Source organism: Diadema setosum, chromosome 17 (assembly GCF_964275005.1).
Source record: "Diadema setosum chromosome 17, eeDiaSeto1, whole genome shotgun sequence".
Lineage (NCBI taxonomy): Eukaryota > Metazoa > Echinodermata > Echinoidea > Diadematoida > Diadematidae > Diadema > Diadema setosum.
In genome coordinates, this window is record NC_092701.1 from 21,221,330 (window position 1) to 21,293,418 (window position 72,089).

A 72,089-nucleotide genomic window follows, 5' to 3' on the forward strand; every position below is an offset into this window, starting at 1 on the left:
CCACAAACTGTACATTTCTGAAAATATTGCACATTCAAAAAGCGTATAAAACGAAAATATGGTCCATACTCCATACTCATGCGTCAGCCATCAGCACTATGAAGCTGATTAAGAAAAAAAAAAAAAAAAAGTTTCCCCTTCACGAACAAACACATGATAAAGGCTAAACACTCATCCCCTAAAATACAGCTGTATTTAAACACATGAAAATACATTTGTTTAAAAATAAAAACTAATTCGTTTACGGTCACCTAATAAACCTCGCCTCAGTAAGATACACTGTATGATACACTGTATCACTGTTGCTGGCATTCCACAGTCAAGTAATACAGGACAAACTGAAGTTCTCTTGGTGAAGCACGGCACACGCACACTGGATGACTTATACAGTTAAGGCACAGATGCATTTCACGTTGATATCGTAAGAAATCGTTCGAGTAATATTTTAGCATAGTGTATGCATGTATAGTACACTTGAATATCCCTCCTTGTTACTCTCAATGTTTTTGCTGTCATTTTTTTCAGTAATTTGTGCAATATGATTTTACATGTCCACATATTCATGTATTGAAAATGTATCCTAAGCGTTTGTCATCACGTGATGAAACCTAATGTACATCAGTGGTTCTCATGAACCTAAGTTTATTCAGCCAGTAAATGGAAGCAATCCTGAAATACATTTATACACAATACACATGTACACGCGTTGCACAAGGTTACAGACTTACAAACATATCCTGACGAAGTTAATTCTTATCAACAGTATAATGAAAATAAAAACCAAAAGGCACATTTGAAATACAGTACTGGGTTTCCACATAATTGATGTACATGATCTTCAATGCCACGAATGAATGGATTCCAATTCACCACATTCATAATCAGGCATACACGCTATGGCAACTTATAAAATGTAATTTGTTTAAACCAGCTCACCCGCCAATGCATATATCATACATATCTATTATATATCGATATTTGTATCAAACGCAAGATACACAAGTAATCTAGACACGGAAGGCAAATTCAAAATTCACAACTACCGTGGTGGAACGGCCAAGAAAGCAATATATCATACATATGTTTGTGGTAACATGAGCATGAGAAAATATTCTCGTATAGAGTTGCTTACTTCATAATTTTCTATTAAGATTTTATAGTTGCTGTTGTTTTTTAACAAATGGCATATGAGCAAACACTTATTTTCCTGAGAGCATTTAGGTCATCAGTTTTCCTGGTGACGTAAGAGCGCACATTTTGCTACACACGATTTCTATTAATAATAAGCTACAACAGCCTCGAGACTAAGTATCAGGTACTTCCTATCATTGCAGGATGGTTTCCTATTCTCCCTTCGTACATGGAGATAAGTGTGTTCCATTGATCAGGCTTGCCTTCGCGTTTCACCGGGGGAAGGACGGGGTGAGTGGCACATTTTGGCAGCGGGTAGAAGGCGCGGAGTTGCTTGGCCTTTTCCTTCTGCCTCGAGATGTTTTCCCGCGCTTCCATCAGCCGGTCGTTGGCCTCCTGTATCATGCGCGTGTCGAGGGCGGCTTTTTCCACGGCGACCTGCGCTTGGCGCATCAGTTGCCTGTGCTCGAGGTAACGCTTCACCAGGTTACGCTGGGACGTCTCGTGCTCGCGCTCCGTCTGCACGAGGTCCACCTTGTTGACGCTGAGCTTCTCGTTGCGGGCTTGTCTGTCGTGGCGCAAGAGGGCATTCGATATGGACGTGTGCTGACTACTGAAGTCGTGGCTGAAATCATTCTCCTTGCGGGAGCGATTCGACATCTCCACCATCTTGGTGCGGACGTCTCGGCGCCTCTCCATGTCTTCCACTTCCCTGCTGGCGTGTTTCTCGTACTCGCTGCTTATCTTGCTGATCTCCCGATCGCGTTTGCGCAGCGCCGCAAGGCGCTTCTCGTCCAGAAAGTTCTTGGCCCTCAACTTGCCCTCAGCGCGCTGCTCCCGCATAGCCGCAACCTTGTCCCGCTTCAGCCCTTGCACATCTGAGCTCTCCCTATCACGATAGGCCTGCAGCACTGCCTTCAGACAGGACAGACCCATTGTGCCCTGGGCCCTGGCAAACAGTTTTTGGTCCGCGTTCATCGGCTTTTTATGCACAGGCTTCTGGACGGGCTTGGCAGTTGCCGCCTTCCGGGTGTAGTACTTCTGAAACCCCGTCCTGACGTCATTACCAGCCTCTCGGCGAGATATCAGCAGATCCTGGAGGGGGTCAAGTTTGTGAGAGGCTGGGACCAAGCCCATGAGTCGAAACTTGACGGTGGACAGCTCCTCGTCCTCAGAGTTTTCATCCGATGACCGATCCCGCTGCAGTTCACCATCCGACAGGGTGCCCAGCATCGAGCCGACTGTTCTATGTTTCTTCTTTGCTTTTTTAACCTTTTTCGGCCTCGAAGGCTTCTTGAAGTCCTGACCCATGCTGCGGAAAAGTCCTGGTCTTGCGTTTTCTGGCAAGATATCTTCATAGGGCAATTCGTCGTCCGAGGGAAGCAACTTGACAAAAAAAGTGGTCTGTCTCCGGGTGCCAGTCCCTGCTCTTGTTGGAGAACCAGAAGTTTCCTGTGGTGAGGATCAGATAGAGAACAAAGAGAGAACACACTTAGCCAGGATATGAGCCTGTGAAGGAATCTTAATTACAAGCTAGATTTCCACACAAGTAAATACTCGCTAAACACAAAAGAAAACGGTTATATGCAATCTCAGATCCGCACTACAGTTTAACCTGAAGGAAATTGCAATCTACTTTGCTTTCATGTGTTCGCAACTATATAGTTTATTGCTTGTTTGGAGCAATGTTTATGGAGTCAAAGAGTTCACCTCCAATGCTGCTACAAACAGACTATCAAGCTAACAATAAAACAATAAAATATATATTACGACATATGTCTACATTCCATTAAAACTTGGGTTAAACAGGACATTAGAATTTATATCTTCTTAATAGATATACATGTACAGTGCATGCACACATTAACTCTTTTGTGGGAAGTGGGTGTATGAGTCTTCAATAATCACTCTTCACTGGAAAATAAAACATACATGTTCCTCGACCAGTCTTGCATCCTGAACGTCCTCTGCCAAAGGGTGGGGTCGCCCAATGGCCATCGCTGACACCAGACTTGGTGATTTGGAGCCAGGTCTCCGGTTCTTTAAGTACGTGTCGTAGTCCATCCCCGTGCTGGACCCCTCCGTGACGGAGGCGCTCATTGCCGCTCCCGGGGAACTCGTCTTCAGGGTCTGGGGAGGGGATGCCGAGAGCTTGCGAGCCACAGTTGTCAGGACTGCCGTGGACGGCGGAGCCACGATCCCAGCATCCTTTGGAGCCGGCTTCCACTCAAGGCCCTTGCAATCACGCCAGAAGCGCTGGATCGTTACCACTGCCCTGCATACGATCAAGCAAATATTGTTGTGTGATGGGTGGATGCTAATTACATTTTTCTTCTTGTGTTATATATAGATTACTACATACTTGCTTATTTTTGTAACTAAAGAAGTTGTCAACACTCTATCTCAGTTTAAGAAAAAAAAAATGTATCTACTATAGTCTTCTACATGAAAGGTCTTTTGAATCACAACTGAATCTGCATCTGTGGTCATTCTGGGGACATACTGAAACTTCAGAAGAGCACTTTGGGCAGTGTTCAAGCTTGATTTGTTTTTTTCACTTGAGCTGTCAACGAAGAATTAAGGAAGCCATTTATATGTGAATATACATGTCCATCTGCACATTTTATAGACTCACATAACCTTTTTTTTTTCTATCATTTTCTCCATACTTCTTTATCAAGGACATCCTTTCTATAAAAACAAACAACTTACAATTATATGTGACTATATTTTTATTATCATAGAGCAATGCCCTTCGTATGGTATGTCGGCTCCTGTAATTAGGCTGTGTTGGACGGCTGACCTGCATCTATAATAATATTGTAAAAGGCCTCAATAAACTGTTGCAAGAGCTGTTAAAATCTCTACAGATATGTGGTTTGTATGTCATCCATGTTTGTCAGGTACAACCTTTTCTTGGGGAGTGGAATCTCATCCCATCGGTCATTTTTATTTCAAAGTTACTTCACTCTACCTGTACCAATGGATAGAGATACACAGACGGAGTCTTTAAATAAAACACACACACACACACACACACACCAATTACAAGCAATATAGGATCCCTAAATTCACAAGCCCACAAGTACACAACGCATTCCAAAAATACACTGTAACTGTTATTTATATGCAAAAATGTTCTATACTTTTTGTTTGTAAAGCACTCTGATAAGCTATTTCTCTGTTGAATTGCGCTGTATAGAAATATTGTATTACTATCATTATCATTATTATTATTATGACTTTGGTTCTGGGACTTTTTGTCCCCCCCCCCCCCCCCCCCCACTTCAGATCTCAGTCGTGGTTTTGGGGTCGACGAATTTTTTTCAAAGGGATGTGGCTTCAAAACGGTATGCCCGGGAGCAACAAATTTGGTCTCAAAAGTCACACGAAACATCGGGGGGGGGGGGGGGGATGGGGTTAATGTATTCATTCAGGAAAGCGTCCCCTGGTCAAGAAAATCAGTATATTTCACAAGCAACTGGAGATCCGTGGACTCACCAGATCTTGGTCCGTGCCATGATTCGGAACCTCCTGCGCGTCACCCATCCCCTGATGAAGCGCTGGATGATGAGGACCGGAGAATGCTTGGCCTGGATGCGGGAGACTTTCTGGAGCACCGACCGCACCTGGGCCAGCTCTTCATCAAGGGAGTTGCCCTGTAAAGGAAATCCAAGGAATACACACATATGCACACACAAATAAAATCAAAACCTTAAGTCTGACCCACTGTTCTAAATAAAATGAGAATGTACACAATTACACAGGGGTATATCATTTAACACTTTATGTGCCATGGTGTAAACCCCCTGCGTGCCAGACTGCGATTAAAATCCAACAATGCAACATGCAATGCAACATAGTCAAGCCCTCTGGAAACATTCTCTCTGTCAAATCTACATAACTTTTATAGATATTTGTTACCCTGAACATGATTGAGTGAAGTTATAGAGAAAATGCCAAGCTTTGCTTTGACGTAAACTTGTATGACAAATCAATGGTTTTTTGTTTGTTTGTTTTTTCAATGACAGGTAGCGACATTTATTGTACAGCCATGACTTTTGCACACAAAACAGTGACAGAAACTTGGAATTTAATCGCAAAATCTACTCGCCAATCCAGTATGGGGCATTGCCTAATATTCCATCCCCACGTAAATTCCAAGCAAGCAACATGTGACGGGAATCGTGAGAAATGCTTTCATTGTAATGTGTCATTTGGCAATTTATCAATCAGTTTTGGCAGGTTTGTAAGTTTCAGCAGAATATACGAACTTGGCACACCACTGACTGAGTTGGGCATGCAAATATGGCACGTAATGAGTATGAAAAAAAACCCCAGAAGAAGATGATGGTGTGGAAAGGATTGATACATCAGGAAGATCACTGAAAATGTTCCAGGAAAAGCATCTTTGCCACACTACGACTGGCCCTTTATCCTCAGCAATAAAAGATTATGATAATAACAACATAATATCATAGCAGAAGAAATAGCTGCAGATCTATACAGCCAAAGAGATTGTATCATTAGTATGGGGTAACATCACTTGGGACGAAAAAGTGAAAGAAGCCATTCTGTTACACTGGGGTTGATACTACCAGTATGGTCTTCAATGGGACATTTTCAATTTTTAACATAGATAATGTGACCTTGATTCCACATGCTATGAGATAAACATCCTGAGGTATTCACAGACATGTATTGATCTACATTCTTTACTTCATTCAATAATTTACAAAATCAGGAAAAACGTACAAATTTTCATTTGTTTCCAGCAGAAAATGCAAAATATTTTGCAGACAAAAAAAAAACCAAAGTTGTAAACATATCATGTTTTCTACAGAACCAAATAAAAACAAAGTGGTAACATTTCAAGTTTTCTATAGAACCAAATAGAAACATAAAATACTCAAGTAATTTGAATCTTATTCTGCAACATTATTTTTTGTATGAAATGAGAAATGAATTTTTGTTACAGAATATTCTCAAAACAAATAAGAAAAGTGCCTACCTTTTTGTCAGGTGTGACGAGATTCATATGGAAGGACGCGTGGAGCATGCTGAAGTGACCTCCAAAGAAGGCATCCTCAATGATTTCCTCATCTGAGATGACATGGTTGTCTAGTGCCTTCAGTGACCATATACTGCATGAACATAACAACACAAAAGATGACATTCAGATTTTTAAATGTGTGATCATATAATCTCTCTGCATTGCAATGAGTACGTTACCTTCTTCACATTTCAAAATCGTTCATGAAATTCACTGAGTTATTTGACTGCCACACACCTAAATGTGAGTTTAGGTGAACCCTTGATTACTCCAATTGCACAAAACAAACTTAAAAAATCGCTTGTTTGAAGGATGGAAACACATCAACTGGGCCACAACCTTGCAAAGTTGACTCACCTCAATCTAACATTAGGTGACTCCCATCAATGAAAAGCCGGCCACTAATGAGCAGTAAAGGTTGTTAATTTCTTGGATATAGGACCACATTAATGCCCTTCTGGGTTCACGGGTGATGATGGTTTGTTGTTGGTCAGACACTTATTGCACTCAGGGAAGTGCTGTGTAGTGTTCATTTCTTTTAATTACTATTATCATTATTATTTTTGGTGGAAAAATGAGCAAAGAAAATGGGATTCCATCGGGATTCGAACCCGAGACATCCGGATGCTAGCCCGGTGCTCTACCGACTAAGCTATATAGAAAGCCCTAGTTCAGTGTTCGTCCCAGAAACCCTAAATTCTCAATGCGCGAATGGTCAGAAGCTATAACAGTGTGTTTGTGTGTGACACACATGTACACACTTAAACCTGGCATATACTCGAAGGATAATTCAACTTGGGGATAAATGCGAGGGATCACCAAAGTGATGCAGTTTTTTGAGTATGTAACAAACGCAAACAGAACAGCTGACCAGAAATGAATATTATTTATTGGTGGAAAAATGAGCAAAGAAAATGGGATTCCATCGGGATTTTTGGACGGATTTGATGAATAATGCCTTGCAAGGGGTTTCCATCTCAGTTTACCTGTTGACAACGTGATGCCTGTAGGTCATCTTCAGACTGATCGGGGTGTCGTACAGTGTCAGGACCTGAAGGTTGGATGCTGCCCCCATGGCCTGCAAGTAGTCCAGCCGACTGATGCTGTTGTTATGGAGATACAACATTCGCAGCTCTCTCATCCCTGACCAGAATTTCTCATCTGGGAGCTGGTTGATCTAAAACCAGAATAAAGGGATAACAAGATGTTAAAAAACAACAACAAAAACAGCCTACAAGACAAGAAAAGAACACAAAAATATCTACAAGTGTTTCTTCAATTGTAGAATGTGATAAAAAGGTAACACGAGTTGGAAGTAAATATACTTCTCCTTATAGTGCCCTGAGAATCATTTTGACTAATTTACACATGTTACTTCACCAATTTCAATAAATGAGTTCTTTGAAGAAAAAAAAAAATTATGATAAATGCTGTGACATTTTATGTCTTTGGACACTTTTAAGAGAAGTACAAACCTGGTTGCCATGGAGATCCAGTTTGACCAGACGCCTGCATGCAGCCAGCCCCTCAAAGCTCTTTATGTAGTTTGAAGCCAGGTTGCACACTCTCAGGTTGCGGCACTCTCCAGTGGCTCCAACATCCCTGAGGTGCACCCCGCAGAGCCGCACCATCTGGACATCTTCTAAGTTATAGATGCTTCCGTCCTTTTCTCGGCATGCCTGCAGACAATCAAAAATGGATGGATTTGCAATAATTCCAATGCATTTTCAGTTTAGACATGAAATTGTCAACAAAGTTGAAAACAAGCCAGATAAACAATGTATGCACTACATATTAGCCAAATTGATCATCGATGACACAGTTAGCTCAGTTGGTTTCTGGTGCACCCAATAATTCTCCCTTGGGTGAATGTGGACCCGGAAAGAGCTAGTGTACTTGTCCATCAAAGACCTTGAGGGTAAAGACCAGACCACATTGGTCAAAACGTCGACTGAGTAGGTCCTTTTGCAGGACCACATTCATCCAAGAAAGAATTTGTGTGAAGCACTAAAAACCACTAGGCATACAGTACAACTCCCCATGAAAACTTTGAGAATACACTTGTAATTCATTTGTTAACTTATTTTGAGAATTGAACATTTACAATGTACTGTAAAAGTGGATAATTTCGCGCGACTAATTTGTCGCACTTGGCCGGGTTAGAAGAGTTTCGCGTGTTTTTAATTACGTGGAATCAAGTCAAATCAAATCAACTACTGGCACACATGGCAAGCAGAAATATTATTCGCATGCTTTTGTTTTCGCGCTAGCTTCTGATTGCGCGAAATGCACGAAAATTTCAACATCACGAAAATTTCCACTTTTACAGTAGTACTGTATCACACATACATGTAACATTTTGATACATCATTTTAACATAATTTTAAGGCTACAACATCAGGAGGCATGAAAAACTCAGAGACTGCACAGATAAACCTGACCGCAGGGTACCTGTAGAGCATCTACTTAACTGTGTATAGAGTATCAAAGTATTCCTTACTGTCAAAATCATAGCATCTGTGGGGGAAGCAAGATAGCCCTTTTCCTGTGCTTGCTTGAGGAACTGTTTATTACGCTCCTTTTCCATGATGCTGCGTAGCCGGCGAGGGCGCTGTTGCTCTTGGAGCCAAGACAGCAGCTGCGGTTGATTGGCCATGGGTTGCATGTGACCGGCTGGAAGCATTGTGCTGTTTGGTGTCCTGAAGTTTTTGTGGGCTCCAGTTCAGCTGTCGGATGGCGATGCCCCTTTTGCTTTTAGAATCACTCGGCCATGTCTCGTGTGAATGCATCCAATTGTACACCAGACACCTATATTCAGTTTCTCTTGTTCCTGTTATGAATTACGAATACAGACAAGAGAAGAAAAAAATGAGTTACGTAATGTACAGACAAGGACAGCTGGTCAGCATACAGTGCAGAAAGCAACAAAGTGTTCTGAAGTGCCATATTGTATAGAAATCCCAGCATATCTAGTCAGTGCAGTGCAATGCAATCGATCATGCAGCCAAAATGTAAAATTTTATGGGAACCACAATAAATACCATTATGACTGACTAAGTATTACTAACCCACAGGTTACAACCAATTGCAGATTACAGCATATACAATTGTAGCTGTGACAGGGTTGTCATTTACGCTAAATCAAGGGCTGTTGAGCTTCTCTTTTTTGTCAGGCTTCAATCATTTGGCTCAAAATGCTGGACAGTATCTCCTACACAAATGCACTCCTTATTCCATACAGGTGCAATTCTCATGACGATTCTACTGGAAATATGACCTGCTATGTACTTTTCCCAGATGTCCTATCAACCCAAGCATCCCCTTCACCAGTGCCAATATCCACTTACACTCTGTGTTGTGTAAGTCAAGATACTTACAAAGTCAAATATCATTAAATTTTATGTTATGTATGTGTACAGCCCATGATTTGTGTCTATGAAAGATAGAGGCTTTCTAAATATTCACTTAGAATAAGATCCTAAACCTGGACTGCGGTAAGAAACACACTGCAATTCACAGTCCAGATTCATTCTCGACTGAAAAACAAAAACAAATAAAAGGCAAATTTGTAGTTCTACGGCCTAGATCTTAGGAGACCCTAATTCTTTCATTGTCCACTCACATAAAGTGTTTTCACTGTGCTTCCAGTTCTACAGAGACTTTGATAGATTTTATGGACCAAGCAGTTCCTCAATTCCACCCACACGTCAGGAAAAATATGGTTTTCTAGATAATTAGATAATAGCAGTACCAGTATTAGGTTTCTTGAGATTGAGAATCTAAACCCAATGTACCCTAGATGCAGTCCTAGAAAGTCTATCTGGTCTTAGACTCCTATGGCCTACACATAATGTTAAGTCCTGCTCTACATTTTTTCAGCGAGTCTCAAAGATCAGTCTCTAGACCAATTTTGTATTTATTGTTGGAGATACAACATATACAGTAGACCTAGATCTAGATCAATTCCATGGAGACTAGGATACATCTGGCTTCACAGAATCCCTCAAGCCTCATCTGAGGAGTAACACTAACAGACCGAAGGCTCTCATATAGTCATACTCATACGATGTACCTGATACTGCCTGCAGGGGGCATGGAAACCAATATAATGCAATGAGTAATGCATGCACTCTCCAGTGTCAGTGATCAGTTATCTCCATACATGTGTAATAGGAGTATAAGGGTGTCAATGAGCTGGTACAGTGGTAGCTGTGATTATTTTATTTCTAGGTTGGTGAATTTAACGCTAGATACAATCAAGGGCAGTGAGGTACCTCAGCCTACTCCGTTTTCCATATAGACAACATCTAGGGACAGTGCAGTGGTTAGATTTAAGCATCCCCACACACACACACATATGGCCCCACACATATACACACCAGTGTGCCTAGCTACGAGAGGCTTCCGTTGCACTGGCATTTGTTTCTTCAGCTTTCAGGATCAGGAATCAGAGAACCATCAATAGGCCCTAAATTAAAAGTCCAAAAATGTTCTAATACTCTTCTGAACAGACAGATTTTTCTGTGTTCAGGTTTTGTCTAGGCTACTAGAAAGTAGAAGGTATAGAACCTAGTTGGTAGTTGTACCAACAATGTACTAACGTTAGAAGTTACTTACAGTCACTTGGGGACATGCCATTATAGGTCCCAATAAGTACTAACGTTAGAAGGTACTTACAGTCACGCTTGCCATTATCTGAGGCCAAACGACCCGTTTACACTATTAAACGTTAGACTTAGACTAGAGGTTCCAGTAGGACCTATTGCTATGTTACTTAGATAATCTACTGTTATCTTGCCGGCTAGCCTACTACATATGTAGCCTAGGGGCCCAGGGCCTTGCCCTTGGCTTTATTTAGAATTTTAGCCTAGTGGACATGACACCCCTACTTGATATCCATTATCAGATCTCTAACATTAGCCCGACCAGACGCGACGCCGTGCAAACTTTTGCATATTGTAGAATTCTAGTAGGACCTAGGCCTACAGCGACACTAGTAAAATTTGGCAATTAAAATTTACCAGTACTACCCAGTAGGATCCGATGTAGGGCCTATTGAAAGCCTACATATAAAACAGTAGGCCTACTAGTACTAGATATATTCAACTTCGCCCTTTGTTAATACTGTAGTAGATCTTACCCTTAGACCTAGTACGTGTAGTACTAGTAGTAGAACCCTAGTTCTACTTCTAGTCGTGGAAGTGTAGATCTCGGTATTTCTACAACATGGACACATACACTTTGTGCGACATGCAGTACAGCGGCTGCTGTGTGCAACACACCCGGACCCGGACGAGACACCACCGCCGAAACTACGGGGCAATCTGTATCACTATCAGAGGTCGCGTTGGATTCTCCGAGCTGCAAAATGTAGCAGCAGTAGATTCCACATTAAAGGGATTGTTAGGGTCTTGCATCGTATTGCATGCAACAACAGAACGAAACTTAGGCAGTTTTCTTACCAAACTGGCCCACTGGTATGGTCACTCTATCACTCCACTTGATTTGAAGCTGTTAAAATCTTGTTTTCGCAAGTTGGACAAGTTTCAATCGTACAACACATGCACTGCAACCAGTCAGTAGGGGGTGTACACAAGAAAAACACCTGCTGCACACACACACACACACACACATGATACACGTACGTACACTATACAAGACGCCGACGCAGCGGAAGAGCCGCCTTCGTCGTCATGGCAGCAAGTGCCAGATCCGACAAAAATAACAAACGCCCTCTTGTGTCAACCGTGAACAACGAGCAAGAGTGATCGCTCGAGCAGCTAACCTCACGCTCCTTTTCCGGGCTCCCAGAAAGAAACCTGTGTTAAATGCGGCATATTCCATAAATCATAAAAAATCAATCGAATCATAGAATTTTTTTAAATTGAAGCAGATGAAGGGAAATTTTCTCTGCTTTCAAGCAAACAACATATTTTGGGATGTTCTCCAGCTCTAAAAAAAAAAGTTAAGAGCCTCCATACGAGACTAGTCATCCAGTCACTCTCAAAAACAATATTGCATTATTTGCTTATTACATAATGAAACTAGATATATCGCTACGGCTACTGATATGCCTCCGCCATAATGCATGGTTCTCCTAATAGGTCTATAGTACAATGTCTTGACAATGTGTGATGACAGTTTCACACAATTGGCAAAATATTAAAATGACAGGTTTGACACAAATGTGCTGAATGTTCACTTTCCTAGAACTAGGTTCAATTGGATGAATGATTAAAATGTCAGAGTGCAGGTATTTGGGGAACTGATGATTTTTACTTGACTTTTGACCCTTTTATAAGTTTATGCATTTAGTAATTTTCAAGGTATTGAGAAAAAGTATAATTTCAGTATCAAATGGGAAAACAGCATTATCTAAACCTGGTCTTTGACCTTTGACCTCACAGTTCCACAGAGAATCACTGTTAGGTAGAACATGCATAAATATGTAAGTTTCACGATGATACCTTGAGTTACTTTCGAGATATGGAGGAAAAAGTGCAAGTTAGCACTTTCACTTTACCTTTGACCCTTTGACCTTTGACCTTTTGGCAAGAAACTTCCCCAAAAATATATATTGGGTAATACAAGCCATACATCAAGTTTAAAAAAAAAAAAAAACCTTCCGGCATATTGCATTTTAAGGAAAGTAGTGATATTTTGAGGAGTTGACCTTGAACTTTGACCCCCTGACCTTTGACCCATGACCCCAACTTCCCTGAATAATCACTGCCCATCGGTACAAGCATATATACTAAGTTCCATGAAGATACCTTGAACCATTTGCGAGATATGGAGAAAAACATGAAATTTCAAATTTTTTTTCACAAAATAATCTGTGACCTTTGACCTTTGACCCCGTGACCCTAAAATCCACACAAAGTATTATCCCCCAAGGATATACCCTCATACCAAGTTTGATGTAAAACCACCACACGGTTCTTGAGATATCGACAAAAACAAAACGGGACGGACGGACGTACGGACGGACGGACGGACGACCCGAAAACATAATGCCTCCGGCCACTTCGTTGCGGAGGCATAAAAAAATGAATTATTTGTAAATTATATGTTTATTTAATGGAAAGTATATATGAAATAATATTATAAATTTGATGTTTATATATCGCATTCGGGAGTCTGCTTGTGCACCATATATGCGTTGGGCAGAGGGTCCTGAGTGCGGCAAATGAGGGATCTAGGTCTGTGTGCGCGACCGAGAAGCCTGCTCAATGTAACGAGCCGGGCTGATCAGAGTTTGCCATCAGCATGCACCAGAACTTATTTGCCCCAACCGTATAACAGCACACACATAGCGCGCATAAAAATTATAGTAAAAAGTTATTATTTTTTTATTTATTTATTATATGTAAAATAATCATATTATAAAGAAAAAGGCGTAAACATTCACATTTGAATGACGCGCCTCAAATACAAAAACAACAAAACAACTCAAAAACAATAAAAATAGCAAATTACCTCATATATCAATTAAAATTCATTAAAAATACAAAAACCCTGATTTATTCAACTTCTTCATAGCCTTCAGAAGCTCCTGTCCTCAAGCAATGTCAAACACTATCAAAGGTGGCAATTTTCTACTTGACTGATTTTTAATGATTTTTGGGGTAAAAAATAACATTACCTCATCTTCCCTGTAAGCAATGCGCGAGTTGAATTAGGAGCGTGAGGCCTAGTACTCGCTGCATTGTACTCCGTTTCGCACTATGAGCAAAAGACTCGTGAGACTGATGCATGGCCGGCGGAACCGGGAGCTCGCCCCCCCCCCCCCCCCCCCATTTTATTTTTGCACCATACAAAGGTATACATAAGGTGTCACCACTTTGGGAAATCGAATATTTTGTGTAATATACAGGCCCTTTACAGTATCACATATTAACAGCAACTTATTTCCGAAGAAATAAGGGAATTAATCGAGTAAAGATGCTTAGATGGGAGATTTTTTTTTCATAAAACAACAATTTTATACAGTGTATATAAGATCAAACTATATATATTCTATAAGCAAATTTCTTCAACACTGCATTTGATTGATTACATTTTTACTACTACTGATTAAGTATTATTTGAAATCTGGCCTTTTGTATAGTGCGATTGCTCATCCTTTTCCTTACATTTTAAAATATCATAATTTGTAATGACACGAAGTATCCTCATGGTACACAAACAAAACGTAACATGAAGCGCAATTGAATGTTACAAGAAAACATCCTATTATTGAATGACGATTTTATTTTTAATCACGGAAACACGGCACAGGGGCGTCACCACCTTTTTTTCAAGGGGTGCGTTTTGACACTTAATATTTTTTAGTAAAAGTTGGGAACCGGTCTATTTTGTATAATTCAAGTACGCTGAATTCAAAAATTCCGGTTCCCAAGCGGAATTTTAAGTCTAAGACCATCTAATTTGCATAAACAAAATGGCCGCCAATCCATTGCCGTTTAAGATGTTTCGATGATTTAATTTTCATAAAATCTCCACAGAAATGCAGAAATAGTAATAATTTCAGTAATCAAGGTGCCAAAGACAGTAGCTACATCATCAGTTGTTCACAACATTCACTCTTATGCAAATTAAGAAATGAAATATGCAAATTAGGAGTTGCCATTGATACAGCATTGCATTACAGCATATACACATGTAGTGCTTGTGTATATGCTGTATAATATTTACAAGACTTTTTTAACGGGCAAACAAAGAGTACATGGTGTTGTCAGAGCCCAATCAAAATTAAGTCCTGCATATCAATCAATTCAAAAGAACTGAATCATACATATGTAAATATCTATATGCAAATTGGCATACAAGATACAGGACTGGCAGGTTTCCAATGTAGATTCCACAATGCATTACCGCAATATATATAAATCTGAATCATAATCCTGATAATATAGTAATCATTGTATCAAGACCGGTTCACGAATCCTAAGTGTGATAAAGAAATACAAGAACCAACTTCAGTTATTAAAATAAAACACGCATCTCATTTGCATAATAAATTATTTGAATATTTGGTCATTTTCTCAACATATTTTCCCCTTTAGTATTGCTTTCAAACTGTACCTTGGCGTCATGTGTGAAAAATAGATAATGTATCTGTCAAAGAAAGCGTTACATGGTAGCATCACAGGAAAATAAAGCGCTGGAATCAATCAATTCAGAAAAAAAAATGAATAACAATATTTGCAATTTCGTATTCAAAATTAATTGTTATGCAAGAGGCTATAGAAGCGACATGCTTCGAGATTCTACAGCACATTGCCGCGTTATGAATCTGAATCATTATGGTTATCATATATATATCAAGACCTTCCTGGTTGTGACGTAATAATGAGATACAGAGAAAAAAAATATTGAAATATCTTAATAATTTAATTTGCATAATGAATGATGCAAATGATTGGCCATTTCTATGCATATTTTCCCTAAAACAAAGTCTTGCTATCAAATAATATTGTACACGTACCTTGGCGTACTGAAAAACAGGTAAGTTATCGAGCAAACAAGGTGCACATTATAGTGTCGTCAGAGTCCAAGGTAAAGTAAGTACTGGAATCAATCAATAAAGGGGAGCTTAATAACACTTATGGAAATATGTTATCAAATTGGTAGGTTTCGAGATTCGAGGTTTCGAGATTCTATACAACGCACTGCCGCAATATAATTATGTGACCGGGCATCACAAAACCAACAAAAAGTTGCACTTCTTGATTTACGTGGAGCCTAAAAAAAGGTGAAATGGGTCAGATAAGTCAATCTCGACTTTTTCATGCATGCTTACTGAGAGGGCTATTTTTTTTTCTACATTATTCCTGAGTTTGGGATCATAAAATGAATGGGAAAGTGTGTTTTCAGCAGTTTTTTCTACAACTTGAATAGACCTTATACTTAGAGCCTCTTTTTTCAGTAAACACTTTTCCAGATTATGTGGGGTTTTTTTTTTCTATGTTTAGATAAATGTTAGGAGAGTCCATTTGAATTGAGTTTATTCTAAAGCTTAGAGTCTGGTCTCTCAGAATCTGCCCCTAACTACACACCCATGTCTGGTGACTTTTTGTTGGTTTTGTGATGCAGGATCACATATGAATCTGTTTCATAACAGTTATACATCAAGACTTGTTCATGATTCCTGATGTGATAAAGAGATTTAAAAAAAAATTAACTACAACTTCTAAACAACACATCTCTATTATCTCATTTGCATAATAAATTATGCAAATATTTGCCAATTTTCGATGCATATTTTCCACCAAAACAAAGTCTTGCTATGAAAGTATATCAAAAAGGCTATGTTATCGGGCAATCACATCACTATCCATTGCTCTATAGATTAGTACACGGTCACTGTATCTTTCCCTGTACTTTGTCATATTCATTGGATAAGTTGGTATGTAATTATTTTCAATCTGCAGGTGGATGTAAAATCAAGTGGCAACTTTCATAAATAAAATTTCTTTTTTTTTTTCATTTATCCCTTCACTCACTCTGCATGTCATTGTATAGGCTCAAGCCAAAATTCAAACAAACAAACAAACAAATTGTAAGAAAAATCCTGGAATATCTGAAACAGAAACGAAGGATGACTTTGTAATTCTTAAGTTATTAAAAGCATAATTTACCATTTACAGATGAAACAATAACCCAGAATTAGGGCTTCAAAATAGTTCTAAAATGTGAGTTAGGATAGAAACAACCAATGTAAAAATACTATGAACCAGTATAATTGATGTTAAGTATTGTTAAATATACAAAATGTGAACAATACTTATAATGAAAATGTTTCCAGATTAAACCGTCTGCAGTGTTCTGGTTTAATAAGAAGAATAGTGATATTTCTTTATATTCCATGCTTTGTTGCAGAAATTTTATATAGTACGGTGTTTTGTGATACAACTGACCTGCACATAATATGCATCAAAAGTGATATCTTGAACATTTTTTAAATCACTGCTCCCAAAGGTAAACATGACCTTTAATACTTTTATATTTTTGCTGTCAAAGAAACATAGTCTGAGACGAAAGGTCTATTTCTCAATCAGCTGAATCAATCTACATTCATGCAAGGTTTGCATCATCACATTGTTGCTAACATGCACACATTGGCATTGCTGTACATCGTAGGCCTGATTTGTGACATTTGCATCGAAACGTTCTGCATTGCTTTCACATGCACATGAAATCATCTCAAGGCAACTTTGCATGATTGGAGCTAGAGACATCAGAACAGGCTGTAGGCAAAATCAAAACGTTCCCATCCATTGTCTACTGGTGAAGAAAGATCACGTCTGGCACAGCGAGCAGGTTTTTCTTTTATTTTTTATTTTTTTCTTCATTTCTATTTTAATACAGGAGTATTGTCGTTGAACTGCTTCCGCAAGCGTTCAGTTTACTTTGGTCGGTAATATGGGTAGAACACTTTTTGTGCCAAACGAGCATGTGTGATGCATCTTTTGAATCGATTAGAAGATCTTTTTGAAGACGACTGATAACAACCGTGTTCTTGGAATCCTTTAGTTTTCTTCTCGTACAAGCAGCAAAATAAGATTGTGAGTCCTTGATCACTTGCTTTACTAAGAGTGCTACTGTCAGTATCAGTATGGGGGAAAACGCGCAACTCAGTATCCACCGAAGAAGGTGTCTTTAAGGAAGCTATCGGATCGATGTTATCTCTCAAGGGAACAAAAGTAACTCCAAGTTTGCAAGGTGGCGGAAAACCCAGGACCTCCATAAAAAGATCAATATCCTAATTCTTGGGAAATTCAAGTGACAACATGGATATTCAAAAACTATACTTGATGATGTATATATAATGAGAGGCAAAAGGCGACCATTTCCCTCTTCTACGAACTGGAATCTGTATGTATTAAAACATGGTTCCTTATGAGTATTCAGTATTCATTAGTGCTTAGAAACCACCATGAACCACTGGTCCTTAAAGGTATAAAATAGAGGCCCATTTGCTAAGAATGTCATTTCCATGATCTGAATTACACCTGGTGAAATCTATCATAAATGTGTCTTCTAGACCAACATGAAGTATGGACTTGATCTCGATATCTAGTATTATAATGATCAACAGAAAATGGCATTAATTAATGGAAGCAGATTGGTAAGTAATGTACATCACTTCTCACTGGTTAAGATTCATAACGGTATATTTTTTTTTTTCGAGGAATGGGACAGAATAATTTACCTTTTTAGCTAAAGTCAGACGGACAAAGGAGCGTGGTGTCGTCCAGTTAAGAATAAACTGAAATGCATCAATACCTGGTGGTTATCCACGTATGTTTAAAAAAAAAAAGGGACCAGGAAGGTGTGAACCCTTATTTCGCAGACTGCACTGGCCGAGGCAATTTCAGAGTTTAAACTGTTGACCAAGTAACATTTTTAAACAGTTATAAAAACATCCAATCTAGATAGATGTGTGTCATACGTCTTCTTTTCCATTTTCTTCTCCCTCGATCACTGCTATTCTGAAGTCTTTGATATTAAAGTTTATCATAATACGGCGCGGTCTCACACTGGCAAAAGATCGCAAAGTTTAAGATCGTGAAGTCTTCGCGATCTTTTGTTGTCCGATCACACTGGCCAAAGATCGAGAAGTTTGGCGGCAATGGCATAGGATGAAATATCCTTATATAAAAGTTGTAGTGGGAAGTTTCGCGAAATGTTTGCGGTCACATGCACTCGCAAAACGTCGAGATCTTAAAGATCGCGATCTTAAACTGTTCGATATTTTGCCAATCTGTCCGCGCCTTTTTTTTTTCTTGATCTTTTGTCAGTGTGTGATCGTGGCTATTGTACAAGCTTTACTTCCCAATGGATCCTTTTCCAGTCTTTGAAAAATATAATTATTCTGTTTAACGGACTTACAACTTAATTTTGTTTATTTATTGGGGCATCAGTAATGTTTGTTGTGAAATTAAAGGCGTTTTTCTTCGACGTGAAAGAAAAAAAAATGCCTCACGAGAAAATAGAATAAAACCACATACTCATTTCAACTTATAGACGAATGTTTGCGATATTATGATATATATATACTATATGTAATCAATACAACCGGAATCTATTTGCGTGCACTTGTGGTACTCACATGTGTGTTGTGAAATCATGAACATAATCATGAATATAACACTGTGTGTCGTGATTACCATGCTCTGGAAAAATAAATTCACTGGGAAACATAATATCTGTGCTGATGCTACAGATTTGCATATTGGAACGATATGCTGCATAATAATGAACAAACATGCCATTGATCGATGAAATTTTCCACCCCCTCAGCATAAAAAGTTGAGAAATGTTCCGCGTAGAGAGAGTTTTCGTCAATTCGTTTTGCTTATATACGTTTATCTATGTACTAGAAAAAAATTTTCATGTGAAATGACAAGTTTATGGCAATATTGCAGCTATTTTGTATGTATTATGCAAAGTTGGTGTTAAAGTTCATTCACTTGAATAAGAACTGGATTTTTTCATTTCATTTCATTTATTAAGTTTCCACGCAAATCATAAAGTGTTGTGTTTACAACATCCATCCATGACAATGTAAACTAACACATAGATTATAAGTTATAAGTTCAGTATTTATATACAATAGCATTTATATAGCATAAAATCAATTGAAATAATTCTCAAGGGTACATTCATGACGGGTGAATAAACTTGTGTGTGGAGGGAACCTACATAGAAGCAGATGCTTATAGGGAGTAGGTTCCCCAAAAGAAAATGAAAGACAGGGTATTACACTCATACATACACACTCTGCACGCACGCAAGTGCACCTGGACAAGCGTGCGTGCACACACACACACACACACACACACACACACACAGCAAGGAGAAGAGAATGAGAAAGAAGAAGAGGAGAAATCACCAACAAGACTGTCATAGGGACAGCTGCAAGAGGATAGAAATATTATCCGAATAATCTATATCAGTATCAGTAATTTCAAATCGACTGCTAAATCATATTAATTCATATCATCACCAGAGTACTGCAAATGATTTCAAATCATCTGCTAAATCAAATAATTCATATTATCACCAGAGTATTGCAAAAGAAGTTTATTTTTAAGCTTACGCTTGAATGAACACCAACCGAGAGTTCGTCATAATATAAAGAATTCAAAAATTTGGGGCCATTGTAAATAAAAGTATTTCGTAATATTCGTAATCTAGTTTTCGGTATATGAAACATATCACTCTGTCGTGTTGGATATCTATGTATTTATTTATTTTTCTTGAATAAAAACTTCAAAACTTCAGGCAAAACACAATTATTCAAATTATACATCAGAATTCATTGAATACAAATCATTTACTTTCAAAATTCTACTATCTAAGAAAAATGGATCAGTATGTGCGTATAAATAACATCCATAAATGCATCTTAAAACTCTTTTTTAGGTAACCAATAACTTACCAATATTCATCCTAGCTGAGCTTCCCCACGCTAATATTCCATAATCTTAATATGGTAAAATCATAGTTGAATATAACATCAAAAGTATTTTAATTGGAAAACAAACTGCTTTGATTTATAAATTAATTATTTTATCATCATTTATTATAAATAAAACGAAATTGGCCTTAGCGCACGCAATATTGGTTGAAAATCGGGTTCCTAACTTGAATTTAAAAAAAAAAAAATCCACAAGTGCCTTTTTAGAGTATTTGAAAAAAAATAAATAAATCCGACCGGGGTATGTAGGCTAATGGATGAACTGCATGTATATAAGACTCATGAAGCCTCAACGTACATTGCATATAAAAATTACAACATTTGCATTTGCTAACCCTCAAAACCTTAAAGTCTACATAGTGTTTGATTTGCCTCTCAAGAAAAAAAAATGTAAAAATCTTTCCTCCAGTTCCAATATATATATATATATATATATATATTTGCATAATTATGAATAAAAATACTCAATTCCTGAGAAACGCTTATCCCTCAAATCGCTAATTCCATTCTATGCACAGAGGTTTCAAATTATTTTTCCCCGCTCGTTTGCAAAGAATTTTGTTGAAAATGTGTCTCTAAAATTGACAATTTCTGTGACGGGCAGCCATTTTGTTTATGCAAATTAGACCGTCAAGGCCGATGAATTTCGCTTGGGAACCAGATTTTTCGGATTCAGCAAACTCAAATTAGGTAAAAGAAACCGGTTCCCAACTTTTACTCAAAATGCCTCTAACACCCTTTTAGAGAGCCCTTTTCTCAGAAATCCCACTACACTAAAAAAAGATATGTATAAAATCAGTGCTGCCAGAGCCCGGGGTGCGATCTTTTTTTTTTTTTTTTTATTTCGAACGATTTCTTTTTTTGTCCCTGTTGCAAAATGAAAAAATAAAATGAAAAAAAAAGAAATAAAAAAAAGAATAATTACAATAGCGTCTGGCGTTGAGGTCGCTCGCAAACTTAAGTGGCATCTTTTTTTTCTTTTTTTTTAAGAGTCTGAAGGTGTGTTCGTTCGCACCCAACGCACCCAACGCACCCCCGTGGTTACGCCCATGCCTGCATGATGTATTATTTAGCGCAGACACAAATATTACACTTGACATCATATGGGATTTATTTCTCTCTACTTTTGACAAACATACCCCCACAATTGGAAAAAAAAAAAAAACAAAGCAAAAAATCCAAATAACATTTTTTCGTTAAATTAAGAAAATAAACAAAAAACATCCTTTATATATAGTTTTAATAATTATAGATTCCAGAAAAAAAAAACTGACACAAATTATAAGACTTTCCCCAGAATGCTGGATACAGTATATGGAAGCGTTAAAGTGAGTCACATGAAAAGTCATTAATGAGGTCATTGGTAAGCAAAAGAAAGTGTCAATATTTTGAATTGCACCTGAAGGATACTCTCTATTATTATCATAGAAATGCAGCAAACTGTTCGAATTATCATTTTGTTAATGTAGGTCCTATATAGGCCTACTCAAGCCTCGAAATTCAAGCCGGCATAAACAGATTTTGAGCAGTATTTTAAGGCGTGCATGTCAATGATCCCATGACATATCAATGTATGTGTACTGTACATAAATTCCTCCCTATAAAATTAATCTGTCGCACTCAATCTCTTAACAAGGCATATACTATTAAACCATTATATGCAACCGACCACGACCAGGCATTAAAAAAAAAAAAAAAAAAAAAAAAAAAATCCCTGTCCCTCTGCACCCTTTGTGCAAACCTCGAGGGAAGAAAAAGCTTGTCTGCTTTCACTAAGGTTCAGTCATTCCTTTTATTTTTGCCAAATAGATGGAATGGCCCTTCAGCAGTCAAGCAGTAAATCTTCTCAATGCATTTTCCCCTTTCGTCTATCCTATCTTTACCACATTCACTACTCCATTCTACTTTTTTTTTCTATACATGAGTATGTGGGCTGCATGCAGATTAAGCTATGCTCCTTAGCTGACTATAGCCCTTCTGCATTACTCATTGTGTCGACTCACACTTTGTAATAAAAGAAATGGACATAAACATGATAAGATTACTTAGAAAGCAAATATAAAGTGCTACGAAGAATGTGTGTATGTATACATAATGGGCGCATGTACATTTGTAATGCAGAAACAATCAAATCAAATCAAATCAAATCAAACTTGTTGACGCAGACAGACACTTGAATAATATGAGCTTAAGAACGGAAGACATTTTGACCTCAGTTCTACAGCTAACAATTACTATATTATTATTGTTTGGGGGTGGGGTAGGGAGGGTTAGGACCAATCTTACCTCTGATGTGTTAAAAATTCGAGATAGATATTCCCCCCACATGATGGACTTATTTCAAATGACAGCAGCAAAAATAACAGCACAAAACACAGAAATAACAGAAATTCCTTTATATTTCGCTTTCTTTATGCCAACCGAGCAAGTTGAAACTAAATTCATTTAAGTCCATCTATCCAGTGAAAGTACCGTATGGCGACAGACTTTGCCATGCCTGAAGCATGAGTTTTTCGGACAGATTATAAAATACTGCAAATAATTTCCATTCCTCTTTACCAGAATAGCAGAAGTTGTTTTCTCCGTGAACACAAATAAAATATCCGGTGGTCTTGATCTTGATCCCCATCTTCTGTAAGCACATACCCACAAAGACATCTTCCCAAGGAAAGAGCGTGGTGGTAACAGCGGTCCGGTAGGTTGCCTCTACAAGGTCTGTAGACATGATATAAGCCGCTCCGGTCAAGTAAGGTGGGTAGGTTGAATTGGGATAAAATTCTTTCGAAGTGTAAAATTTGTCGTGCTTGTTTCGAATCACTGCAGCATTGACGTAAGCATGTCCCGCAGTGTAATTGTGTAAGGGAGCTTTTGAGAGCATGTTGATGATCCGGGGCATATTCAATATTACATCGTCATCAGCTTTTATTGCGAATTTGGCTTGTCGGCAATGGTTCGTCACCCATTTCAAACCCATGATCGTTTTTCGTGTCAGGTTCTGGTAGCTATCGATCATGTCCTCCTGCACAATATCCCTGAACAAATCATATTCCTGGTCAATTTCCCTTTGAACAGGATGGTTAGATGTACTGCCCAACATAAACACTGTTCTTACTACAGTTTTGTTGAATAGCAACCAGTGTTTTTCATGTCCAAAAGTCGTTCGAATGATTTGCCGCCGATGGAAGTTGGCAGGAGCAGATGTCACGAAAATTACAATATCTACCCCTTCGAGTTCTCCATGATGATCACTTGCGCGACATATATTTCTTGGATTGTGTAGGTATAAAAAATCGTGACTGTCGATCGGCTCTAGCATATACTTTGGTACAGACTTCCAAACGTTTCTATCCTCATTCTCTCGCGCGGCCGGTGTGGCCACCAGCTTCCTTTCACCTGCGTCGACGTCTATTCGATGTGGAGGTGTGCATAAGCAGGGAGTATACTTCTGTCTTCGTTCGCTGCTTTTGGACAGAAAATAAACGTTTATTCCAACAATGATCAAGAAGATCAGATGCCAACCTCTCACTTTGCGTGCTTTCATGTTCTAACGAGTACTTAGATTGGTAACTTATTACAGGATTACACAGTAAATGTTCGCAGTTCTACTTACACAGATATTTACACCATTGGCACGAAGAAGTTAAAGTGTACCTGGAACTGAAGTAACGTAAACATGGCATAATCCAATTCTCACCTCACTAGCGAATGAGTTTTTTTTTTTTTTTTTTTTTTTTTACACGCACACACACACACACACACACACTTACTTACTCACACCTGTATACACTAAACAACCAATCAAAACCTTCCCGCCATCTAATAAAACTTGCTGATAACGGTACAATATAAACCGCATATTTTGTTTTCAGGGACGAACGTATTACCTTTTTCAATTCATGGTAGCTTCAACTTACATTTTCCAACAAACAATGCATTGAAGGTTATGCAGTGGCTGGAATGTAGCTGTTTTCCCTCCTCTTCTTCATTTTCTTCTTCCTCTTTTGTTGACTTTTAATTCCCTCACATGATTCTATTGCATGAACAAACAAGGAACAGCTAATGCAAAACCGACTACATGCTCATTTCCGTCGACAATTTGAGCTGTTCTTAAATAGACCATTATTTTTCTACTAGTCGTATCATTGTGAAAAGAAAGAAAAAAACAGCAACACGACATAAATTAACATGCACCCTACTTATGTTGCTGATGTGTACAAAATGCCATAGTGGTGTTTTATTGCTTACTCCGTCTTGAATGTTAATCAATGTCATAGTGTGTGTTGATTTATGTCATGCTGCTGTTTTTGCTCTCTTTTGTTTTGCTCTTTAAAATCTAGTCAAGTTTTATTGCAAATTGGTTGCTTTTTGTTGCGTTGGTTGATTTCCAAAGCCCCGACGAAGAAACGCAAGTTGGAAGTTGAAAAAAAAAAAACGCAAGTTCTTCATATTTTTGCTGCCACTCCCCCCCCCCCCCCCCCACTTTATACTCAGTATTTCATGCAAAAGAGTGGGACAATCGATCCCTGTAAAGTATGTGTGTGTGTGTGGGGGGGGGGGGGGGGGTCACCAAGCTTCTCTTCCCCCCCCCCCCCCCCCCAAGGCTGCACCGGTCCAGTTATGGGCTTGTAATCGTAGTGATGGTGACCCCCTCTCCTCAGTACGGATTTACGCCGTTGTCCCACTCATTTATTTATCGCAAAGAGCAGAGTGTTTATGTTTAACCCGGTGAAGTGGTCCCACCTGATATCAAACTGGACCCCATAGAAGGCAAGCTATTCCAGCCATCTTTTTAGATGGAAAATCAAACAAACAAACAAACAAATATTAGGCACTGTATATGCCTACAGACGAGCATGATACGGGAAGTTGGTTGACACCTTCTGAAAAAAAAAAAAAAAGAAGCAATTTCGACTAGGCCTACATTGAAACTGATAACATGAACATTTTATACGTCTTATTTGTTGTTTATTGCTATCTTATTGGTTTACTTTTGCGGGACTATGTGAGGTCATTGTGTGTCAGTTTGTCTTTAACACATTACCATTATGTGGTTAGTGTTTGGGCGTTGTCAGCATGCATGCAGTATCATCAAGAAATATGATTAGATCGTCGTTGTGTTGTTTGAATGCACTGCTGATTGGACCTTACAATGTAGATTTTTTTTAGATGAAAAACAAAGAATACATGAACAGAGAACAATGTATAACCGTTAAACAATAATGATTACACTATATGCAAGCATTCATTGGTTGTGTATGCCATTTCTCCCTTCTTAAAAAAGTCTACTCCATTTTCCTCGCTAAATTGATCGCACGAAGTAGGAACTAGATCTCCTGAAAACGAAATTGAACGCTCCAAACAAGCTCATCGGGACTATCACATGACTATCGAGTGGATTTGAATGCACGAGTAGGAAATGCAATGCTCGCATTTAGAAATTGAACGCTCAATCGTGAATTTGATTTCACAAAAAAACGAAATAGAACATCCATATATGAAAAGAAAGATTCTGAATTTGAATGCACGAATATTTCAACGTGAGTGCGCTGTGTGAATTTGAACGACCAAAATATAAAATTGACCGGGAATACCTATAATAATGATAATCCACTTGGAGTCGGGATATCTGTTGAGGGACTCACCAAGCGGGGGAATGACGTGGGAGGGGATATTCTATCCTCCACCAATACGAGGATGCTTTTGCATTTTTATTACTGCAATTCAACGATTTAGTGCACACTTCTGGTGAAGTGTTTCAAAAATTGTGAATCCTACAAGTGTGAACAAAACCTATGCATGGAGAGGACGTGAGCGGGTGGGGGGGGGGGGGGGAAGTAGTCTAGTTTTGGACTCATAAGGCGTTTTCACATCAGCCCGATGTTTCGAAATAGCGCGCTATTTTCTGACTTGGGAAATTTTCCCCATAGCGAAATAGCGCGCTATTTGATAATGTGAACACAAATTAACGCGCTAGTTGTATCGCTCTGATCGAGAAAATTTCTCGAGTTCAACTCGGGAAATTTCTGAAATAGCGGGATAGTAGCGCGCTATTTGATAATGTGAAAACGACTCGAGAGATTAGCGCAATGAATCCCATCATGCCTAGCGTGTGTGACCCGATCGACCGAGGCAAACTGCACACAAATCATGAGGAATTTTTGAGAGGGCACACACATTGTGTTGTGTTGTGTTGTGTTGTGCTGTTTGCACATACTCAGCTGTCGAATTAGCCATTTTAAAATTTTTAACTATTCGGGCTACCCCTCTTCGGGCTGATGTGAATAAGAAATGAAATAGCGCTCTAATTCGCAATCGCGGAAAATATTTCGAGCTTGGATTTTTATCGGCTGATGTGAAAACGCCTTATAGATTCTTTCTCTCTCTCTCTCTCTTTGCCGACTATACGCGTTAAGCCGAGTGATGGCGTGATCCCGAGAACTGGAGGGGGGGGGAGATTCGAGAAAGGGTCCAGAACTAGACTTGGGAAGGGGGAGGGTGGGGTGGGAGGAAGATTTGTATCAATGGAATATTTGGGAAATCGTCAATTCAAAAGTGTATTAGATACAAATAGTTACAGTTATTACTGTACTGCCATTGAAAAGTGTGACATGTGTTATGTCGGCATTTATACCAAAATGTTTTCTGATGCTATAGGTTCAGATTTTTTTTTTCTTCGTCTTACTCTGCAGTCTTCTCGCTGAAGGATTTGCAAAACAAATCTGAAGATATGAATTTTTATTTCGTCGGTGATTGACTATATGACTTCTTATTTCAATTACTGCAGTTGATTTGGATTTCTATACTGATGACAATTCATTGTAATGATTGAATTTTTGTTTGTATTTTTTCGTCTTATCTCAAGACCTTAACGAAAAATACCTCATGCTGATGAAGCAATCCTAAGTAAGTATGTTTCAATGAATGATGAATGAATGAATGAATTTAAAAAAAAATAAATAAATAAATAGAGAACCCGAGAAGGAAAGGATTGATTAGAGGGGGATCCCTCCCACATGAGGAACTTTTGCATTTTCTTAATTGAAATGACAAATCTGAGCAGTATGATGTATACTTTTTTTTTTGATGAAATCTTCTAGATTTTGTCCATATCCCAAGTGTACTAGATATATGAAAAGGTACCAAGTGGGTGAGGGTGTGGGAGGGGGATAATATCCTTCCCACTCGAGAGAGATTTTGCGTTTTCAGAATTGAAATTCAACGATCTGATGCGCACTTTGGGTGAAATATCTGTATAATTTTCTATCAAAATGGAATAATATTATCAACATCGGGGTAATAATGGAGGAAAAATGATATGTTTACTCTCCTTCCCTATTTTCCACCAGAATCGACGCCCCTACTTTAGTAACTTATGTCGTATCTCATCAGTGGGGTGTATCCATTTCCCTCTTAATTACTCGGCGTTCAAGCCTATATACGGACGAAACCCGATAAAGCAATATCTTTGAGATGACTTGGATCACATGTAGTACCACAGTGAATGTCTCTAAAACTATGTATGTATAAAATGTGTTTGTATAGGCCAATTTGTACAAACTAGCATCGGATCTCATAGACGATGGAGAATACACGAGCTCGCCTTTCTGTTCAGTTTTCGAGAAAGGCTTTTGAGAATAATTAAGGACAGTATCAACAAGGATAATCTACTGTATGCTGTTGTTACCATAATAATTAGACTCATACAATGATCCACAACCTCTGATTACCATACAAAAATGCAGGCTGCTTGTATTTAAAGCTTGTGCCGAGTTTGCCCATCACGGCCAATAATGATCCGTTGATTCTGGTGAAATCGATATAAATCAGTACGAACAAACGTACGTGATCGGTTACCGATACCGTGAAAGGCGAGTCGGGTACCCAACAGCTAGACAATCTCAATGATGGATCTCCTTGCAGTATGGGAAATTTATCATATGGCAGGACAAAAACACATTGGGAGAGCTGTGGCGGTAGTCTTTCGTCGCAACTGCTTATAGGACATAGACAGCAGTTAATGACTAACATGATAGCACTATTATTGTTCTACAACTCATTGTACCGCTCTTTATCATGAGAGCCTCCCTGAGTGATCCAGCGTTATGCTGACCAAAAATCTGCTCATTTTACCTCTCATATCACTTCTTATGAATTATTTTATACTTAAATTGATGATAAGGGTAATAGATGTGGACCGTCAGGGGCATCAAGATGAGATAGGTTGTCTCTATGAAATTAGTTAAGAGGTATCCCCTACGTTATTACTCCTCTGATAAGGCATCACAGGGAACGGATTACGGAGGTTTGAGCTGTCGTCAGTTTTAACGCTTCAAAAAAAAAACAGACTGAATGAGAGACTAGTTTGAAAAGAAAACATATGCTGCTTTGTTGTAATCCACGTGGCTGATATCGAGTCACTCCATATCAAATCACACGACGACACGAAACTCTCAGCAAATTACATTGGAGTGAGAGTTATTGCACATGTAATCATATCGGCAGGGTTCATGGCAAAACGCTTCCGTGATGTGTGAAATGTACACAAGGAACTTGATTACATGTAGTGTTCAGTGCGCAGCGGAGATTTAGCAGACAATGTTCTTTACACTCGATTGACGTCGCGAAGATGTGTACTTTCTTTGATCATGCCAAACAAGGAAAATGCCAATAGAAGGGAGTAGAGTTGATTGTGCTGCCTAATTCATGCAAAGTCGTTCTTAACCTGGACTCATTTCTTTTTGATTGAGTTTACGTGCGAAACGAAATTCCACATGGTGAGCGCCACCACCGTGCATATGCGCGGTCACTCGGGTGTCCGCCAAGATTTCGGCGACTTCTCCGACGAATCCAAAATGGGGTTCAAATCCTCAAACTTCTACCGGACACAAATTCGCGGATTCAGGTGTAACTCATTGGTGTACTGTCTAGTGATTGCCTTAGTGACATTTAGTTTGTATTACCTTGTCTACTGGAGAAATGGTGACAGCGATGCTGGAGAAGTCAGCTTTCGTCATGGCGTTGTTGATAGTGAACGCGACCAAGTCGTGGAGGACGCCGTCATGCAGAAAGCCAACCCGGAATCCAAAAAAGCTGTCGATAAGCATGGTTATGAGGATAAATCTCATAGCCGAATAAAAGGTCATGATAAAACGCACGTGAAAAACGACCGGCCCGTCGATGATTTCAAGCCTGGAGACCGGCACGACGCCTTTGACGACTATCACGTGATCAAGGAAGATAACAAGGATAACGAACAGGTTTTTAAGGCAGTTGTAGAAGAGAATGACGAAGAGAGATACGATGACGATCCAGTCTTTGCCGCCGAAGTCGTGGATGACGAGGATGAAGATGAGGAAGGCGAACACGACGTTGACAAACAAGAAATTGCAGGCAAAGTAGATAATTCTCACTTGAAGATACCTAAGGCGGGGCAAAAGCAGATTCCAAAGGCGGGGCAAAGATCACATGAAGGTGACCATCTTGGTAAAATCGTATTTGGACAGGATATGTTTGATAAATTGACGCCGAAAAAGTTACACGAAAAGGCACGCAAATATCAAGAGTACCGAAAGGCTGAAGTCGATCCCGACTATCGGGCCGTCGCCGAACATAACAAGAACCCTAAAAACCAGCCAAAGCTACCAAAGTTCAAGCCTAACAAGCACATAAATCTGCAACAACAGGCGCAAGCAATCGCGAAGCCTCATCCTCAACCAAAACAGTTCCCCGTTTCCGTTACCCACCATCCAAACGTCAGACTTTGTCCCCGCAAGCCGTTCATTCTCGTAGTCGTTTTGTCCAACGCCAAGGATCACGTGGTTCGGAACACAATCCGGAAGACGTGGGGATCACCGGGAAACTTCTATGCTTCTCACGTTCCTGCACCTTCTATGGACTGGTGGGTGGTGTTTGCCGTAGGATCCGATGCCTCTCAGAACGAAGCGATACTTGCAGAGAGCGCCAAGTATGCCGACATCTTGCAAGGCGACTTCGTCGACATGGACGCGGAAGAAACGCGGAAGCTGATGATGGCGATGAAGTGGATAACTGAATTGCACGAGGAATCTCCCAGCTGTCATCCAGCGTACTTGCTTAAAACAAATGCCAACGTCTTCATCAACGGGCCCATTTTATCCAACTGGATAACGACTACCCTGAAGAAAACAAGCAACGTTTACGCCGGCAAAGTGTTGCGCCAAGATTTCCCGATCCGGGACATGACCGACGCCCATTACGTTCCCTACGGTGATTTTCAAGACGATGTTTTTCCCGACATGATCCGCGGTCCAACCGTCATCCTCTCTTTCGACGTCGTGCTACGCATGGTTCCCTTGTTCGGCACTGTTGCTCCGATCGCTATGGACGACTCGTACATTGGCGTCCTGGCATCGCGTCTCGGCGTAGCGCCGAGGAACGACGAGCGTTTCGTGCATATGAAGCGACCGTCCAACGTGTGTCACTACATGAATATGATGATTGTTTATGGCATCAATGCGTCCGAGCATCGTCATGTATATAACGTCATCGTAGGGAAATCGGGAAAGCATTGTACGAACAGGGGTCTGTAGAGTCTCGAATGATCCAACATTAGCAAGTATAGATAGCTTGCGTGTTAGAAGATAACGAATATAATCATTGCTGTGGTTCTCATCACTTAATTTGTTTGGGAATTAACTTGCTGCAGTAGACAAAATACTGTTTGGTGGTGTGGGTAAATCAACAGGACGTCATTTCTGTATCTAATTAGATTTGTTATAATGAGGACAGACATAGTCGGTTATTATCTTGGAGAACCATTTCTTGACATCCGGGAGGAGACCTTTAGCCCCCTATCATGTAGGGCTAAGGTATTTCCTCAAAGTGCAAGTGGACATATCTTTTGGGAGGCCTCCCCACGATTCTTCTCACATTGCACATGCGGTGACTGTCGTGTCCATAAATTTATACTGATATGAGTTCTTTGAAAGCCTCGATTGTAATATAGATCGCTATTACAATCGCAACAATTTCCACCATATCTTTAGTCAATTAGAGATGATTTTCGACAGCATGGAAAGGATAATTGATCAATTCGGGTTTCAACTTCGACCACGTATTCTGATGTCAATATTCGTTTCAATCATAAGACTATGAAAATGAATGTTTGCGTAATAACGCACCCCTGTTGGCTTTGCGTTCATTCTGTTTTTGTTTTTGTTTTTTACCCTGTGGTGTATTATAAATGATGTTTCTCGACCCCTCCCCTTCCTTTTAAATCTACCTGTTTTCATAGCTGAAATGAAGAGAATATTTATATTTTCAGCTTGTAAACCATAAATCAATTAAAGATTTCTGCGTATATTAGTTACTCATTTTGTCTTTCCCTGCTATATGATTTCTACGGTACGAAAATTCGAAGAAATTATGATAAAACACTTGAGTCTCTTCTTTATTCAGATTTATAGAGACTATGAAATAAAGGGGGTAATTAGAGACAGCGCAGAGCAGGCGGAGCTGCATTGGCTTCGAATACGCAGTATACATGGTGGTGCTTAAATTGCCTAAATGGCAGCCACGTATACGTACAGTACAGCGTACTTCATAAAAGTCACAATCAAATTGAGAACGTGTTATAATTTCTGCTTTAAGCTGGCATGATGTATGATTTAAGGAATGTTTAGAGGAACGCAACCCCAAGCGTTTGAGCAAGTTGTGTATGTTTGAATAAAAGTTGTATCCATTTAACTCCACTGAATTTGCGAGGGCACGCGTTAATAGTTGTCTTCGATCCCCCCCCCCCCCCCTCATTGAATAAGGGTGTGGGTCTTTATATTGACAAAATTATGCTGGTACACACAGAAGAGGACGGACCTATACACTCGATAAGGATTAAAAAAAAAAATCTTTTCCGCGTCCCTACAAGAAGGAAGGGAAGGAACGATCTTTACAATGCAGGGATTGTTTAGAGATGTGTACAGTTCTGGTCGAGGTGAGGATTTAGCTTTTAACGTTTTGCGAGATATTCAGAAACCACTCCATGAAATGTCACAGAGCATGCAATTCTAAGGGGTATCAAAAGTTTATTTGATGAAAATCGGTTTTGAAATGGCTGAGATATCCAAAAACAAGGTGAAACAAAGAGATCCTAATAAAACGCGTGGCCTGTAGTTTATTATTATCACTTTTTTGGAGATCTCGGCCATTTGAAAACCAATTTTCATCAAATAAACGTTGAATCCTTCTTAAAATTACATGCTCTTTCATATTTCATAAGAGGTTTCTCATTATCTCACTTAGGAATGTTCAAAGCATGAATCCCCACCTCAACCAGTACTGTACAGTCCCTTTAACATTAGTATAGTAAACATCGAGAATAATTCCCCTGTATGTCGCTGAATGTGAGATATCGTTTCGCTCTCGATTACTTCAGTGATGTTTATTGCATATTCATTCGAAAACGACTCCCACAGAGATTTATCAATACGTGCAGTATAAACTAAGATTTTTACATTTTCAGCCTTTGTGCGATGGTTATCATGATATGAATGCACTTTTTGATCCCCGGCATATATTTCTGACTCTCTTTCGAACTCGATACTCACTTTTCCTTGTTTCAATGAGAGTGACAAGAAGTAATCTGCATACTACAGGAAAAAACCAAGTGGCTGCGTCAAAACACGATTTTAACAAAATACATTAGCCATTAAGGTGTAACATTTCCATTAAAATGTATGTCGAGTGGTATTTTGTGAGTTGTTGTTTTATTGTTTAGTTGGGATATTAGATAGTGGACCAGAACTTATTCGGTAACTTTGCATACTGATCATGATAAACTTTACTTTAAGCGACCATGCAGCTCGTGTGGCGTTTGGATGCGTTCATAATAGTCACAACTTTTATTGTATTTTAGGTACAGATGTATATTTTCCATGATTACATTGATTTTGTGCCATTAAGTATCTTCAAACGTTTAATTACAATTGAATTTTGAAATGAATGAAAATTCTGATGAAAAAAAAAATGTAATTGATGATATGATGAACGGCATCTAGTACTTTTCTTGAACGAAACAATAAACAGGTGCAATTTTGAAATTGTTCACAGATACTTCCTTAAAGGACAAGTTCACATTCATATACATGTTGATTGAGTGGATGCAGCAGTACTAGTATAACACATCTCTGAAAGTTTGAGGAAAATCGGACAATCCGTTCAAAACTTATGATTTTTTAATGTTTTTGCAGTCACTACATGATGAGAAGACTATACAGTGTATGATGTCACATGCGTAGAACGATGTAAGGAAAAAGAGAATTTCACAAAGTTTCGTTGTTGTTTTTTTTTAAAGTACACAGTCCTTCGAATTTTCACTGATATATTAAGGGTAACATTATTCCCCCGCCTTCTGATGTCTGAAGGAGACAAGTCAAGTGCTCTTCCATGTGAAATGTGAAAGTATGTTACAATCTCCCTATATTCTCACTTCTCACCCAGCTATGGCGGAGCTGAGAATTCAAAAATTCATAATTTTTTAACAGATTGTCCAATTTTCCTTAAAGGGATCATATAGTTTTGGTTGAGACTTGAATTCAGGTTTTTTATCATTTTTTGGTGAGGTAGTGAGAAACATCTTCTGAAATATGAAAGAGCAAGTAATTCCAAAAGGGATTCAATGTTTATTTGATGAAAATTGGTTTTGAAATGGCCGAGATATCCACAACAGAGCGATCCTACTAAGGTGTTGGACCTACATTTTATTACGATCGTTTTGTTTTACTTTGTTTTTGGATGTTTCAGCTATTCCAAACCCGATTTTTATCAAAGAAACTTTGAATTCCTCTTAAAATGGTATGCTCTGTACTATTTCATAGGTGTTTTCTTGGTGTCTCGCAAGAAAGTTGAAGCCCAATTTTCATCTCTACCAATACTGTAGTATCCCTCTAAACTTTCAGTGATGTGTTCTATAAACATTGCTACATGCTCTCAATTCACATGTGATATAATTATGAAGGTGAACTTATCCTTTAAACTTTGACTAATCGACTTGCCTAATATAGTTCATATTACTATAAACTATTCTCCATGAACAATAGTACCGTGTGATGTCTTTACGTGAACATTTGAGTGTTGGTAACCTACCTTTGAATTCTCTTTTCATTCTGTACTGATCATATTCTAAGTATTAAAGCGTATCTACATTGCCGAGATCTAAGATCAAAGAAAGTTTATGATCGCTAGCCATATTTATAGAATTGTTAGATATGTGCCTGGAATCGATATGTGCAATCGATTTTCCTTCAGTTTGCCTCTTTTTAATTCACTCTCTTTCTCTCTCTCTCTCTCTCTCTCTCTCTCTCTCTTCCAAGTTTATATGACCAGATGGTAAGAGCTCTTCAATCGCGTAGTTTATCCCTCCGTGCAGTGTATTTGCCCCAGCGGTGGTGCATATGGCTCCTAACCAGTGCGGTATTCTATTATAAACCAGCATGCATGTGCGCCGTGGCAGCTGTTGATTGTATACTTTGCATTACAGCGCGGCGGTGATTTATGGATTTCACCTATCATGCCTATTGTCTCAAGTGCAACGATAGTAAAGGTTCACCCAACGCTAGAATAGACAAAGCAAAAATTATGATTTGATCAGAGGCTAATGTGTCGGTGGGCCGGTTGTATGCAGTATGTGGTATCCTTCGCAAAAATTCATCTTTGAAAGCATCATTAATTTGTGAATATGCGTTGAAAAAAAAGTATATATATTGGCCTATATACATGTACTCTTGTTTGAAGAATGGAATTGATAACCATGCTATTTGATTATTTGAAGTAATTTTTATCAAATTGAGATAAGAAATATGTTATCAGAGAATATACAAAGATCAATAGCTTTATCATATTTCATAGGATATCATTCTCTGTTTCTTTCTCTTATGTCCTATCCCCCACCGTTCATTTCCTCTTCACTTATCTGTCTCTCTCTCTCTCGCTCCAAGCCTATTATGCATCATACACACACACACACACACACACACACACACACACATATATATATATATATATATATACATATATATATATATATATATATATATATATATATATATATATATATATATATATATATATATATATATTGAGGGAAAACTTTCAGCAAAGAAAATGATAATCCCGATGGAAACCCATTTCTTCTTTGCTCAAATTTTTCACTATATATATATATATATATATATGGGGTGTAGGGTGTGTGGGAGGTGTGTGTGTGTGTGTGTGTGTGTGTTTGTGTGTGAATCATATGTAGACATAAATTACACATGTATGTTGATGGATATAGATGTGAAAACATTGTGTATGTTCTTCTTTCTGAACGTTCAGCCCAATATGGACAATATAATACTGGCCATGATGGTTCAAGAATAATTGTATCGAGTGCAATCGCAGCACTCAAAGCAGCAAATCAACAGATCATATTATCAAAATGGTCCAGTATTGACAAAGTTACGACAGTTTGAATGTCAGTTTGGTGATGCAGAATGGTATTTTTTTCCTGCGTGGACACAGCAGTGATGATGAAACTTCGCTTGCCTCTCATCCATCCGCCTAAATTTGGTAGGCGAAACTGAAAAAAACGTGCACCGTTTTCGCGAAATATGTTGAACAATATATAGTTATTCACTTTACTCAATCTCAAAGACACCGTCACAGGTATAAGATTTTTATGTGATGCCTATTTCGAGGCATTAGTTGGAGGTCCTGATAAATGTTTTACATAATGATAACAATAATAAAAGATACGGTCTTCTTTATCCGGGGTAGCCTCTTTATAGTGTGGCCACTGTTCTACCAGAGCAGGGAGGTTACCTCCCTGACCAGAGGGACCTGCCATTATCATTATCCTTGAGTTGCCAGGTACCCATTAAATGCACCTGGGTCGAGAGGGATGCCGTTGGTAAACCCACCTTGTCCTCCAGTTGGGAGTCGGGAGTCTTATCCACTATAATGCCAGAGCGCCCCACTATTTGAGTATGAAGATCATTTGTTTTTATCTTTTACTGAAATTTCTCACTTTCACGCAAATTTCATTAATGGAAATACTGAGGGTTTTTTTTTTCCTCCAAAGTTTACAAGTGTGCGTTTACTTCAGATTCGATTATGGTCACCAGCATACGCATATTATACGATGTGCTGATACATACCTAGAGTCGAGAATGGAAAAGACTCGAAAAACACGCTTTCGCTGTCTTACTCAATTTTTATTGGCTGCATAGTTGCATTAGAGAAAATTTGATAATACATAATTAGATCTTTCACATCAATCACTGAAATAGCGCTATACATAAATAAAACAGTCAATGATTGTTTTCTTTTATCTACAAGACAAAAAGAAGATAATCATTCAAAAAGCCCGAACAAAGGGTGGTTAGAATATGAAACCAAAAAAGACACTTCTGTTTTGTTAGTTACTATATCCATCATGTCAGGGTTTTTTTTTTTTCTTTATTAGCAAAACCCTCAGAACTTGTTAAGATGACTAGAATATTCCCCTAGTTGTTTTCATCTTCACCATCTATGCAAACGTCTTGAACCTTGGGGACATTAGGCGCTGTTAGGAAAGTGATATTTTGTTGGCCTCGTTTTTGTCTGTGTGTGAATGCCTGTTAAAAAAATACCAGAGTGTCGATAAAACGTTTTCACTATTTCTATATTTCACAATTGTACATGCACGCCAAACTCACTAATAATGTCAAATAACTCTGTGAGAGCTTCCTTAAAAGTTGAACTTTTTAAGGGAAAAATACCTCGCTATAAACAGCAATGAAGACTATGCTATATACATGGGTAAGATTGGTGTGTTATCTCTATAAGTTTAGTCTTATTGGCGTCTTTGAATCTGCTATCGATTGCCTTGTTCACTTGTGTTGAGGGATGAATGATTTCGCCATTTTTCTTCCGACCAGAGAGGATACGAATGTAGAGAAATGTAATGGATGGATTATTGGCAGGTTTGCGTTTGAGTTCTCTGAGACCCGTCAATGGAAGAGAATGTCCGTAAAAAGAATAATAGGGGCCTCCATGAGGGGGTAATGGGTATCCGGAGGAAGGGGTCCGGAGAGTTACATATCCGGACGCGACTCCGAGACTTTCGCGGCACGACGCTTCACCTTCCCATTAAAACGTGGGGCGTTCTTCACGCGCTGTGCCTCCAGATCCCGCCGATACTGTCCGGACTCCTTGTTCTTCAGGCCCGCCGTCATCTTCTGCACGCCGCTGTACATGGCCTCGCGGAAGGCTTGTCCGCGGACCTTGGCGGCCGCTTCGCCCCGGAGCCCGTGGTTGATCATCTCCTTGTAGGCGTTGGCGTGCGCCTGTTTCTTCATGTGCTGGCGGGCGTGGTTGACGGCCGTGGCGGGCAGGCTCCTGTGGATCTCTTCCATGTCGGCTTTGAACTGCTCACGAGCCTCCCTCAGGCGTTCCTTCTTGTCTTCGAATTCGAGGTCGGCGATGGCTATGTGCTCGACCTAAAATATTCAGACACAAACGAAATCACTTTGAAAAACAAATGCGATGAAGTAATGCACAATGAATTCATTTCGATATTCAACGACCTTCCACGTCATTGTCAAGAGTGGTGGTGCGTTCCCTTATGCTTTGTACCAGAATCGTTGGGTACACGGCACGAGTTCGACACCTATGAATCATACAGTCTACAAGTCATACAGCCCATTAGTCATACAGCCCACAAATTATACATCCTACGTGTCATACAGCCAATAAGTTCTACACTAAGCAAATGAGGCCCACGAAACGACACATTAAGCTCCGTGTTGTCATGTCGAACTCGTAGACTGTATGACTCATGGACATTTTTTTTAATGTCAAACTAGTGAGCTGTATGACTCGACGTGGGTGTCGGTCTCGTGGAATGGCTTACCCGAATTATTACATCATAATAGTATTGGCATCATTAAGATAACAACCGCTCACGTTCACAAAGTACACGTCTTTATTACAGTCGTCATCACCATCATCATCATCTTCATACACCATTACCGTTTCGGTATCTTTTGGGGTATTTCCTCTTTTATGTTGTTTGATTATTTCCTTCCCACCTTAAGAGTCAATCGTAAATGACAATACTACTGATATAATCTGCAACGCTGGTGATCATACATTTCGCCATGGGTGCGTGTCTAAATAAGAATGATAACAAAACAAGAATTAGTGTAGTCGTCGACGTCGTTCTCGACGTCGAAACGTACCTGTCTGACGAGCTCCTTCCGTCTGGTCTCGACGGGTTCGATGGGCGAGGAGTGGAGCAGGGCCTTGGGCAGGATGGCGTGGGGGCCCATGTACATCATGGCGTGCTCACGGAGTTTGTGGAGTTCCTTGGCCTTCTCTTCGTCACTCAGCGAGTAGTCCTCCTTGATCTCCATGGCGCGCTTGATGAACTGGCCCTGCTTCTCCCGCAGCTTCGATTTATCCCACTTGGTGGGGCCGTGGTGTTCCGTCACCTCATCCTGACGAAGTGATGGAAAAAAGAAGAAGTGTAAAGCAAACTGCTCAATTTTAAGCCCAATGCCCACTGTGCGACCTGAGCCTGCGAGCTATAAAGTGGCGAGCTGGTGCGAGCTTTATGGGCGCCAAGTGTCGCATGGCCTATTACGTTACGAAATCAGTCATTTCGTCGACGAAATGTTTATTTTATGAACGGAATGATCATTTCGTTACGAAATGACTGATTTCGTATTGAGGCCATGAGACACTTGGCGCCCCATACAGTTTGCAGCAGCTCGCCACCAGCTCGAAGGCTCAGGTCGCACAGTGGGCATTGGGCTTAAGAGTTTTGATTCGATTTTTTTTTTTTTACATATGACAAGTGAAAGAGTACATAGAATGAATTTGAGACGCATGAGTTGAGGGGTTGAGTTGAGTTTATCTTATTTATACACGGATTAAAACCTGCTGTCAGCTGGACAAGCTGTTTTTCAACAAGGCCGTGTTTTACATCGACTAACTAAGCATACACATAAACAAAATTGCAAATGAAGAGCTGGTAATCATTTCCATCTCATCTTTGTATCTCATGTCATCTTGTCTCATTTGACTTCATTCGTTCTAGAAATTAGATTCACCTAAAAGAGGAACCGATGAAGTTAGAAAAGGGCTTACAAGTGTCAATGACGAGGTTTAGATGTCAAATTTATTATTCATTCTATGATACAGAGCTTTATTAATAATCACATCATGCATATAAAGTACTCAGTATCACTACTAATATTCATCGGAAATTGAGGCGACTGCAAAACAAGCACCTCGGTTTAACACATTCGTTGTCTGCAATAAAAGAGAAGGAGAGAAATATCAAAATATCACTATTTAGAGAACAGCGCTGCGAGTTCGGGCTTCAAACTGAACACAGAGATCTTAAAGCCGTAGCTAGGAAATTGCCAAATCTTGTGAGAACAACTGGCTGCCGACCTAGTGTACGTAAACAGTGGTAAAGGAGTTATGTGTTTCACATATAGATTCACACGATATGCCGAAGGCCGTGAAGGTATGTAACAATATAGGGTATGATCAGGCGTGACGGGATTACTGATACAAACTGTACGAAAACATTTTGAATTTCTCTTTTCTGAAGTCAATAGACAGGTAAAGTCAGACAATCATTAATTGAGCAGGGGAAAAACAGATGTTTGTGAGAAGTGTAAAAACGTACTGCAACATTTAACCTTGTGCCTGCAATATACTGTGAACACATTTAGTCCAGGCTAGGCTCCATAGAAAGTGCACCTAACCTTGTTTTTTGATATATACAATGTTTTTGATGGTTTCTTGTCAATTCGAGGGTGCTGATTCCAAATCCGATTGATGCCACTCGCGTAACCTTGAGCATTTTCGGCAAAATGCAAAAATCCAAAATGGCCGCCAGATATGGTAATTTGGCCATGATAATTCCCGTTATGTCAATTTTATGACCAATTATTCCTTCAAAGTTTTTAAAATTTTTGTTCCTTGTGTAATTATACTTGCACATGCAAGAAATTTTTCATTTGAAGAGGTACATTTAGCATTTTAAGCTTATTTTCAATTCAAAATGGCCGCCAGTCCTATACTCATGTACTATATGAATGGCAAAAAATATGCATAGAAATAGAAGACGACTTTTCAGTCACATACCTACGCTTTTATCAAATTTTGCAGGTGCAATGCAAATCTGATGAGTGCCAATAGCAAAACAAGCAAACAAACAAGCAAACGAACAGAAAATGTATTGTTTTTAGGCTTATTATATTCTTCTCAATACAAAACTCCCTAATGGATGTCACTCATATACCCCTGGCACAATATGAACGGCAAAGTGTACATGGAAATAAAGAGATTTTCTTTTCTTCTTTTTTTTGTCACTCAGGTACACTATTTATCAATTTGTGTGCTGATTATAAATCAGAAGGTTGTTAATAACAAAAGCTGTTTTATTTTTGATGAAAACATCCGAATTTGCTATACGTACCTCAATCTGATGTTTTCCCTAGGAATTTGGAAAATCCACCAAAGCTTGAATTGACGCCAACATCAAGATTGTTTGTCAGAAATTATTAGGTATGAACATTTGATACTTACTTTCCATGAGATGTTTAACATCATAACATTCACTCTGATTTGCTGAATTAAAAGGCTGAATCCTAGATGATGACACAAATGAAATTTCCAATTACCTTTCCTGTTCTACATTGTCTAAAAGCGATATTATACAAACTTTTCAGTCCCCTCATCCGAGAAAGAATATGAGTCAGGGGGAAAAGGGGAAAAAACGGACCACCTCACTTCCTGTCGTCAAATCTCTGAAAGGAAAATAATACCCAAAAGTTTTTCATGTTAACCCAGATGAATTATATATGGTAGATTAATTTTACCACCATTTTTTCGGAGTGAATGTGTTTGCGTACTAGTATATGATGTCAAGGGAGACTCTGAGATCTGTAAAGTGCTGCCTCATTCTGAAAGCAGTGTTATAACAACTTCACACTGCTTGTCTTTAATCTTCAGCACTTGCAGATTCAGGATTGCTGTAGGTAACCAGACCAGCTGTGTTAGGACTCTGAATGGTGGTCTTCTTAATGGTGGCTGTAAACTAAGTCCACTAGAGCTCTTTTTAACATGTACATGGCGACATAACATTCACTTCACGTAGGAAGTTTGCAGATGATCTCGCCTTTACGTCTCATAGAAAGTCCTTGGATGACACCAGCCGAGTACTGACCCATCTCAAGACAATAGAGGAGTTCTTCACCTTCTGGAGACTTTGCCCCAACCTTTATAAGATTATCATCAGACCCATGCCTTCCATCTTAATAACCATCTTGCCAACGCTATGTTCAAGGTAGCCCTCTGTGGCAAGCCTTCCAAGCATAGGCTAAGGAAGTCTACCCTCCTTCACTGGCACTCGATCACTCTCCCTCACGCTGGAAGGAAAAGATGGTAAGTGTCACCAGTGCCGTCAACGCATACCCTGACCTTCTAAACACGATAGCATGGGGGCATTTCATGAAGAGTTTTGTCTGACAAATTTGTGGGACAAATTTGCTCTCAGCCTATCAGATGCAAGGATTTTAGTAGCTTATAACAGCTGTCAAGAAGAAAAGATCTGACAAAGCGCTTCATGGAATACCCCCTTGAACAACCTACCATCAATGCGTCTGAAATCCCACAAGTCTAGATTTCCCTCCCGTAACTTGAAAGCTTTGACCCCAAAACAGGTTCGTGCAGTTGCTGGTCTCGTGTCATCTCTGATACCACCCAAGTTACCTACGACTGTCTCTGGCCTGGCAACAAAGCCATAGGGCTTCAACGGGTGGTGATCAAGCAAGTCTTCATGTCTTCATTCTGTTTCTATGGCAAATAATCGCCCTCTGACCCCTGAGGAAGTGCTGAACATCACCAGATGTGGTTGCAATTAAAGCAATTGCAGGACTAATATGCATCTTTAGCCTGAGAATTCTTCAAATTCGGGGCTGATGTCGCCTGCTGCCAAACATCCAATTAAAGGGTTCTTTAGAAACGATAAACTAATGAAAGTTTTAGTTTTAGGACAAGATTGAAAGAGATCATGATGCCAAAGTGTTATCAACACCTGGGAACTGTGAGAGAACTGAAAGAGGTATCTCACATTGCTCCTTGGTTGATGTTTAATGAATTTCTTGTACGGTATTGCGTTTGGACAGTTTCGTTCAAGTTCAAGTTCAAGTTCGAATTTATTCGTTTTTCCACAATAAAGTAATACAAACATAAATGTCACTTTCTTGAGTGACAGAAACAATGCATGTAAATCCGTACGTTTATGCCTTCACAAGTTTTTGTTGTTTTAATTCAAGAAGAAAATCAAGTTTGCTCGATAATATCACGGCGATACTTCTAAATTATATCATATCAAAGTGATGGAGGTTATGATCCATTTCAAACTCGCCTCAGGACTCCTCCCTCCCTCCCCCCCCCCCCAACTCCTTGCCGGAAAAAAAAAATCTACAATGTAAAGGGTTTTTAGTTGGCTCATTAATGTCCGATGTATTTTTGTCTGCACCATATCTCTGCACTTACTGTATAGGATTTTTCTGTACTTTGTTGATATGGTTTTAGGGGAATGCATATTAGAAGCTTTGCTTTCTATAGCTTCCCCTCCATTTTCAACATTATTTGATAAATACCATTCATCTAGGCTTCTTGATATATTGTGTTACTATTACATTTCTATATTCAACCTGCATGTAGAATATGATGGTATATATTGATTTCATGCGAGACGTTTAGTGAACTTATATTCGTTGTTGAGACAAAATGAAGTATATAGGAAATTGTGTTAAACATCGTAAGGGTTATAAATATTAAATGCTCAAATATACATGTAGGCCCTCTATATTGTAAGTGACACCCAACATATTTGTATTACACATGCAACACTTCATGACAGCGTAGGTACGGGACTGGAAATACAGTAAATTTGTTCTATATTTCCATGCATATGTTTTGCCATTCATATAGCACATAAGCAATGGAATGGCGGCCATTTTGAATAAGAAAAAAAATGAGCTTTAAATACTAAATGAACCTATATGAAATGAAAATTCTCTTGCAAATGGAGATGGAGTAACTCTAGGAACAGAAATGTACAAAGTTTGGTGGAATAATTGGTTATATAATGCACATTATTGTGTTTATCACGGCAGAATTAGCATATCTGGCGGCCATTTTGGATTTTTGCATTTTGCCGAAAATGCTCAAGGTTACGCGAGTGGCATCAATCGGATTTGGAATCAGCACCCTCGAATTGACAAGAAACCATCAAAAAGCATTGTATATATCGAAAAACAAGGTTGGGTGCCTTCTAGCCTGGACTAATTATTTTCTCACAAAAAGTGAAGCCTTGCGCACTGTGAACATAGTATGCAGAATGAACCGCAAATTGTTGTGTAGACATGGTAGATGTGCCACCGTTTTTCTTTTGTTTGTTTGTTTGTTTGTTTGTTTGTTTGTTTGTTTGTTTTTAGAATACCTAAAACTAGAGTGACCTTTCTATGTATGTCTTAGCCACAGACTAGGCGGTAAAAATATTCAGTCTCAAGATTTTTTTCGATACTGTTTGAATTGATTTGTATGTTTTCTTACATAAATGTAGGATAAACAGAGTAATACGGATTCTCGGAATGAGAGACGAAAATGCTGTGCCAGAGGTTTTCAGCAGTATTGATAGTGGAGAGGAGGATCAATCAATTTTCTACTAAATTCTACGAAAGGAAGATTAAATTGTGCCATGCACATTCTCAGAATCAAAAATGCTTCATCAACTAGAGAGTAGACAGTGTAAACGTGTAATCTCAGAGGAGATGCTGTTTATTACCGTACAGTTGCAATACAATAAATAATGTTTCCTCCCAAATATGCGGCGTGTCGCAGAGCGGGAGATGTTTAGCACATGCGCTCTTCTTGTTGTTGTTGTTGTTGTTGTTGTTGTTGTTGTTGTTGTTGTTGTTGTTGTTGTTGTTGTTGTTGTTGTTGTTGTTGTTGTTTTTCTTCCTTTCTTTAGGGGGTACTCCATCTTACATGGCTTTCCAATGATGTAGGTAAGGTCATCAATGTGAACATATCGATCAATATTTTCGCTAAGTTTTTTTTTTTATTATTGTTATATTAATTGATATCGTCATATTGAGTACATTTGAACCACAAATCAAATAACTCTTGCATGCAGTGGCTATTGCGTTGTCGGGAAAGCCCTGTGATAGTCATAATTAAGATCATGGCAGGGATTTATATGTTGATACAATATCTTAGACCAATGTCCTGACATGACGGACATTTTAAGATGCTTATCTGGATGAGTGTTATTCTTTCTTTCTTTTTTTATTCGCTGCACGGATTTTAATTTCGTGAAACTTTTTTATGTGCATTATCATTACTGCGGAGCTGTAGGCCTGAACATGCTAAACGACATATAGGATTTTTTTGTGTCCTTGTTGTTTTTTACCTCCCCCCTTACAATATGCCTATCTTTATTGCACGAAAAGCGTTACAGTACCATCAGTGAAATATCAGTCATGGAAACCGCTGCATGTTAAGATTGTGTCGGGGACAGATACACGAGATAATAAATGATAATCAAGGTCTTCATTTATCCAGGGTAGCCTCGCTTCAGTGCTCCACAAGAGGGCGCTGCCATTATTAGTACAATTTGTACCCTGTTGTTGTCAGGCATCCATTCTCCGTCTGAATTCGTCAGAGTTACCTGGTGGGTTAAAACATCTTGCCCGTGAACTTGACGGGATTCAAACTCGAAACTTCCCAATTGAAAGTCATGGGTTTTATCCACTATTATATGCAACAGTGCCTCCAAACTGTTGCGAGATAACTGTTGCAAGCTATTGCGAAAACGTAACATAAACGCGTGTTAAATTAGACCGTTCAGCAGTTAGGAATGAAGGCGACAAATAGTGCATGCATGAAGAAGCAAATAATCCAAGCCATTTCTATGCATGTATTGATTGCAGTCATTTTTTTTTTCATGAACGTTTTGTGTGCCGAATATAGTAGTAATATTTGCTAAGCATCGACTACGATGGCAGCTGTTCAGTCGTTCGTCCATTTCTCTTCAAACTAGCCTATCTGTCGTTTAGGAACAGTTAGATGGGGGGGGGGGGGGTAATGCTGCTCTTCAATGTTCTGTTTTAGTCGCTACTGTATGGTGATCTGATGATGGAGCTTCTGTTTAGATATCTTCATACCTCCCTGTTCTTAACACTTTCCCTTGTATACTCTGTCATGTCTTTTACTATTTTCTGCACGCGGCAATGTTATCATTATGATGTTATATTTTGCCTAGATTCCATAGATTGCTTTGAGGTTATAATAGGACATCGGCTAGGTGAGAGTTTGTCTCACTGTCCTTTTAGTTTTGTCGATGTTTTTGAAAATGAGGTATACACGATGTCCTTACTCTGTCTAGAAAATGTAGAAAAAAATTATGAAAATAACTGAAATCAATTAAATCTTTCCAACCGTCGGCAATGGCTAATCATCGCTTTGCAGTTGTCGCGTGCAAATTAAGTGGACCTGCAGTGGCGGATCCAGAGGGAGGCGCAACCGGCGCACGCCCCCTCCCCCTTTATTTTTCGTTTAAAAACAAAAGAAATTTTGTTTAAAAAATGAAATGGAACCCGGAAGTGGCACCAGAAATATTAGTTGCACCCTCACCCCTTTACAGAATTCTTGAATCCGCCCCACGGCCTGACCTGTGTCACATCGCCTAATTTGATCTACAAAAATATTTCAGCACTCTTCGAACGACTACATTAAAAGTGCGTCATTATCCTATTTCTATCAAGGGGCACTATGCAGTTTACACGAAATCTCCTTGTGATCTGTGTCATCATGAAAGCTGAAAACCAGTTGATAATAAGGCGAATATTCGATCAGTCGTTATGTTGGTTGATATATAGTATGTGCATACCCAAGTTGTTGACATTAAACTTTGGTTAAATTTAGGGTTGTCAACAAACCTAAGGTAGCTAGTTAACAAAATTAAGGTTGACTCGATCTATTCCTGAGTTACTTCAAAGTAGTCCCTACCTGATCAAACGATAAAAAAGTATGTCATTTCTTCCCAAATCGTTGAATAGACTTTGATGCACTATCTCCCGCACTGAGAAACAGCGACAGTTCCGATTATAACAAACTGACAAAATAAACCTAGTCTTTTTTCCTAAGGAGTAGTACAGTATTAGAAAAAAACGTTTATGATTTATAGCCCTCTATTAGCCTGATGTTGATATGCGATGCAGTAGACTAATTATTGTTTGAAATTTCTACAATGGTTGAAAATTCATTCTTTGAAGGAGACGCCAAATCCTAATGATCAAAATTAGGTCTACGGATTTCTTTGGGTCTTGATTTTTCGATATGACCCAATTTGCTGTAATATACCCCATGTCGGTAAAAAGATTAATTGTCTGATCCTATAAATAGCATTTAAAGAAACGTTAAAATGGAAATATTGTTTCGAACATAGAAGATAAAGATGTTTATCGCAATTTAGCAGATTCTCATCCATGAGAAGGGAACGGGTGCCTTCGCTTTGATGGTGAAATATTATTAGGGGCAAGATGGCGATTATTGATTGGTTAAGAGCTGACATCTTACGTATTGCACGTATAGTTCTTGGCACAAGATATACATGTCAGACATGACTGTCAAGCTGGTCCAGGACTTACCTCCTTTTGGGGTGGTCCCGCCGCTAAAACAACAGACACGAAGCCAATCAAGACGGCTAGGAAAATCCAGGCTTTCATCATTATACACTCAATCTAGATCTGGAGGAATAAGAACAGGTATAGCCTTTTCTATAGAATCCTCCAGCGATAGTCCAGGTTCTAGCGACGCAATGTGCCAGGCATCCAAGCTCTGCTCCTCGCTGTTTGCGCCGAAATAGAGTGTGGCAACCCAAATCCTTTGACGACAAAGATGGTCGAAAAACTCAAGGAAAAGAAAAGAGAAAACAACGAATGGAACCCTCAACGCGAGACGGTACCAAGATACACGAAAGAAAGACATAGATCGATTAGTATCGATCGAGAGCCGCAGCACTATTCAGTGTCTACGGGCACACATACCAAGTTTTAGGATACAGACAAATTTGCCTTCCTAAAAGTTGATGGTATCCTAACTGAGTATTATGACATTTAGTAGCCACGAATGTGCTAGTACTTAGATTATTGTATCGCGGTACACTACAACCATTTATGGCATTGAGGTTGATGATTATGGCTACTCAGCAAATTTGCAAACTCATGAAATTATTGGTCAACTTTGGGTTTTATTTCTTCGTTTTTTGCTTGTGTTTATTCTGAAAGTCTGGGGAAAATGAGACCCTATCAGTCATACACCTACTTCTATAAAACAGCGGGCTACAATTATTAAAAACTCAAATTTTATGAATAGTGAACATCCCATCGACAAGATAATGGCTGGAATTCTGTATTTTGTAGAAATAGGAGAGCACACAATCAATGGACAAGGTTTGTCATTATTAACCAAAGGAAATTGGAAATCAGGGGTAGAGAAAATGGCGGAGGAGAACTGATGAGAAACAAAACAAAAAGATTAACAAAAAGACAAGGAGGAAGAAATAGAAGAAAAAAAAGAAGAAGGAGGAGGAGGAGGAGGAGGAGGAGAAGGAGAAGAAGAAGATGAAGAAGAAACCAATGAAAATAAAGGGTTGAGAGGAAGAAATAGTAAATGACAAAGAAAGTAATGATAATGCAAAAGATGAAAATTGTAATGATGACGAAGGAAATTAATTAGAAATGGTAGAAAAAAAAGAAAGGGATATGGATAACGTTGAATGAGGAAATGCAAGAATTTTTTCTTGACGATATATAATGCGATGAGGTTTAGGATGATAAGAAACAATGAGAAAGAAAGAGAGAAAGAAAGAAATATGAAAAAGTAGATAAGAGAGAGAGATTCGGCAAACTATACAGTTATGAATAAAAAAGACCCCATGGTCAGCAAACGGGATTTAATCCCAATGGGATTAAACGTTTTCCATATTTTAGAAGAATTGTTACGAACACCTCCCAGCTACGACTGTTTTCGCACTGCATTAAACTAACAAAAAAAAAGTTTAACAGATGATGTGATCCAGTCTCAAAAAAAAAAAAAAAAAATGCACCCTCTCCACTGGACCTGCGAGATCTTAAGCACCCTAAAGCACAAATCGATCACTCTATTCTGGTTCCCATGGTTGATCAAAATGTTAGGCCGGTATTACGTAAGGACTGAACAAAGCCGCCGAGAATCGGTGGTGAATCGAGGAAACGCTACTTACAGTAGATAAGAAATTGCAGGAAGAAATAATGCAAGAGAGTCAGTGCTGTCGGAAGCGGGAATAAAATAGTCTGACGCTGGATAAAAGTCAAAAGTGTCGGAAAGTTTCAGGAGAGTGTGTCATCATGGAGCTAGTTCCATGGTTTCATTTTACATTTGCCGGCTACTGCTACCAGCTTCGCGTAAGGAATGCTACCATTCCCGTATTAAGACGTAACCATGAACAGTTTGATCGGAAAATGGGCTAAGAGCCATTGTTAAAGGGATCGTATAGTTTTGGTTGAGACTTAATTTCAGGCTTCTAACACTTTTGGTGAGATAATGAGAAACCTCTTATGAAATATGGGGAAAAAATGGAATTCCATGAAGAATTCAACGTTTATTTGATGAAAATTGGTTTTGAAGTGGCTGAGATATCCAAAACAGAGCGATTCTAATGAGTGTGGGACCCACACTTTATTACGATCACTTTGTTTTACTTTGTTTTTGGACGTTTCAGTCATTCCAAACCCGATTTTCATGATATAAACTGTGAATTTCTCTTAAAATGGTATATGCTCTGTACTATTTCGTCAGTGTTTTCTTGGTATCTCTCAAAAAGTTAAATACCCAATTCTCATCTCCACCAATACTGTACCATTTTTGTTCCATTTTAAGTCCATCATCAAATAGAGCAAAATAGAACCGGTCCACCGATACCTCACTTGTTCCATAACAAGAAATATCCTTGAAGAATATATCCCATATTTTCTTATTATGTTATTTGGTTTAGTAGCTTTAAATATCTCAACTTCACAACAATGGAGTTAAGTCGATTTGCAACCAAACTCCTTCCACAAATTGGTCTTGGACAAGGTATCAGTTGTTAAATTTTTGAAGTTTCATTTGTTCTAACAAAATTAATGTCAGTCGCAATGAGATACGCGTAAAACACGATGACGATGTAATGACCTTTTAAGTCTCAAGCTGCACTGCAAGAAGTCTTCACTTAATGTGCTCCTCCTGTAAGTTAAAAACGAAAAAAAAAAAGAAGAAAATGTATCATTATGATTTATATTATTTCACAATGATTCACATTGAGGTTAAGTCGTCGGGGGCTATTCATATCTGTCACATTTTCGTATCATCATTGGCCATTGCTGATGGAACGTAAATATATTCATACGTAAATTTCTACATGCACACATCAAGCACGCATGATTATGATAAAAATTATGCTCCATATAGAATGCTGAGTATATCATTAAAGACGTATGACAGATCTAGATATAAAACTTGCTGGCAAAAAGAAGAAAGTGAAGAAATAAAAGAAAAAAAAAGTGTCCGGTGGTGTCTACAAGACAGACAACGATTGCATTGATCTGAGGAGCCACAGAACCGGGGCCGGCCCGGGGGATACAGTAGCTGGTCTAGGCTAAAGGCAAAATTTTCCATCAGGACCAATAATTATGTGATAGAGATGACAAGAGTTTAGGATTTTAAATCGACTCCTAACCTGGGAGCAAATCCTGGAACAGGACTTTTCCCGTGATGTCCCTTGATCTGTAGGTGTATTATAAAGCGCAATGCCAGTATTCAAGTTAAAGTTCAACGTGACATTTATGTCATTCAATACCAAATCATAATAGATTATTATGGACAGTAAAGACAGTGGCAGTTTATGTATCCTACATTGGAGGAGGCGTGGCACCAAAGAGCAGCATCGTTTGTATCATGGACGGACATGCCTAAAAAAAATAATAATAGCTGTACGAGTATCACATTTACACATAAGGCCCTATACATCAAAGGGTAATGCTGGAATCAGAGCAGAGCTACACTAACGAAGCTAAACCAGGAAACTGAGAACATTTCAACATTACAGTAATCATCATACTTTTTTTTTTTCCTTCTTTTTTTTTCCATGGTCACAGCAGTCGACCCTACTTGATAAAGTTCAGTAGGGTAAAATCGTGTGTGCAGCGGCCTGCGTGCAGAGCCTGCTGCCATCTAGTGGCGTATGTACGCACAGTTTCTAGAAGAAAATTCAATCAGCTGAATCACAAACCTTGGGTGACGACGGAACGGAGAAAATCAGGTAGCCTATAACATTCTTTACTCTCCAGTATTTTTCCTCTTTTTCCAGAAGAAGTGATATGTTTTGTATACTGATAATATCTGAGAGTACACAGTCATGCATTAATGTTTCATTCGCTGAGAATGTGTTTATCTCGTGCTTTTTCTTTTTCAAAGACGGATAGCGCCTTCAACGACAGGAGAAACAGTCCCATTCGTAGAGACTCGCGTAGGATGGGAATGTCGTGCATGCGCATGCCTGTGATTTGATGCATGCAGTGGTCATATAAATTTTAAGCGTGAAGTTTGTAAGCAGGGGCTGCCAACATTGGAAACTACTTGAGAGTGAGACTCGATCCCATAGGCCAATGCTATAATTTCGGAGTCAAAATGAGTGAGATCAATAGAAATGGGTAATCATGTAGAAATGCACACCTACCGTTCGCTTCGCCGTTTGCATTTCTACATGATTACCTAGAAATGCATGCAAATGAAATAAAGTTAGAGTGAGAAAGGACCAAAATGAGTGAGTACTGAGTCTCACTCTCAGTCAATGAGTGAGAGTTGGCAGCCCTGTTGTAAGTCGTGACTGACATGAAGATGGCAGCAAGTAAAAGTTTAATGAACGTGAATAGAGGATGCTGAATGGATGTATGTATTGTCTTGTCGGCATTTACAATGCAATGTAAATTTACGTCCTTGTATGAGATGGTCCTATCCTCTTGATAGATATGAACTGTATGAATGTGAGTAAATTTACGATTGATAGGCGAATAATTTAATGCAGCAACCAAGAAATTTATCAGTGTGTAACCTCCCTCCGATGGTTGAATTGTCTACATATTAAATACTGTTTTATGTCTGCCACTGTATTTTTTTTAAAGTCATTCTAGGAAAACTCCCTAAGTAGTAAGTAAGTAAAGTTTAGGCCTACTCCCAGTTTCTACCCCCCCCCCCCCCACCTCCTGTAGCCTAGCTCCTCCAAAGAAAAGAGAAAAATATATGGAAAGGGTGGAATCGGTCAATAAAGTTGAACTACTTTAAACATTGCCCCATCAAGAATTCATATAACTGTCCCGTTTCTGTTTCATTGTACAGTTTTGGTCACAACGCAACGAGGGACACTGGATCGACCAAAAATGAGTAAAGCCGGGAAGCAGTGCCAGCACATAGCATGTGTCGAAAAATTCACAAAGGAGCAATTGGAAGGCTTTGCAAAGGTGAGGACTTCTTGGAGAAATGTACAGCAAACTTGTGAAAAAGGGGGAAGTTTTGCATCTAGGATTGTAAAATCACATGGCAGCTATGCCCATCGAGACTCGTAATTTGCTGACGACTGTGCACGAAACTCGTCAAGTACCTGTATAGGCAGTGGGTAAACCCTTTCTGTGACAGGAACTTTGGTCGGTTTGTACTATGCCATGGGGTTTTCTGTGCCAATTAGAAACTCAAAACACACAAAGGGTGAAGCAGCATATGGCTAATCGGAAGTCTGAGTTGGGTCTGTGCTGAATGTGTGTGTGTGATTTTTTGGTACATTAGAACCATTTTGACGTAGTTGAATTGTGTCAGGAGGGGAGGGTTCTTGTTTTTCTCTTCGCTTTTTTTTTTTTTTTTTTTTTTGGTCATTTGAATTGACATGGGGAAAAAGCAAAAACATTCCACGTCCGTGGGAATTTCATTAATCTTGGTGGAAATAAGTGGATATGAATGCTTCCTTTGGGAAATACTGTAAAAGCTGAAATTTTCGAGATGCAAAAGTTTGTGTCTACATTTTGCACGACATGAAACTAGAGCAAAAAGATTTTTTAAAAACCACACACACTAACAAATGCACAAATGTTGTGCTTGTTATATAATCCTACTGGACTTACAAAGAATAAATTCAGTGCACAAAAATTCACACTTTTACATTTTATAAGATAATGACAGGGGATGGAACTTAGAAAATAACTGCTTCATCCAAAGGGTTTGAAATGATTACTATATGTAATATTTCACTCCAATCAACATTTCAGGGAAACTGTTTTGACTGCAATGCAAAGGGTCCAAATCTATGGCTGTGCTTAGAGGTAAGTACACAACTTAATCTTTCCATTTGCAGTGTGATTCAAGGCCATGCATAGCTGGCAGTATACAGAGATGTTGTAACTACTTTTTAACTACTATTTTTCTTTGTGTATGCGTGTGTGTATGTTCACATGCATGTATCTTTGAACTTGGTATCTAAATGAGACTTTCGCATCCACAGTACTTACAGTATCATAAATGTTTGAGTGAATGAGGTAAAATTATCATACTTGTTATAATCATCATAGTTGAACATGCAGAATACTAGGATTGTGTGTGTAAAGACTCATTACTTTTTTTTAGCAATGTAAATGAATTGATTAAGAAGAAATAAGATTGTGTTGAATAAAATTTGCTGCACACTCTAACAAGAATGACTCTTGTGTTTGTCCATACTACATCTAGGCTTTTAGTGTGAAGCAGTAACAATTTTTTTTTTTGTCTGATTTTGAATAGTCCAGTTGTCTTCATTTTAGCTCAGGACTATGTCTAGTTTGTATTAATCGCAATTTCTGACTTACGTGTGTGTCTGTTCAATTGTTTTGTTTTATTTTGTTTTTGCTTTTGTTTTTGTTTTTGTTTTTGTTTTGTTTTGTTTTTTGCTGCCCATGTGTGCCATTGTAAATTTGCGTAATTTCTGATTGCTAGCACTTAACAAGTGTTTCTCTATTTCCTCCTCCAGTCTGGCTGTAGATATGTTGGATGCGGAGAGTCAGCCGCAGACCACAGCTCAGATCACTCTGTAGTAAGTTGGAAAACTGAACACACTTAATTGTTCTTTATACAAACCCAGTTTAACTCACCAGTATTTGGACTTAACATTGTATCAAAACTATTTGGCTGTAAGGAGTATAATTAATTCTCACAGATTTATCAGAAAAGTGCAAAAGTTTATCCTATTGCCTTTTAACATGATTAGAGCTGATTTCAAGTTTGAAGTATAATCTGTATTTGTTGTCATCTGCATTGAAAATAAGAGATAAGTTCTTTTCAAAGGATAAGTTTCCTTTAAATTTGTTGCAAGTATCCTCTTTTCAAAATACCACTAAAATGTTTTTGTGTGTACCATGACTCTTGCATACATTGATCGCTGACACCTTGTAGATAGAATTGTTCATGACAAGAATGTTGACATCAGGATATGTTATGTTATTATTTATTTGTATTGATTCTGTTCAAAATCATATTTTGGCCCTACACATCCCAAAAGGAGGTGACTGTATGCTTCAATGCACTATTTCTTGCAGGGTAAGAAGCATAACTTGACCATGAACCTGCAGACGCGTCGTACATGGTGTTACGCGTGCGAGCGAGAGGCGTTCCCCAACGTCCTCCTGCCCGATCGGGCCCAGATGGCGGTGCCCGATCACGTGACCAAGCGGCACATCAGCGTCCAGGAGACGGAGCGCGTGGCCCAGCAACGACACCATCACCATCACCAGCACCAGCATCAGCACCGCTATCCCCATCATCATCACCAGCATGCCAGCCAGCGGGGGAAAGAGGATGAGGGTACAAGTGATGAGGAGGAGGCTATGGAGCACTCTGGGGCGATGACAGGCCAGGAACATTACTCCCAGTGAGTACTGAGGGATACTGTAAAAGCGAGTATTTTCGTGCGACTAATTTTTCGTGCTCGACCTGGTAAGAAGAGTTTCTTGTGTTTTTAATTCCGCGGAATCGAGACAGTGGTACGGGAACGTATGGCAAGCAAAAATATTCATGTACTTTTATTTTCATGCTAGTTTCTGGTTGCGTGAAATGTGCGAAAATTCCAACACTGCAAACATTTCCTCTTTACAGTAGGTATAAGACACTGTTATGCAATTGACACAGATCTGGATGTGATTTCCAAATACCTGGGTATTCAATTTTCGTTTTCCATTAATCAAGTGGGGTATGACTTCTGTAGTTTGCAATAAGTTGTCGTCTTTAGTGTTTGAATCTGTCCTCATAGAGGACATGCTTCGTAGTCCTAATGGTAGACTTTTAACAAAGCCTGCATTTTGGAATCCATGCACCCACTGTATAATCCTTAGCTACTCTTAAAGGGGCATAGTCCCGGTAGCATAGATGGCGCTGTTGATGATACTGCCGATCACCGTTAGCACTGATACGAAGATTACCGAAGTTGAGCTGTCATCAAGAGTAAAGTGCGTAGGTGTTGCTCAGTAACGTTGCCTTTGTTGTCTTCTTTGCGCATCGCGCAGTCTGTTACAATGCCAGGGTGCGTGCATATGTGCTTGTTATTATGACATCACAAAAGAAGTTTGCTTTTAAAAGCTGTCATCCTGCTCAGCCAAATCATGAGCCGAACTGTGATCGGACCACTGACTACAGTGAATCGGACTTCTTCGGACTCGGGAAAATGGGCCAAAGCGTAAGCGCCAAAGAGAAGTCGATAGCGTAGGTCTCTATAGGAAACTTGCGCCATGCGCCCGCGTACACATTTGACTAAAACACCGGGACCATGCACCTTTAACCAGTCATTCAAGCTATCCTTTCAATGCACAGATACATTAAATGGCAACAAATTCTGAGCGACTGTGACTTATATCACCTTTCCAGTACAAAAAGGGCGTGCAGTTTTCAGGATTATTATTTATGATTGTCCAGGCAGGCTTTTTTGCAATTATGACAGGAGAAAAGCAAAAGCAAAAAAAAGACAACAACAACAACAACAACAACAACAAACAAACAAACAAAACAAAAGAGATTCTTATATTTAAGAATGACACCTTCAGTAATTCTAACCAAATAATTCTTTTCTCTTACTTCATACGTATGTTAATCCTTTGTCCTTTGCTTCTTTTTCCAGATATGGTTTGTTCAGGGTTAGGGTGTCACTGGTTGAAGTGTTTATAATCTGTCCAAAAATTCCTAAAGTAAAATGCTATGGTGGCAGAACGTGTTTTCAAACTAAGTCAAAGCAGAAAAACTAATTCAGGAATGTTTTCATGCAGTTAATGATATAGAGAGGAAAGATCCACTTTGAAGTGGAAATGTGTTCCACATTTAACATGACGTTGGTGATAAATAAAAAGCAAACAATGCAGTTGAATGTCCAGTCTCACAGTCATGAAATTCTTAAGTTTCACACATTTTCCCAGAAGAGTGTCTAAACAGCTTCTCCCAAGCAAAACTTTACTCCACTTCCACAAGAAAATGAAACATTTTTTTGTCTTGAGTTGGATTCATGAGAATTCTTTCTTGTACAGTGCACTCCAGTTATAACTAACATCGTTATAACGAAATACTGGTTACAATGGATTAAAAATTCAATCCAAAACATTAGGATAATATCCTCTCTTTTGTCTTTTTTGTTTATTTGTTTGGTTACAACAGAATTTTTATTTAACGAAAGAAAAGTGCCGGTCACGAGGACTTCATACTAACGAGAGTCCACTGTAGCAACACTCTCATTCCTAGGATTGTACAGCCCCCATGCCACTGACTTGTTATGTCTCTGCCCCCCAAACTAGGATTCCAAGTTTCCGCACCGTCAACACTCCAGTCACTCAGGCTCTGGATGAGATCGCTCTGGATGACACCAAACCCAGAGGTAGGATGTGATATCAAATACTGTAAAACGAGGGCCCCATTTTATCAACAGATATAATTGATTATGAATTTCCTTGCCAGACAGGCTGCCGTAGACTTATGATAGAAATCAACTATATAATCAATTATAACTCTTCATAAAACAGGGCCCAGAAATGTTTCATGTGCATCTTAATTTCTTGAGTTTCGCGAGAGCCAAGATTTATGAAATTAAAGTGCACTCAAAAGTTCTTGTCTACACTATATGCATTGAATGTCAATGGCAATTTGTGAAAATTTGATTCTGTGAAAAAGCCATCGTCTCCAATTTGCGAAAATTTCATGCCGCGAAAATATGTTGCTTTACAGTACTTGAAGTGTAATTGTCTTGTTTGTGTGCACTGAACTATTAAGTCATAAAGTTCCAGAGCAGGATATATAGTTACAGTAATGGCAGGAGGGCAAACTAGCATAACGATAGTGGTGGTGGTACTTCTAACTTGTGACACTATTTGTACCGATGCACAGATCTTACATGATTTTACATTAATATAATTACACATAACATTATCCTATAGTAGACATTACCAAGGAAATATGTTGAACTTGATACATCTATTCAATTCTGCTGGATTTTGTTCCATTAGGACTGACTGGGCTTAGAAACTTGGGAAATACATGCTATCTGAACTCTGGTATCCAGGCTTTGTCCAACTGGTGAGTTGTTATTCTTTATTTGTTTTCTTTTACCCTTTTTTATGTCATGTTTGTTGTTGTTGCTGTTGTTTGTTTGTTTGTGTTTTTTTTTTTTCAATGATGATGTTACCCAGTTATGTAACTTTGTATGCAGCCTGTTAGTCCATGGGCCAAGAGCCGAAAAATGGGTTGTTGGTACCATCCGAGGTGGCAAAACCTTTTTGGTGTCATTTTGTTTGTCGGACATAGATACGCTTATCAAGCTATGATAGCATTTCCAAATGAGTAGCTTAGTCATAATAAATGAATTTTTAACCAATTTGGTCTCGTTTTTATATCCCTATACTTCTGAATCGAAACTAACCGCTATACAAAGACGAGCACTGCCTTCAGTATGTCCATGGAGCTAACAGAGCTCCATGGTATGTCCACAGGTGTTCTGTTGTAAACGCGGTGCGCTTAGTCTTTATTCAAGGCAGCGAAGGGAATATCCAAAGGGTTATGATGTCCACAGCTGTCACGCGGTGCGCTTAGTCTTTATTTAGACCAATGTACCGTTATCATATCTAAAGTTCCTAATAAAAGGGATTATCTATACTGTTTTTATACCACCCTCTCAACAAATACATCAGTTTTAAACAAAAATCACTCTGTTCATTTCCAACATTATTAATTATAATGTATTGTAGTGTACCGGTACATTGTTTTTGCATAATCTTTCATTGTTGGATGGAAATAAAGCGAGATTGGCGTGGTATTAGCGTTTTCACCGTAGCGTTTTCACCGTAGCGTTTTCACCGTAAAATGATAAATAATTGAAAAATACCCTAAAATTCACGAGAAATTGCTTTTTTGTTGTTGTTGTTTTTAGATAAAAGGATATACACTGTATTATAAGCTTTGGATATTCCCTTCGCCGTCTTGAATATTAGACTAAGCGCTGTGGACATCATAACCCTTGGATATTCCCTTCGCTGCCTTGAATAAAGACTAAGCGCACCGCGTTTACAACAGAACACCTGTGAACATACAGAAGACAGTGCTCTTCTTTGTATAGCGGTTGGTCTCGATTCAGAAGTACAGGGATATAACAGCGAGACCAAATTTGTTTAAAATTCATTTACTATGACTAAGCTACTCATTTGGAAATGCTATCATAGCTTGATAAGCATATCTATGCCCGACAAACAAAATGACACCAAAAAGGTTTTGCCACCTCAGATGGTACCAATATCTGGCCTGGCCCATGGACTATGTGTTTGCATTACTTCTTCAAGTTTGTTTGTTGAAGTTGATGACATTTACAAGTCACTTTACCTGTATTGCATTTTTAGTTTGTTTAGAAAAAGGGGAGAAAAGCAGAACTTACAATCAACAGTAAGACAGATGTTAATACATGCTGAGAAATTCTTAGTCATTATCTTTTAAGTCATGGACATCATTAACACTGTGCAAAGAGCAAAAAGAGTTTAGATGTTCCTTGGATATTAATTATATGACAAAATCTAATGTTAACTTTCTTGTGTAACAGAATGCTTACCATAACAATAGTATTTGCATTAGCTTCTCCCAGTCATTTGTGTGTGTGTGTGTGTGTGTGTGTGTGTGACTGGTACATGTATTATGATTCTTTTCTTTTGTATTCTTTGTGCAAATCCCAAGTTCGGTGTATTTTAGGTATTTTCCTTACTGATTATTGTTTCGTAAGCTTTTGCATATGATCATAATTACAGATATGAATTTATATGATTGTGAAAAAAATAAGATGTGATATTTGGTTTTTTATTGTTTTATTGTTGAATTACTGGGACGAAAGCAAATTATGATTGTGGAAAAAAAATATAATGATCATATGACATTGGAAAGCGATCCTACGTTTTCGTTGTACCTGTGTGTGCAGCCCTGCATTCACCCACTTTTTCTTGGAGTGCAATGGATTTGTGAAGACGGAGAAGAAGCCCTACCTCGGGGCCGCATATCAACGTCTCATGGAGGATATTTGGGGGCGGAAAAGGTGAGGAGAAAGCCTTCTAATTTTGATTTGAAAATAGAGCCTAATTTATGTTTTATTCCTCCATCCCTGAAATGTGACTGAGGCATCATGTTTTCTCAGGGTTTTGTGCCCACATTGTGCCTATCCTGACACCACAAATCTTGTTCTGTTGTGTTATTTGGCACATTTTCTAATGTTAGCTTGTAGGGTTACCTTGTCAGTAATTAATTCAGAGAATTACAATTACAGGGCACTCCCATTACTATGAACATTGCTATAACCAGTTTTTGTTACAGCGAGGAACAAATTCAGGTCCCAAAATTATTAGGTGCAAAATTCCCTTGGGTTATTGGAAAATTTTGATACGTGGAAAGAACACTGCCGGTCCTGAGGAGTATTTTACGACAGGACTTGCTTGTACGACAAAGATAGATGGACACAATATTTTAGAACTGTTTGTCCTTCCTTGGCTTATCCTCTTCAGTCTGTTTTTAATTTCATGTATGCGTGTATGTTGTTATGTTAACAATTGTTGTGTTTTCCTTGTCTTATTTTTTTTATCCCCTTCAGGCCAAGCTACATGACCCCATCAAGCCTCGTTAACAGTTTCAAGGCAGTGTTCCCAATGTTCAAAGGATATACACAACAGGTAGTTTAACTAACTTTCTGACACTGTTTTGTGTGCAAGAGTCATGCCTGGACAATGATGTAGCTACTGATCATTTGAATAAAAATCATCATAGATCTGTGATAGAACTTTACACGAAAGCAAAGCTTCGCATTTTCTCTACAATTTTACTCATTGCATGTACAGCGTAACAAAAATCTGTAAAAATTTGCATAGATTTGAAACACAGAATGTTTACCCAAAGCATGCCTTTGTTGCAGTCTCTGAATAATGTGTCACACAGCGGTATTACACAGTGGCGCATAAAGAGTTAAGAAACCACTGCCTGTTTTTGGTTTACACTCCCCCATTACCTTAGAAAGAAAAAGATTTTTGTTCTTAGTGCAAATGAGGACTTTGATGTCTGGTGTTTGATGTTTGACATACAATCAAGGTTTTTATCATCACTCATTTCTTTAATCTTGTCTCATTATCAGGATTCTCAAGAATTCTTGCGCTGCATCATGGACAGACTCCATGAAGAACTCAAGGAGCCAGTCTTTGTCGAGAGTGATGACGCAGTTGATGACAGTCGGCCCACGACAGCTACTGATGCCAGTGCGGACAAGGAACCCAACACTCGGCGACGCATGCGGGCAGGCTCGCCTTCCCTGGATGCCTACCACCGGACGCGCTCCAACGACTCGCTCACCCTGTCGGAGGACATGGAGACGGAAAGTCTCCCGGACAATGACGTGGCCCAAGCCCAGATGATGGAGAGTGCCGAGGAGCGCATCCCGCTCCACCCAGGTGCATCATCTGCCAACGGAGAGGAGATGTTGACCCCACCCCCCAGAGGTCACGGGGTGGACAAGAATCACCCACACAGAAAGAGGACGTCGGATTCCACCTCGGAGACGGAGCCCTTCAACCCCAACCCAGGTCCGACCAGAGGTGAGAATGCAATGAGCAAGGTTTATCATGTTCTGTATGTGTCTTATCTGTTCAGGCCATGTCTTGGTCATTTATTGGCATTCGATATTCCTGTACATACCACATTATAGTATACAAACATTCAATGTTTTTGATTGCAGTGGTTCCCTTCATTACATTAGCATGCTAGTTTAACCATTCTATTCAAGGACACAAAATGGAGGTGAGTAGAACGGTTAAACTTGCTGTGCAGGCTCACTTGATTTATCATTCATTCAATAGATGTCTATTGCACTGCCATGAAGAGTGAGCGTGGGATAGCTGATTCTTCTTAATGTCATGTGACCCGCATTCATCCAATCAGATGGCAAGGATCTTTACATGTGTGTTGTATGATATGCAATAATGTAATGTAATAATATGCAATTTATTTTTGTGAAAGTAATAAGTACACCAATAATCTTGAAATCAGCAATTTGCAGAAAATCTCCTCCAGTACCAGATTTGCATTATAAATCATCACAAAGGTGGGAAATTGCCAACCTGAATAGGAAAATACTTACATCTCATTCTGCACTGTGGTTCTTTATCAAGAATTCAACTGCCTGTGAAACTGTCTTACAAGTTCGATAGCCTGAATATGCTCATGAAGTATATTGTCATACAGTTATACATCTCAATATATGTATGTGGCATTTACAGTATTTTATACCATCTGCCCATATTTCTTTGCTGATTGTTTGACAAATTGTGGTAGCCAGATGCATCATCACTTACAGTGGTCCACATGCTGGCCTCGCGTAATCGTTTTGTTATACTTTGATTACATGAGTAACTGTTTTGAATATCATACCAACCACTTGCAAAACTGTCATTCAAGTCCCATTTAAGAATACGTGGTGTGTACAGTATCGATGTAAGTTGTTAACTGAATGTGGGTGAGCATACTGAGAAGAGATGCTCTTTCAACAAATTTTATCCTGATTTTCTTCGTGCGTGCAGTCAACACTAGATCACGAACTGTTTCCTCCTCCTCGAATGTCAAGTACGATCGCGAAGTCTACGACAGCGAGAAAGATATCGACGAATTGGCGTCTGGTGATCAGATGAGTACGTCTACAGCCAGCAGGGATGCAGGTCAGTGATCATTTTTTTGTTTATTTTTCAGCCAAGTTGATTATGTTATGTGGAACACTTTATGACTCGCTATGTGCATATGCTGACAACATCCGTCAGGTTATAATTTCTATGAGTTGATCATGAAAAAATTGGGACTCGACAGTAAAAACAGTGTGCTCAATACAGTGCATACAGCATTGTGAACCAGCAGTCTATGGTGTGTGGAAGACATTGCGTTCAGAATACAAATTTTGATTTCCATGTTACAATATGAGAGAGAACAAAATCTCTTTTACCTTTCCCTTTAATCTCTATGTAGCGATTAACTCACTCTTTTTCTCCCTCTTCAACTCGCACAGTGAAAAAGAAGAAACCGCAGCCGACAACATACCGCAGCATCATATCCGATGTCTTTGATGGGAAGATTCTCAGCTCCGTTCAGTGTCTCACCTGCGAAAACGTAAGCGTCACATCCTTCCAATCCCTTGCGTTTTGTGCTGGTTGTAGTCACAGTCACATGGAATTTTGTCCCTGCCTGGGTGCGGATGAGGATGCGAAAGAGTTGAACCCAACTCTATTTCACCTCTTTGTCTGTGAGAATTTTTATTTGGATCTTCATGCTCTGAAGGGAATAGAATGGATATACGTGTTATGATGATGAAGAGCCTGTGTCCAATGCATCCCCTCCTTATTGCATTCTGTTATTGAACACAGTGAAGTTAAGTCAAGAATTAACACAATTATTTTTGCTTTTTATGGTAGTTTTATTAAAGGTAATACAAGTTCTTCCTTCTTTTTTCAATGAAGAATCTATTTCATATATGGATTCCACCAGTAAATTTGATATTTTATTGAGGTTGATAGGATAGTCCTATTATTGCTGCTTACTGCTGTATAAGTGTGATTTGAAATATCAGACATATTTCTGTAAACGTCAATATTTTCATGCGATTAATTTTTTGTGATGGGAGGCTCAAAAACATATTTTTGAGAATTTAGAGTTCTCACTAGCCAAAAGTAGCAAGTAATATGCGAAAATTAATGTATCATGAAAATTTATGTTGTATGAATGCCAGAGTGCTACTTCTTGTTATCATTTTTGTCATTTTCGTGTCGATTCTTGACAGATCTCATGTCAGAAGGAGAATTACCAGGACCTGTCCCTGCCCATCCCGGGCAAGGAGGACCTGGCCCGGATCCAGGACCTGCCGCCAAAGTCCACCGGCACCTGTGCGGACACCCATCGGAAGCAAGGGTGGCTGTCCTGGTTTTACGGCCTCATCACAGGGTATGTAGGACCTCAGAATGGCGCTCCTTGACTGCACTGTGGTATAGTCTTTCACTTCCCCTCCCTCCATCTCTCTCCCTCTCCCCACTCTGTTCCCCTTTTGTCTCCCTTTCTATTCCCCCCTTCTCGTTTTCTCTTTCTTTTGTCTTTGATGAATAGTCAGGCACTCTCTTTCCCAACACTCACACTAGACCCTGCATCACAAGCAGGGTCAGGAGAGATCATATCATTTTTACGACTGACCGTCCACACTGCTATTTCGACTGTCCCTTAGCTGCAGGGGCATTCAGTTGGGGAGAGCCATGCCACTTGAAACCAGACTTCCCGCATGCACGCATTTGATGAATACAGCTGGCCACTATCAATTACGGCCCAAGGTCACTCTTCCCTCCAAATTTTGCCCCCTTACCTGATTTGCTTTGCAGGGACAGGGGGACAAGTCCCAGCGAGCGTCCACACTATAATGGTTTTTGGCTTTGATTCGGGACCTAGTGTGAACGTGAGGTGTATCTGATCAAGTCAGAGGTGTTGTAGTCATTTGTGCCAAACTCAAACCTCCACTCTCTTGTCCAGAGGGGATGATGCTGTGAAAGTGAAAATTAAGAGAGTTTATAGAGCTGCACTTTTTGTAGACATGTCCAGTCATCTTCTGTTGCATGATGCAATACAAAGGGGAGGTCATGGCCTCATCTTGGTTAATGTCCAAGTTTGCTTATCCAGGCCAGGGTCCCTTTTTATAAAACTTGTTATCAGTAACAACTGCCACATTTCTATGACAAATTTGCTCTCAGCCAATCAGATGCAAGAATTTCAGTAGCCTGTAACAACTATCGTATTAACTTGTTATTGATAACAAGTTTTATGAAATGGGACTCAGGGCAGCATCTCTTGGTTTGGCAAGTTCTGTTAGCCCTCCTGAAAACATCCAAAGATGGCAGTCCTCAATGTGATGCAGGGTTTGTCCAGTTAGACAATCAGGGAGATTTGACTGTCTTTGCCAACATGTCTTCTACGTATTTCATTGAAGTATGGGACACCATATGGAAGAATACCAACTAGAAAAAATATAAAGTGAAATTATGTGCAAAAGCATCCATGTCATTTTGAATGCAGGATTACACCTTCGCACCGATCCAAGTCAGTCATCTTGAGATAATAAATGTAGCTTTATTTCCATTGATTATCTCTAAATGTGTGTATAAAGAGGAATGTATTGGTGATGCTCCATGCAAGTCAAGTAGTGAATGAGATGGTGTGTGGTAAACCAAGAGAAACAAGACATAAAAGTCAACGCCACAATTCTTCTGCCTCTTGTCTTACTGAGCAGAAGCTGGCTGTGGGGTCCCAATATCACGCTGGACAACTGCCTCGCTGCTTTCTTCTCTGCTGATGATCTTAAAGGTAATCTCATTCTTAAAGTCATGAGTTACAGTAACATAAACTTTGTCAAACTATTTGTTCTTGTCTTTTATGTTTGGAGGTAATCATACCCTCCCCTCTAGTAAGACGCAAAACACTCTATCCCTCAGATAGGACATAAAATGAAGGTCCAGTGTGTGAGAGAGTCACTACTCGTGCACGTAAAAGATCCCACTTCATTTATTCATTGCAAAGAGCAGGGTGATTAACCCAGTGAAGTGGTCCCACATTACATCCAACTGGACCCCAAGGAAGACCAGCTGTTGCAGCTAAATATGGGCTATCCAGCCATCTTCTCAGGTGGAAATGAAACAAACAAAGGTGTGAGAAAATTACATGCCAGAGACCTTCCCTGTCACAAAATGCTTATAAAAGCGTTGGTATTTGATAAGGGTTTAGTAAATCTTCAAAGCAGAAAAATAGCTGCCGAAAGCTGTTTATCCAATAATAGCCAGCCAGTGTAGTAAAATTGAATAAAGAGGGGCCTGAGCTTTTGATCCTAGCAGAATCTGTGTCAAACATTCTGCAAAGATCGAAAGCTCAGGCTCCTTTTGACTCAATCTTAAATCGTTAAAGATACAAGAAAATGACTGTAACAATTTTCTCATGTCTTCATTACTAATTATTCATAAGCTTAAGATATCACTAACACTGAAAAAGGTATTTGTGCAGTTTGCATTGTTTATATTCTTTTAAAGAAACTTACTTCTATTTCCTTCCCCCCCCCCCCACCCACCCTTTCAAAAGGAGAGTGAATAGTGAGATAATGCGAATTGTAGTGGAATGCATGTGGTATTACAAAGAATTCACTGCATTATTGATATCATGATTTCTCTACAGGTGACAACATGTACAGCTGTGAAAAGTGCAAGAAGTAAGTGTTTGACATGTAATAGCATCTGAAATTTTGGACTTAAATTCATGATCAACAGGAGAGAATCAACAGAATTTATGCCAGACGTTACATCAGATAGAGTAGTCAAGATTGTATTGTCAGGACTCTGTTACAGAAAAGTTTGTTCTGCTTGCTAATGACAAGTGTCAAGATTCAGGACTAGAAAGTTACAGCATGTCCCTTCAAAGTCATGTTGTTGAGGTTTGTGATAATTAAAGATTCCTGTGAATCCCATTCAATGACTTTCACCTGCTTCAGTCGTTGCATAAGGTTGTTGTTTTTACCACTCAGATTTTGGTCATTGGTTGTCTTTGACTATGTTGAAATTCATGTTGATATTCCACAGTTTATTGAGAAAAATTGATCAGAATAACCTCTGACCTTTGGTAAACTCTGTCAGATTTCAGTCTGATTATCAAGTATTCATTTTGATTTCATCCTCACACTCCAGACTCAGGAATGGTGTCAAATTTGTGCAAGTGCTCGAGCTACCAGAGGTAAGTAAACCAACTCATGTAACACTACAGTGCCCCTCCCCCCCCCCCCCACCCTGCTGCCATGAACCCAAAATATGTAGATGTGGGTTCAGTGAATACAGAAATATACAGTATTCATGAAACACATCAATAAACCTATCAGGTTTGAGGGAAAAAATTGGACAATCCTTCCAAAATTTATGAATTTGTTCGAGTGTTGAGTTAAATCTGTGTGCTGTCATCGCTGGATAAGAACCTGTTTTCTGCAGGTCATGAGAACTTTCTACCTGTTTCCTCTATTCTCACCTCCAACATCATAGGGGGATTCCACTTTCTCACACTCTGTCGCACCATTATTTTCCCCAGGTGCTGTGCATCCACCTGAAAAGGTTCCGCCACGAGTCCTTCACATCCTACTCCTCCAAGATCTGCAGCCACGTTTCGTTCCCCATGGAGGGCCTGGACATGACACCATATCTTGCCAAAGGTGAGAATGATGACCCCCTGGTGTCATAAGTAATACAAGCCGTTTGAGCCTGACCATGCTGCCAGCAACATGCCAGAGCAGATATTGTCAGAAAAGTGTTTGTTTCACTTTTTTTGAATTTTAAGTCATTTTATTTTCAGTATAAACACAAATATCAAAAAGCTTTTACAGTAACATTATGGCAGAACTTGTGTCAATACCAGCCTAAAAATGTATGCAGAGACTCCAACCCCAAGCACCTTCTGATCTGGAGACTCTCCCGCCTGCACCCCCTAGCAAATGGGAGACTCCAACTTGATGTGCGCGAAGTTCCTTACGGCTGGGGTCCAGGGCCCACTTGGGCCCTGGAAGCTCTAATAATTAGGGTTCTTGATGCTCTCTCGTGCTATCTAAGGCTCATTTTTCAATATACAAGGACAAAAAGTAAGAAATCATTTCAAACGGGAGACACAGAGCCAGGGCGGGAGAAATTAATTCTCAAGCGGGAGAACGGGAGATTTTGTAAAAATGGGCTTCCGGCGGGAGATCTCCCGTCGAAAGCAGGAGAGTTGGAGTCTCTAATGTATGGGGGTAGAGCCTTCTCTTCTGTTGCACAAAAGCTGTGGAACTCTCTACCAGTCCCGCTTGGGAATTTTAACAACCTCAATACCTTCAAATCTGAACTGAAGACTTGTCTTTTCCAGCAACTTTATGAATGATGTGTGACACATTGTAGAAGACGGGCACCTTTGAATGTTTCTACAGATAAATGGTGCTAAATGCTGTTTCATCATCATCATCATTCAAGTTTTTGTAAATTTCATAAAACTTGACCAAAATCAAGTTATTCTTTTATTGCCTTACTACACTAGTTTCAGATGAAACAAAATATCCGTATATCCTCTCAAAAGTTTGTTTGTTTGTTTGTTTGTTTGTTTCTTCATGTATAACATACTAGATTGTTCTTTGAGTTTATGGTCCTGCAAATGAAGGTACTGGAATTTCTCAGTGCTTTTCTTTTGTTTTGTTTTTTCTTCCTCTCAGATTGCAAGAACACCTGTGCAACATATGATCTAAATGCAGTGATTTGTCATCACGGTACTGCAGGGGGTGAGTACATGGTCTATATCTTCCTCCTCCTGATTTGATTCTTGGTTGCAATATATCTTAATCACGACAGCCTTTTGTGCTGATTGTGAACTTATTGCAATACACAGCCAGGTCTAGGCCAATTACCCCCTGGGCAATTACCCAGGACCCTTCCCCTGAAATTTGCAGAGAAAGTAGCATTCATTGTTTCATTGTGTGGTTTGTTTGGGGTTTTTTTGTCTTGTTTCAATTGTTTTCTTTAGTGGGTTCTTCTCTTTCCTATTTCTTTTATGTTTTATGCTTTCTTTTTCTTTTGTTTTGTTTTCTATGTTTTTTGCAAACTAAAAATGAATTTAAAAAAAAATGTGCCATAGACAAACTTCATTTCAGAATGATACCACAAATAAACACTACAGTTTGTTTTACACATTGATTTAGACATTATGTGGATGTTCATGGAAAGGAGAATCAGGAAATGGTGCATACCAGGGGTTTGGGGGGGACAAGGTCGTAGATTCCAATAAGTCAAGAGGTGTGGTAGGATGGACAAATGGGGCGATTTACATTTCAGATGTTAATGGTAATGAGTGTGGGGAGGGGGGTGTGGAGGGGACTGAAGGGCAGAAGCAGAGGTGATAGCCCCATTCTCTCACACCCCACTGGTTGTCACAGGCGGCCACTACACCTGCTACGCCCAGAACTGGCTGAACAGCAAGTGGTACGAATACGACGACATCTACGTGACGGAGGTCAACGAAATGCAGGTGGCCAACTGTGAGGCATACGTTCTCTTCTACAGGTGAGAGGAATTTATTTGGTATCCGAGTGATTTAAGTCTTTTTGTGCTCAGGCATTCAGCTCAAAGGTAAAAAATGGTTTCAAAGAGGGCTCGAAATTCATCTGCCACTATCGTTGATTATGTTGCTTGCAATATATCGAAAGGGTCTGCCAAGAAATTTATCTGGCTGATATGACTTGCAAGGATAATGAGTTGTTTTGGAGTACAGTTTTGTAGTTTGAGATCAAAAGTATAAAGTAATAAATGTCGGTGTACCCGATTTTTATTCCTGAACAGCCATCCCCGTTCAGCTGAAGGGTTAGTAGAATGTTGCTAGTACGTGATGATCTAATCTTGCCCTAGCAGTAGTATTGAATCGCATGCAGCTTACATGCTGCTGCATGCAATTTACCCTGGTGAGATGTATACTCCTGTGGCCCCATATATTGCGGTTGATGTAATCAAAAATAAAACATCACGTAGCAACCTCAAATGGGTATGCTCCGAGACTGCAGTGCTTTTGATGTTGTGGTCCTTTTGGGGTAATATTTTGCATTTTCGTCATAACCCAACTGGAAATCATGTGATCACATTTATACCTGTGTTTCCTCCCTTTGCAGGAAATCTTCGGAAGAGGCAATGAAAGAAAGGCAGAAAGTGCAGGACTTGTTTGAACAGGATGAGGTGAGAGTCCAAATCATTAACCCATAACCTCTCAGATGTGATGAAAGCCCTTGGGTTGATACATGAGAACCTCCTTTCCCTATGTGTGATGGGTTATACAATACTGTATGCGCCAAATATCTCATGGTTTTTATTTTTGTGAATTCGTGAGTCAGGTGGTATTCCCAAATTTAAAGACATGCAAAAATCTGATCCTGATATAAATGTGACATGCACGTATACATTTTCTCCCTTTAGTCCTGTACTCCACAATCATTGGGAGGTCCGATTTGTGAAAATTTAGACTCACTAAATATATGGCATATAAGTATTGAATTTTCTGAGCTTTTTTGCTTCTGTGTATGCTGTGCTATTGGATTGTGTGTGCTGTGCCATAAAACTAAAAGCCCTCAAGGATAATATGAGTAATAAACATAAGTATGAGTTCCTATGCATTAGTATATATCCTCTTAGTATATATATCCTCATTGACATTACAGAATGTGGAAGACAATAAGATGATAATGCAATACAATACAGCCCAATAACATTAGTCTTTGGTTGAGAACTGCAATGTTCTAGAAGCAGATCTTAGAATACCAGATCGTATGAAAAGGAGGCATTTGAGGTCTTTATGACCAATGGAAGGAAGCAAACAGTGAAAGGAAACAAAGCTTTCTATCAGAAATCTAAGAGGGTCATCATTCGTGGGAGACAAGAAAACTGTTAAAGTGTGAACACTTAGATTTCATTCTTTAAGCATACTTTTTTTTTCCATGTTGTGCAGGTATATGATTTGTGAAACAGTGCACAGTGGGAGCGCAGCTCTACGATGAATACTGAAATTATTGTTGCTGTTGTTGCTTTCCTCCAAAAACAGCCCAGTTTGCTTCACTTCTACGTGTCCCTGCAGTGGCTCAACAAACTCAACAACTTCGCCGAACCAGGGCCCATCACCAACCACGACTTTCTCTGCAAACATGGAGGTCAGAAACATTTATCATATGGCTCTAATGGTACCTTGCCTCTCGCCTCTTGCAGTTTAGTTATCTCTCTTGTTTAATCTATTTGACAGCTGTAGATAATGTTATTTGTAAGGTAGCAACTATGATAGAGATGTACAGTATGTTGGTTTTTCTCATGTATTTTTGATATATAGTGTGACAGTGGTGATTATGAGATAGAGAGATATTGGTTTATTTCATCCAAAGAAAGATACGTAGCAGCCCAGAGGCTGAATTGTGTGTCCTTGATGTAAATGTACAAACAAAACAATACAATGATTATTCACATTAAACAGATGAAGAAAATGAGCCTTATTACATTTACTACAAATGCATTTCTCTTTCAGTATACGATTTTACATCAAAGACTAGATACACATACATGTAATTTATTACAGCTGAAAATGAAATCAGCTGATGTAGAATATGAAGAAATACAAATATCCCTGCAAATTTATATACATGTACACCCACGTACTAAATGTACCAAATGTCAAATCAAATAGTTTACTCAAATGATGACAGTGAAAATAATAATTTATAGTAATAATTGGTTTTAGAATTACTATCTTTGCTGCTACAAAATCAGCCTCAGAGTCATCTTTATTAGAATTATTTTCTTGTAGTAACGTGTAGGATATTTTTTCATCAGATAAGATAAATGCCACAAAATATATATATATATATGTATATGTTAATAAGCCACTGTTGTTGTTTTATTATCACAATTGTGTCATAGGTGTGCAACCAAGCAAGACTCCCTATGTGGACAAACTTGTGTTGAGAGTCCCACAACCTGTTTGGGATCATCTGTACAAGACGTGAGTTCCTCTCTCTCCTCTTGCCTTCTCTTTCCCTGGGTGATGTCACACTGCCCAAATGAACATAAAAATTTCAAGTGTGCTGCTTGAAATCGTTGTGCTAATTTGCTTTGCAGTGTGATGCCAAAATCTACACAAAAAAGAGGAATCTGTATTGTGGTCCATATTTTACAATGGCACAAGATTTTCCAGTGTAAATTGCTACAAATGAAACCTGTTCAAAGCTACATGTATGAAGAAGAGAACATTCAGACTAATGAGTACATTAACTACAATATAAAGAAATTGACTGAAATAGTTGCATTTTACAAAGAAATTTCAGGTCATATTTGCAAGTCCACACAAAGCAAATAATATATCACTAGTTCTTGATAATTTTACCTTGTGTAGTTGAAGTTCAGTAAAACTCTGCAGATTTCTTTCCACAGTTTGGGCCAAGTCTGATTTAGCTCTTTGTTTGCATATACCCCTCCACCTGCAACATCTTAGTTCAGAGAACAAACCACTGTTTCATCAATTCATAGGGATTTTTCCATGATTGTCATGCTTCAACCTCTGCTCATGTGCCAGCCCCTGCATGTACAATCATTTAAGAATATGACTTTAGATTAATTCCATGATAGATTTATGAATTCTGATGGAAGAGCAATGTGATTTATGTCTTCAATTTGTCATCTTACATGTCTTCATTCATACCTATGGTCTCCATCTTTTTTTCTTTCTTTTTTTTGTTAATTCCTATCCAAGAAAAAAAAAGTTGCAGAGACATGGAAATTAAAATGAATGTGAAATTGATATGAATGGAATTGAAATGAAATTGAAATGAAATTGAGATGAATGGGACTGAAATGACTTGGAAATGAAATTGACTTGAATGGAACTGAAGTGAAATTGAAATGAAATTGGAATGAAATAAATGGAAATAAAATGAGATGAAATTTTATGGAAAATTGAAATGAAATAAGATTGAATGCAAATTACATGAAAATTGAAATAGAATGAAAAAAAAAAAAAAAAGATTGGAAAATGGAATTCCTCTTACCCATGTATGGACAGGTTTGGAGGTGGCCCAGCCGTGAACAGACTGTCTCCATGCTCCATGTGTCAGGCAGAGATGGAGCAGCTAGAGAGGAGGAGGAGGGAGGAGATGGAGAC

The 72,089-nt window shown here is 39.0% G+C and overlaps 4 protein-coding genes across 4 annotated transcripts in view; 1 reads left to right on the forward strand and 3 right to left on the reverse strand.

The window, feature by feature from the left end:
* The window catches only part of LOC140240421 (uncharacterized), an 11,827-nt gene extending 92 nt beyond the window's left edge, over positions 1 to 11,735 (reverse strand). Inside the window, exons 1-8 of the mRNA XM_072320187.1 lie at positions 11,647 to 11,735; positions 8,685 to 9,014; positions 7,660 to 7,863; positions 7,171 to 7,361; positions 6,143 to 6,275; positions 4,633 to 4,790; positions 3,064 to 3,406; positions 1 to 2,583 (exon numbers count right to left, since the gene is read on the reverse strand). The exon at positions 1 to 2,583 is cut by the window's left edge and continues 92 nt beyond it. Of these exons, the coding sequence (XP_072176288.1) occupies positions 1,312 to 2,583; positions 3,064 to 3,406; positions 4,633 to 4,790; positions 6,143 to 6,275; positions 7,171 to 7,361; positions 7,660 to 7,863; positions 8,685 to 8,867 (2,484 nt within the window). The 5' untranslated portion in view covers positions 8,868 to 9,014; positions 11,647 to 11,735 and the 3' untranslated portion in view covers positions 1 to 1,311. The remainder of the gene's footprint in view (positions 2,584 to 3,063; positions 3,407 to 4,632; positions 4,791 to 6,142; positions 6,276 to 7,170; positions 7,362 to 7,659; positions 7,864 to 8,684; positions 9,015 to 11,646) is intronic.
* Positions 11,736 to 23,127: 11,392 nt separating this feature from the next.
* Positions 23,128 to 24,213, reverse strand: LOC140240524 (beta-1,3-galactosyltransferase 1-like). The gene is made up of 2 exons (XM_072320290.1): positions 24,192 to 24,213; positions 23,128 to 23,783 (listed from the first exon to the last, which is right to left on the reverse strand). Exons 1-2 carry the CDS (start codon positions 24,211 to 24,213, stop codon positions 23,128 to 23,130), a joined length of 678 nt encoding a protein of 225 aa, XP_072176391.1.
* Positions 24,214 to 37,759: 13,546 nt separating this feature from the next.
* LOC140240399 (uncharacterized) lies at positions 37,760 to 47,543 on the reverse strand. The gene is made up of 3 exons (XM_072320169.1): positions 47,408 to 47,543; positions 38,906 to 39,163; positions 37,760 to 38,164 (listed from the first exon to the last, which is right to left on the reverse strand). The coding sequence occupies exons 1-3, from the start codon at positions 47,486 to 47,488 to the stop codon at positions 37,760 to 37,762; spliced, it is 744 nt and encodes a 247-aa protein (XP_072176270.1). The 5' UTR covers positions 47,489 to 47,543.
* A 6,857-nt stretch (positions 47,544 to 54,400) lies between these two features.
* LOC140241049 (ubiquitin carboxyl-terminal hydrolase 20-like) overlaps positions 54,401 to 72,089 on the forward strand; it is a 24,562-nt gene continuing 6,873 nt past the window's right edge. Inside the window, exons 1-19 of the mRNA XM_072320817.1 lie at positions 54,401 to 54,726; positions 56,630 to 56,709; positions 57,335 to 57,404; positions 59,284 to 59,397; positions 59,947 to 60,025; positions 60,481 to 60,937; positions 61,919 to 62,053; positions 62,395 to 62,495; positions 63,163 to 63,323; positions 64,651 to 64,724; positions 65,583 to 65,616; positions 66,089 to 66,134; positions 66,480 to 66,600; positions 67,624 to 67,689; positions 68,341 to 68,467; positions 69,067 to 69,130; positions 69,990 to 70,095; positions 70,853 to 70,934; positions 71,991 to 72,089. The exon at positions 71,991 to 72,089 is cut by the window's right edge and continues 10 nt beyond it. Coding sequence (XP_072176918.1) covers positions 54,416 to 54,726; positions 56,630 to 56,709; positions 57,335 to 57,404; positions 59,284 to 59,397; positions 59,947 to 60,025; positions 60,481 to 60,937; positions 61,919 to 62,053; positions 62,395 to 62,495; positions 63,163 to 63,323; positions 64,651 to 64,724; positions 65,583 to 65,616; positions 66,089 to 66,134; positions 66,480 to 66,600; positions 67,624 to 67,689; positions 68,341 to 68,467; positions 69,067 to 69,130; positions 69,990 to 70,095; positions 70,853 to 70,934; positions 71,991 to 72,089 — 2,327 coding nt within the window. The 5' untranslated portion in view covers positions 54,401 to 54,415. The remainder of the gene's footprint in view (positions 54,727 to 56,629; positions 56,710 to 57,334; positions 57,405 to 59,283; positions 59,398 to 59,946; positions 60,026 to 60,480; positions 60,938 to 61,918; positions 62,054 to 62,394; positions 62,496 to 63,162; positions 63,324 to 64,650; positions 64,725 to 65,582; positions 65,617 to 66,088; positions 66,135 to 66,479; positions 66,601 to 67,623; positions 67,690 to 68,340; positions 68,468 to 69,066; positions 69,131 to 69,989; positions 70,096 to 70,852; positions 70,935 to 71,990) is intronic.

Excerpts from the sequence above, each read along its gene's own strand:
- LOC140240399 (XM_072320169.1), bottom strand. The coding sequence starts at position 47,488 with ATGATGAAAGCCTGGATTTTCCTAGCCGTCTTGATTGGCTTCGTGTCT. Across the intron at positions 39,164-47,407 it reads CGGGACCACCCCAAAAGGAG|GATGAGGTGACGGAACACCA; the intron begins GTAAGTCCTGGA and ends TCACTTCGTCAG. Across the intron at positions 38,165-38,905 it reads GGAAGGAGCTCGTCAGACAG|GTCGAGCACATAGCCATCGC; the intron begins GTACGTTTCGAC and ends TGAATATTTTAG.
- LOC140240524 (XM_072320290.1), bottom strand. The coding sequence starts at position 24,213 with ATGAAAGCACGCAAAGTGAGAG. Across the intron at positions 23,784-24,191 it reads GAAAGCACGCAAAGTGAGAG|TAAGAACAGTGTTTATGTTG; the intron begins GTTGGCATCTGA and ends ACAAAACTGTAG.